Below are 72,089 nucleotides of genomic sequence, written 5' to 3' on the forward strand. Positions count from 1 at the left end.
ATTATTATTTTTGCATAGGCATCAAGAATCAGTGCATCTACCTCATAGCCCATTTCCTCAATCTAGATCTTTCAAGGCTTAACTGCTTCCATGAGAGTCTCATCCTTCTTTACCGTAAAACATATGTTGGTAGATTAATTTTCTACAATATGCTCAGGTACCCTTACTCTAGATCTCATAGATTTTTTAAATGCCTTAAAATACCCCCATACCTTATCATCTCTCTGGCTTCCTAATGCAGCAATTGAATGTTTCAATTGTCTTCCTTCCGAAATGTCAAAAGCCCATTGTCTCTTTCTAGAACCGAGTGTATCATTCAGAAAATATAACATTAGGCAAACTAACAAGTTCCCATACCGGAAAGTACCCTTCTTCTCACCCTTAATCTTCCCTAAGTTTATTAACAATTCATCAAGCATCAAACCGCATAGATCTAACTTTACATTATCTCTCATCATTTTGTATGCAACCAAAATGTAGGAACTAGAAACAAAATTCAGTCTGTTTGACTGAGTTACTTTATATCTAATAATCATGCTACCAAATTTGATGTTTGTGTCGATGATAGTGCTCACCTTCATAGATCTTTTATCAGATGTAGCACTGATGATATTCCTCACGAAATCATTTGAAACTTTCTTGTCTGGGTGTTGCCCTATAGATGGTAAACCAATAATTGGTCGGATGGCTTCCTTGGTGATTTTGTAAGGTCTGTTTAGCCATATAAATTCCCCATGCACTCTTCATATTACATATCTGATTATCTCATCCTCAAACTCTAGAATGTCCAAAATGTATGTAAACCCTAGATCTTGAATATGTTTGTATGCCGGTTTGATCTTTACAGATTCTCCCATTAGCTCACTCATATACATTCCCTTGATTTTTGAAGCTCCCAAGTCCTTGATGTGACAATGAATATATGCCCTAATATCCTCTACATACACAACTCCTTTTCGAATGCAAGAAAACGCTCCAACTGAATCTTCCAAGGTAGCCACATGTGGATACCGCTTGAAAATTAGCCTGGGGCATTCCTTGACCTCTATGATAGTTGGGTTTGCCACAAGAATAGGAATAGAAGATGATCTTGATTCCATGTTTAAAGATAAATACCTTTTGATTGCTCTCGGTGAAAACCTTCAACAAATTCTTCTCGATGCCAGTGAAATCGCTCAAGAAATCTGATTGCCTCTAAATAGCCTTTGATCGCACTAAGTCTCTCTGAAATTGCTCTAAATGCAGGGTGATTAACAATGAAGTGTATTTGACCTTTTAACCTTCAAGAAAAACCCTAATCTTTCATTGACATAAATGACTGTCGGTGAAAGATATCAGATCTCGCTCAAAACATATCCATGTTAGATAATCCTCTCTAATATCTGGAACATCTTCCAAAACCTCTTCCTAGGGCATAAGCAATATCTTCATGAGTTTTTCCTACCCCTAAGGCATCTGCCTTAGATACCAGATGAGCTTCCTACTGGTGCAGGAGCAGCCTCTTCTGTCGAATAAGTAACCAAGACATTTCCATTTGATGATTGTCCTTCAGTCTTCCTAACCCATCTCTGAGTATGATCTTGCCGGATTTCACTAACCTTCTCTTTTCCTTTTTTATTTGATCCTCTATTACTAATCGGTGGATTTTTGCTTCTACAAAACTTAGCAATATGTCCAACTTCATTACATGCATAGCATGTAACATTGTTCTTCTGAATTGCTTTGCTAAAATGGGTGAAATTGCTTGATCTGCATTGATTAGCCATATGTCCAAATTTTCAACAAGCATAGCATTTTACATTCATTCAGCAATCTTCTATCTTATGACCAAATTTATTGCATTTAGAACTTTTACCGAGAGCAGAATCAGGGTTCTGATTTGCTCTGTTTCTACATTGCCTAGCCATGTGACCAAATCTATTACAAACAAAACATCTACCATTGAATTTATAAGCATTGAATTGTCTTCCTGGTGCCTTATGATTTTGATCTTCATTAGCAGTACCGAAACTTTGTCCTTGCACAAATCCAAGTCCACTGGAATCTCCATTCTGCCTCTGTCTCTTTAATAACTCATCAAGTTGTGCTGAGCTGATCTTGAATTTTTCTTTGTACTCACTTGTAGTAGTTAAGTCTTCTCTTAGTATTGTCATTTTTCTCTCAAGTTGTTTCTCATTACTCTAAGATTGTACCAAATCAGTTCTCAACATATCATTTTCATGAACCAACCTGCCACATTCTTCAAATTTGTTCTTCAAGGATACAACAAGATTTTCTTCCTTTTTATTTCTATCCTCAATCTCCTTAGACATTCTCATAGTTATCAGTTGCATTAAATTCTTCATAACCATATTTTCTTGACTCATTTTCAAACATTGTTCCTTAAGTGCATCTTTCTCTTCATCATCCTGATTTTGCAAAAGTTCCTTCTAGCTTGGACAAATGATAGCCTCTCTTGTAGGATAAGAATGAATTCCTTAGCAGAATTCAATTCATCTTGTAGCTTTAAGTTTTTTAACCTTTCAACATCATAATCTTCAAGTGTCATCTCAAGTTTCTTCTCCAAGGCCATATTAATGGATTCCAGTTTCAGGATCTTCCTCAAGTTGTTAAACTTCCTCTGAGGCACAAGGCTCTGATACCAATTGTTGGAAACCAATAACATTGAGAGGGGGGGGGGGGGGTTGAATCAGTGTTATACCAGAATAGTAGATTTTAGCCTTATTAAAATATTCATACACCAATGGACTGGTACATACAGAATTGAAAGAAGTAAAGCAACTAATAAGCCAAACATATAAATGAGAATCATAACACACAAATTTATACATGGAAAACCTCAAAGAGGAAAAACCATGGTGGGATTTGTGACCCACAATATCAATTCACTAGTCATATGAAGAGATATTACAAAATATAAGGGGTTTGCACTTGCAGGAAGGCTTACAGCCTAGAGCAAACTTCTCAATCACAATAGGAGCCTCACTGACTACATAGAGTTCTAGACTACTATCCGAAGAAGTGTGAACTGCTAAGATAGCATCATCTATGCCTGAATACACTTTCAGTTTAAGCTCTATCTGTTTCGGTTTGAAACCCTTTCCGAAATAACCCTTACAATAATTTCCTCACATACATAATCTCTCTGAATAATTTCACATCATATTGCATTTATATTTCCATCACCATGTCCATGTATCTATCTATCTATCTGTCTATATCAAAATGATCTAATCCTAACTGACCTATATACCCTGTACAATTTTTATGCCTTATGTCGGATTACAAAGATATATACAATATCAAATTACATATCAACCAAATAACATAAATGTATGAACACTAAAATAAATTGCCGATGCTGGATCCAAGATATGTCAGCCTCCAATACCGATAACCTCTACTATACCATGTCGGCCTGCATTGCCAATGACCAAAGAAATCTTTCTAACCTATCGGTGTAGAATCTATCAAGTGCCTGCCAGTATACCATAGAATCAAAACATGAAGCCGAAACATAAAATCATGTTGCCATCAATGACAACATAGTGAAACCTACCAATAGAGTGTCAATTATGAGCATATTTTACAATTATCAATTCCTTAGGACCAAATCCTATTCGTTGTATTTTTTACTTGAAGAAACAAACCTTTTAATGGTTTCAATGGTTGAACAGGACTTCACAATATCTCACTTAGTTTGAATTTGACAAGGAAGCCTTATTTCACTTTGGCCCTAATTCAAGTGATGACTTTGTTGGTCCCCTTACTAAAATTTTCCAAACATATTTTGTTTAGAAATATCAAAGTGAGTTTGAGAAATTTGAAAACTATACTCTTGGCTTGGGATAACCATTTTTTGTAGTCTAGAAATATTAAAGTGAGTTTCAAAAACCAATTTCTTTAAAAGAACTCCTTGAATTGGGCTAAATCAGTAGAGGTCTCCCTTATTGCACTAAAAAATTGAATCATGAGTTCCAATTAACTTTTGGTCCCATTATATTTTTAGAAACCCTTAACCTTGGAGTATGATATGTTTGGCATCAAACTAGGTGCAATGTTGATGCAAGACGAATAACCCTTAACATTTAGTAGCCAATAGTTTACTCAATTTAACTTGGCTAAATCAACATGTAAAAATGAATTTTAGCTATCTTCCATGCTATCTAATAGGGTAAGTGCACAAAGATGGTGGTCAAAAAGGGGGGTCTAAGTGGACACTATTTTTTTTTGAAATCAGGTGAACCTGAACTTGGAGGCAAAATTTAAAATTCATCCACTCAAGATATGAAAATAATAAAACAATAAATATTGTAGTACTCTGAATCTAGTTTCCAAACTACTTAAAATTTTCAAAATTGGATAAGATTAAGGGGGTCAAATCCTTCGCACATGAAAAACAGACCCTAATTTTTTTAGAAAAACATAACATAGTGTCTAACGTGCACATCAAAAATGTCATAGTTAGATTTAGTATTTTGACAAATCCTCTGCCAAAAAGATAATTAAGAGTGAGAACTAGAAGATGTGTATTTTTTTGTAATTTTTTGTTGATTATTTTTTTTTTATAATTTTTCCGATCGAGCACATCCTGAAAATTAGGTACCTGTTCGTGCACCAATCATAAGTTCCACTAAAAAAATTGAAAATGCAATTTTTTAAAAATAAATTGTAAAGAATCAAGTTCACTACAATAATATATAAAGTTTTTTAAATTTGGATAAGTATATCAAAAGTTATTAAAAAAATGGTGCACGTATGTCTATGAGAACTATGGAGACATTGATAAAAGAAATTCAATAATTATTGTTGTTCAAATTTTTTAAAAATTATATGGTTAGAAAGCTCAGAAGATGGGTGAAAATATGGTGGAAATTTTAGGAATACCCACTTGATGAAGTGTAAACTTGATGATGACAAAGTCAAGAAACCAAGTTGATAAAATAAAACATGCAAAAAGGAGGGAAATGGAGGGAAATCAAACTTCCAAACCATAGCTTTGTCATCCAGGCCTATTTCCAAGCCTAAACAGTGAAAAGCACGTACAGGGTACCTATAGTATAAAAATTGTGTACAAGGTACTTATGGTGTAAGAAGTGTGTACGCTCTATCTTAACTATAAAAAGCATGTATGCACTATTTTTACTATAAAAAGCGCGTACACACTATTTTTACTATAAAAAACGCATAAGCGCTATTTTTACTATAAATAGCGCGTACGTGCTATTTCTAGTAGAAATAGCACGTACGCGCTAAGTTTGTTTAAATTTTGGGAGTGTTTATAATATGATATTGTATATATAATATGTGTATATACATATAATATATGATTTATATGTAATATAAAAATATACAATATATAATATTTATATATATATGTATATAATTATATATAATATATTAAGTATATATATACACACATGTGTGTGTATGTATGTGTATTGTCTCCCTCTCCCCCCCTCTCTTCCTCTTCCTCTCCCTCTCTCTCTCCCTCCCTCTCCCTCTCTCCCCTTCTCCCTTCCTCCACACCCCATCTCTCTCTCTCTCTCTCTCTCTCTCTCTCTCTCTCTCTCTCTCTCTCTCTCTCTCTCTCTCTCTCTCTCTCTCTCTCTCTCTCTCTCTCTCTCTCTCTCTCTCTCTCTCTCTCTCTCTCTCTCTCCCTTACCTCTCTTTTCCTCTTCCCTCCCTCCCCTCTCTCTTCCTCTCCCTCCAATATATCTCCTTTTTGTTTGCATATATATAAGGTGATAAGAAGATTGACAAGGTGGTCGGTTTTTTTTTCTTAAAAGAAGATAGGATATAAAGTAGAACGTTTGAAGAAAATGAACGTATTGGTTTCTTTGGATCGTGTGGATTTATTGGTTGGATAATCTTTATGGGTCGTATGGTGTACTAAGGGCTCATATGGTATCTTATGACCCCTTAGGTGTCATTATGGGTCATATGGTGTTCTATGATCCCTCAGGACACCATATGACCCCTTAGGACTCCATATGGTGTTGTTATGGGTTGTATGGTGTCCTAAAGGGTCATATGGTGTTCTATGACCCCTTAGGACACCATATGATCCCTTAGGTGTTATTAGAGGTCATATTGTTTCCTAAGAGCTCATATGGTGTCCTATGACCCCTCAGGACACCATATGACCCCTTAAGACACCATACGACACCATATGGTGTCCTAAGGGGTCATAGGATGCCATATGACCCCTTAAGATACCATACGACCCATAACAACATCATATGGTGTCCTAAAGGGTCATATGGTGCTCTATGACCCCTTAGGACACTATTTGGTGTCATAGGTCCTATGGTGTTCTAAGGGATCATATAGTGTCCTATGACCCCTTAGGATACCATATGACCCCTTAGATGTTGATAGGGTTCATATTGTGTTCTAAGGGTCATATGGTGTCCTATGACCCATTAGGACACCATATGGCGTCGTTATGTGTCTTATGGTGTCGTATGACCCCTAGGACACCTTATGACCACTTAGGACACCATATGGTGTCATTAGGGGTCATACAGTGTCCTAAGGGGTCATATGGTCTCCTACAACCCCTTAGGACACTATTTGACCCCTTAGGACTCCATATGGTGTTGTTATGGGTTGTATGGTGTCCTAAGAGGTTATATAGTGTTTTATGACCCCTTAGGACACCATTTGGTGTCATTATGGGTCATATGGTGTTCTAAGGGGTCATATGGTGTTGTATGACCCCTTAAGACTCCATATGACCTCTTACATGTTGTTATGGGTCATATTGGTGTCCTAAGGAGTCATATGGTGTCCTATGACCCCTTAGGACACATGCATGGATCCCTAGGATACCATATGACCCCTAAGAATACCATATGACATGAAAAAACACAAAATGGTGTCCTCCAAGTTCAGGTTCTCTTATGACCCCTTGGGACACCATTTGACCCCTTAAGACTCCATATGGTGTCGTTATGGATCGTATGGTGTCCTAAGAGGTCATATGGTGTTCTATAACCCCTTAGGACATATGCATGGATCCCTAAGATACCATATGACCTCTTATGTGTTGTTATGGGTCATATGGTATCCTATGACCCCTTAGGACACATGAATGGATCCCTAGGATACCATATGACCCTAGACAAGGAGGGAATGGGGGAGAGATATACCTAAGAGAGGAGGAGAGTGAGATAGAGAGGTAGAGACTAAGAGTGAGAGATAAGAGATAAATGAGAGAGAGAGAGAGAGAGAGAGAGAGAGAGAGAGAGAGAGAGAGAGAGAGAGAGAGAGAGAGAGAGAGAGAGAGAGAGAGAGAGAGAGAGAGAGAGAGGAAAGGTGAGAGAGAGAGAAAGAGAGGGTGAGAGATAGAGAGAGTCTGAGTGAGAGGGAGGAAGTGATGGAAGGAAATAATGGGAGAGAGAGAGAGAGGTTGATAGCCAGAGACATGATAGAGAGAAGGAGAAAGACTTGAGAGAAAGAGAAATGGAGCGAGAGTGGGAGAGAGAAAGAGAGTTAGAGGGAAATAAATAATTGATAAAGGAAGAGAAAGGGAGGGGGAGGGAGAGGGAGAGAATGAGAGAGATAGACACTTAAGAGAGGGGGAGAGAGTGAGAGATAGAGATATTTGAGAGAGAGAGAGAGAGAAATAAAAGGATAGATGAAAGAGAGAAAGAGGGTGAGGGAGATGAGAACGAGAGGGAGAGATGCCCAAGAGAGGGAAGAAAGTAGAGAGGGATATGCCTAAGAGACAAAAAGGTAGGGCTTAAGGAAGAGAGAGGGGGAATGTAGGGAAGAGACAAGAGAGATAATTCTTGATATGAGCATGTTGATTACTAAAATTTGACAAGTCTGAAATTTATAAGAATACTCAAAAAACTAGAATCTGCATTTTAACTCTTAGAGATTTGGAACCACTCTCAAACATCCTGACAATATATACATAAAATATAACTTAAAGTATATATCCTTAAATGTTATATTTTATGTATATATCCTACTGAAAAACCTAATGGAATGCTAAATGAATTGCATTTTATTGACAAACAAACACGTACGTGGTTTACAAACTAAAACCGCGTACGGGGTTTTTAGTTTCTAAACCACGTGCACAGTTTTAGTTTAAACCGCGTATACGATTAGTATGCTTTAAACCCCATACACGGTTTAGCTTTGGTTAGGCTCGACAAAACAAGCCTAAACGCGTACGGGGTTCTTTAAATTTGAAATACCCCGTGCGCGTTTTGTTATTTTTCATGTTTTTGTTTGGGTGTGTCCACTTGTCTGACCACCATCTTTGTGCACTTACCCAATAATGAAATCCTTCTCTATTGGTACATATGTTCTTCATAAAAAAAATATCATATTAGCTTCAAATATATATTTTGTAGCAAAGTTTCTCCTCCTTGAAATAATAAAAAATGGGTGGAAAAAGGTGCATGAATGTGACTACGAGATTGTCTATTAGAAGAGCATGGAAAATACATAAGTTCCCTCTTATTCTAATATGAAGATGAATGATCCATATTTTCTCTTTTCATATTTGTTCCCAATTACATAAATTAGATCCTTAAAATGAATAAGATGCTAATGCTAAAGATATCATTAAAAAGTTGAAACAAGATGGACAACCAATGTCATGATTTTGCTAGACAGGCCAAATACTCACCTATTGTGATAAGATTTACTTACTCCCCAATTGGGTTCTCAAACCTTAATTACTAACCAAATTTTCCTCCTACCCTACAATAGGACACTTAGGTTTCTTGAAGATATATTTCATGAACGAAGTAGGATTTATTTTTGGATAATCATAAGCAAGATGTTAATGCATTTGTAGAATTGAATAAGTGGTACATGTCTAAGTAGTAAAGGGGAAACTATCATATCTATAATATTGATGTATCTACTTCCTATTCTCAATTAGGCTTGGATATGTGCTTTTTATTGATTTTAATTTAGGTTTGCACCATCAAGTGCTAAAGAGGTCATCTTAGTGGTGATGTATTACTTGACCAAATATGTGTATTTTTATGCCACACATTACTACAACCTTACAAATTTTCTATGGTTTCTTAATATTTCTTAGATTTAGTCTTCAAAATACATGGGGATTTCTAATTCTGTTAGTATTGATCGTGATTGATCCTTTGTTAGTAGATTTTGGAAAGAGTTTCTTAAGTTGTAAGAAATTTCCTTGACCTTGACTCGTTCAACTTATCATATTCAAACAAATGGTCGAATAGAAATTGTCAACAAGTGCTTAGAGAATTATTTATGTTGATTTATGTCTAGGAAAAACATGTATTGTGATAAGAGGCTACCCCTAGCTAATTGGTGGTATACTACTACTTATTATATTACTTCCAAAATGACCCATTATCAAGCCTTTTATGGTACTATCCTACCCCCATAGTGAACTTATATTTTAGGTTCTTCTTAAGTTATGTTCGCTTTGATATTTTTTCATTTAAGTCTAGAAATATTCCTTTTTAACCTATATCCTAGCTTTGATATCCTTCATGTAAGTGCATAAATATTCCTTTTTAAACATATCCTAACTTTGAGATCCTTCTTTTTGCATGGAATAACCTTAGTTATATCCTTGGTTTCAAATTTGTGATGCATATTGTAATGGTATGATGAAAGAATAACTATTCGGTAGAATACTGAGAGGGCGGGGGGGGGGGGGGGAGGGGGGGGTGTGAATCAGTATACTAAAAAACTGATACAAAGTTCCCAAACTCAAATTCAATCACACAAAGTAAACATATCACAGTTAAGATCAATATTCATAAGAATACTTGACATCAACCAGTTTGACTGTTATGACAACTTAACAATAAACAACTTCAATCTTGTAAACATCAACAATGCTTAATCATAACTCAACATATCCATCTCTCAATGCTTCTAGATATCATGCTTCATCATAAATTAATCTAATCAACAAATAATATCACAACCATAAAAGCATTCACCACTTGACACAAATGTTTATACGTGGAAAACCCAAATAGGTAAAAACCATGGTGAGATGGGACTCACAAAGATAGCTATCTGAACTCTTTTGAAGTTCGCCCTGTTAGGACCCAAGCCTGTTAAAGCTTTACAATAAGTCCTGTTAAGAACTAATCCCTATTTAGGAATCACCCGGTTAAGGGATTTACAAATATGCCTTGATGAAAAAATAATACCCTATTAGGAGTATTCTCATTGGAGGATTTAAGAATCCAAGCTAATGGACCACCTTGTTAGAGGATTTAATGAGTAACCAAGCTCGTTAGAGCTTAGCCGGTTAAGGGATTTCACTTCTGCTGTAAGTGTTAGAAAATAATAGGTTTTGTTGATCTGTCTAAATAACACTTCATTTGCTTGATCAGATCCTTCTATAACCTTCGATCTGCCTTTACTCAAAGTACAAATCCATCCACCGGCTAGGCAACTGTACACTCACAGGTTTCTGCCAATCTTGCCAACTTTGCCAACTCTTTTACAAACAACTTCATCGACCATAAATACAAAAACAATTAGGTCGGTAACACAACAAAAACCTAATTCTCATCATCAAGATTACCAACAAGTCGGTACAATGTTTACCATTAGAAATCATAACAATCTCTTCACATTCTTCAAGAAAATTCCATCCACTCCATCGAACTTTGTAACTCATCATGCTCTGTGCATTAGATGCAATCCACTTTGCTCCTTTCTAAGAAAATAAACAAATGTGCCAAAACAATTTGAACTTATCCTCATACAATGATCACACGTGTCTCCATCATTTTCACTCTTAAATATAATAAACCAACAAACTTGATCGGTTAGGGTTTATCAACAGGTATGGTTTACCGGTTACAATGTATAGAAAGGTTTAACCCTTTACACCTGTTTATCGGTTCAACTCACAAACTTTACATACCAGTTTACAACATTTTCCACAAATATCTTCTTACCGGTTACTAGCCAATATCAAAAACAACAATATCAACAATAACATGAATACCATTACCAATTCAATTGACATCAATGACAACATATCATTAATGCAATCTATATGCAAAATGCCAACAAACTAAAAATGCCAACAATCTCCCTCTTTGGCATTGATGGAAATACAAATATCAATGCCTCTGATTACTGCTAAGATTGGTGAATAGGAATCCTGGTTCACATTACCAAGTATTCACCTTGCTCTGTCTATCTTCAGTCTATCATTGGTTCACCTAATCAGACACATAATTCCTCTCCTCAATCACATAATTCTTCTCCCCCTTTGACAACAATGCCAAAGTGAAAGTAAAAACATGTAAGTTTGCTCTCACTATGCATCAACATCATACTGCAACTTAATGCTCCCCCTGTGGAAAACATCTACTTATTCACCAATCCATGTAAAATTCTGCAAGTAATTCAGGGAATGATGCAATCAACATCATGCTCAACTAACTTCATGAAGAGGGACAACCCCCAATTGACTTCTAAGATTCTCAAAACTGGTCTTAGGAAGAGGTTTGGTAAAGATATCTACAAGCTGCTCCTTGGTAGAAACATGCTCCAAGATACCATCTTTACATTGAACTTTTTCCCTCAAGAAGTGATACTTCAAGTCAATGTGCTTAGTCCTTGTGTGCAAAACAAGATTTTTAGAAATGTTTATTGCACTTTTACTATCACAAAAAATCTTTATTGGTTATGAGATTTTCATCTTGAAACCTTCCAAAATATGCCTCATCCAAATAGCTTGTGTGCAATTCATGTAAGCTACTACATACTCAGGTTCAATAGTAGATTGTGAAGTACAACTCTGCTTTTTACTACTTTATGAAACTAACCTTCCTCCTAGAAATAATGCTCCACTGGTAGTACTCTTTTGATCATCAATATTTCCTACCCAATCAGCATCTGTGTATGCCTTCAAGTCAAAATTTCCACCATATGGATACCATAACCCATGGTCAATAGTACCTTTCAGATATCTAAAAATTCTCTTTGTTGCCATCAGATGTGCTTCCTTTGGATTCTTCTGAAATCTAGCAGCAATACCAACTGCATGGGCAATATCTGTTTGACTGTGAACAACATAGTGTAATTTGCCAATCATTTATTTGTATTCCTTTTCATCTATAGGCTTAGATGCATCATCCTTGGACAATTTACAACCTGTAACCATTGGGGTTCCAACTGGTTTACAGTCACTCATACCGAAAGTCTTCAAAACCTCTTTCACATACTTGGATTGAGTAATGAAAATACCATTCTTCATCTGTTGTGTCTATAAGCTTATAATTTTTTTTATTTCCCCTACTAATGACATCTCAAATTCATTCTTCATTTCATCTACAAAACAATTACTCATGTCATCATTACCTCCAAATATAATGTCATCAACAAATAATTCACTGACCAGTATTTCATCTCCTTCAGACTTGAGATAAATGTTGTTGTCATCACTGGTTCTAGCAAAGCCTATCTTCATCAAATGAGTATGAAGTCGTTCATGCCATGCTCTGGGTGCCTGCTTTAATCCATACAAAGCTTTATGCAATTTGCATACCATGTCTTCCTTTTCTATCAATGCATAACCATTGGGCTGCTCTATATAGATCTCTTCTTCCAATATCCCATTCAGAAATGCAGACTTAACATCCATCTGGTATACTTTGAACTTCTTATGAGCTACAAATGCAAGTAATGTTTTGACACCTTCCAGTCTTGCTACAAGTGTAAAAGTTTCTCCATAATCTTCTCCTTCTTCTTGTGCATAACCTTTGCAGACTAATCTTGCCTTGTTGCGAACTACAACACCATCTTCATTTAACTTGTTTCTAAACACCCATTTAGTACCTATAACATTCTTGTTTACCGGTCAGGGTACCAGGGTCCAAGTGTTGTTCTTCTCAATGTGATCTAACTCCTCCTCCATAACTTTCACCCAATGATCATCATCAAATGCCTCCTTAGCACCTCTAGGTTCAAAGGTGGAGATCATGCAAGTGTTTTCTCTTATTCTCCTTCTAGTTAGTACATTGGCATCCTTATCCCCAATTATCTATTCAGGACTGTGATTCAATCTCACCTACCTAGGAATAACATGATCATTCTCATTAGGTTCAACTTCTTCATTATCATCTTCTTTTGAATTTATTTGTTGCAGTTGAACAAGTACATCAGGATTTGCTTTACCAATTTTTGTCTTAACAGTTTCAGGTTCCAAAAGCAAAATGCAAGGATCTTCATCCTTCTTGTCTGAACTTGTTCCTTCTGCAACTTCAGGACATTCATCTACACGAACATCAACACTCTCAACAATTCTTTGTCTAGTTGTTGAAGCATTTATAGGCCTTACTCTTGGTGGAGTAGCCAAGAAATATGCCTTCATCACTCTTAGTTTCAAACTTGCTTATGTAATCACCTTTTTAATAAAACATTTGCTTCCAAATATCTTAAAATAGATAACATCAGGTGATCTCCCATACCAATATTCATAAGGGGTTTTGTCCTTACCTTTTTTCATCAGAACCTGGTTCATTGTGTAGATCGATATACTTACAGCTTCTCTCCAAAATGTTTTCGCCACACCTCCTTGTATCAACATTGTTGTAGCGGCTTCAACCACTATCTGGATGTTTCTTTCTGCTGTACCATTCTACTGTGGTGTCCTTGGTGCAGAAAGATGTCGTTTGATACCATTCTCATCACAATACTTAGTGAATTCCACAGAAGTAAATTCACTGCCTTGATCTGTTCTCAGACATTTTATCTTTTTGCCACTCTCTTTCTCAGCTAAGGCCTTGAATGCCTTGAATTTACCAAAAGCTTCACTTTATCCTTCAAGAATGTGACCCACATCATCCTTGAACAATCATCAGTGAAGATCATGAAATATTTTTCACCTTGAATGCTTCTTGTTCTTATTGGTCCACATAGATCTGTATGAACCAAATCTTACCTTTATATTTACCAGTGCCTCTAAGAAGTCATTTTGCCAACAATGCTTCAAGTTCCACTAAACTATCTTCATCATCAACATCTCTGATAGATCTAGATTCATAGCTATGGATAGCATCTTTACTTCTTCTCACGGATGGGTTAGAGACAAAAGCTCTAAATGCAGATTCTAATCTCTATACACTACCATCATAGCCATTTAGTTCAAAAGCAGTAAGTTTGGCAATAATAGACTCAAGAGATACCTTAGATTTGTCAATGGACTTCAACTCATGAATAGCTGCAACTCGGATAGCATAGACCGGTAGCAGGGTTCTCAGTACCTTACTGATCACTATGGCATCTTCCACTTTCCCTCCTACACTCTTTATCTCTCCAACTATCTGTTTTATCCTTTGACCATACTGCTAGATATTCTCAACTTCAGACATTCTCATATCATCAAATTTTCCTCTTAGACTCTCTTCTTTAGCAATCTTGACATGTTCATCACCGCTATAAATATCTTCTAGTTTCTTCCATACTTCATATGTATTTTCAAAACCATGAACATCTACATATTCAGCATGAGACAACTGATAATAGCCTCTAATGCTTGATTATTTTCTTGTTGTTCTTTCTTCTGATCATCGGTCAGGATTCCAGTAGGTGTAATATACTTAGTTTCTATATGATCCCAATACTGACTACCAAGAATCTTAATGTAAATCTTCATTTCGTCGCTCCATATTCTATAGTTATCTTTGTTGAACTTCAGACTTTGTTTCTTCATCATGATCTACAAGATCTTTTCCTCAAGCTATTAGCCTTTTAGATTAAAGAGGACCTGAGATGCTTTGATACCAATTGATGGTATGATGAAAGAATAAGTATCCAGTAGAATGTTGAGAGGGGGGGGGGGGTGAATCAGTATACTGAAAAACTGATACAAAGCTCCCAAACTCAATTTCAATAACACAAAGTAAACATATCACAGTTAAGATCAATATTCATAAGAATACTTGACATCAACCAATTTGACTGTTATGACAACTTAACTGTAAACAACTTCAATCTTGTAAACATCAACAATGCTTAATCATAACTCAACGTATTCATCTCTCAATGCTTCTAGATATCATGTTTCATCAGAAACTAATCTAATCAACAAATAAGATCACAACCATAAAAGAATTCACCACTTGACACAAATGTTTATACATGGAAAACCCAGATAGGTAAAAACCATGATGAGATGGGACTCACAAAGATAGCTATCTGAACCCTTCTCAAGTTTGCCCTGTTAGGAGCCAAGCCTATTAAAGCTTTACAATAAGTCCCGTTAAGAATTAATTCTTGTTTAGGAATCACTCAGTTAAGGGATTGACAAATATGCTTTGATGAAAAGCACAATAACCTGTTAGGAGTAACCTCACTGGAGGATTTAAGAATCCAAGCTAATGGACCACCTTGTTAGAGGATTTAATGAGTAACCAAGCTTGTTAGAGCTTACCCGGTTAAGGGATTTCACTTCTGCTATAATTGTTAGAAAACGACAAGTTTTGTTGATCTGTCTGAATAACACTTCATTTGCTTGATCAAATCCTTCTATAACCTTCAATCTGCCTTTACTCAAAGTACAGATCCATCCACCGGTTAGGCAACTGCACATTCATAGGTTTCTGCCAATCTTGCCAACTTTGCCAACTCTTTTACAAACAACTTCATCGATCTTAAATACAAAAACAATTAGGTCGGTAACACAACAAAAACCTATTCTCATCATCGATATTACAAACAAGTCGGTACAATCTTGACCATTAGAAATCATAACAATCTCTTCACATTCTTCAAGAAAATTCCAACCGTTCCATGATCACCGCTCTATCGGACTTTGGAACTCATCACGTGCTGTGCATTAGATGCAATCCACTTTGCTCCTTTCCAAGAAAATAAACAAACACACCAAAAAAAATTAAACTTATCCTCATACAATGATCACACGTGTCTCCATCATTTCCATTCTCTAGATAATAAACCAACAAACTTGATCTCTTAGGGTTTATCAATAGGTAGGGTTTACCGGTTACAATGCATAGAAAGGTTTAACCCTTTACACCGGTTTACCGGTTCAACTCACAAACTTTACATATTGGTTTACAACATTTTCCACAAATCTCTTCTTACCAGTTACTAGCCAATATCAAAAACAACAATATTAGCAATAACATGAATACCATTACCAGTTCAATTGAGATCAATGACAACATATCATTAATGCAATCTATATGCAAAATGCCAACAAACTAAAAATGCCAACATATTCTTTTCTTTGATATTGTACAAGTTATGTGGATGTTGTCATTATCAATTTTACACTACTCCCCTAAGAAATGTACCACCCTACATGAGCTTGTGTCATGAGTAGCACAACAATAAACCTCACAAATAAAAGTCAACATTTTACAAGCTATGCATTTTCTATAATAGAGTACAAGATTGTGTAGAATGCTTGTCATGGCAAATATCATATTCAAGAATATGTGAAAGTTAAGGAAATTTTGTAACACCTATTGCTTGAGTTCTCACCACCAAACAATTGATTGTAATATGACCCTCACTTGTGTACTACAATTGTACTTCTTATGTGTTATCCACTTATGCCATCCAACAACTATTTGATCATGATGGTTGGCCAAGAATTTCCAAGAATAATGTAGAATCTAGTGCTTCTTTTTGTCTAGGAAGAGTGTTTTCAATGAGTTCTCCTTGAATCTATATAGTTAAACCTCTAATGAACTATTCTGTCTATATGAAATCATGAATTTTTAGGATAATTTTGAACACAACTCTTTATATCATTGATTGTACTTGTACAAAATATCACTTAAGAGTTCCTCATCATCTTTAAAAATTAAAAAAAAGAAGTTTTATGAGTCATTTCTAGATACTCGAAATCTATGATATTTTCTTAATATTTGTTAGGTTTGTCTTAGTTCTATCTTTATTCAAGCTAGAATAGTCGCCTTGAACTCTTCCTATAAGAGTGATTACAAATAATTGAATCTTTTTAACATTATTATTGACATCCTTCACCCTCTAAGTGTGGCCTAAGTTTTCCACCTCATTTTAAAAATTTTCACTTTCCACATTTAAGTTGATCCAATAAATATTTAGAAGCCTTGAGATTGCAAGTAATGTGCTTTTGTTGCTAAAATTCCATGTAAGAACTAAACACTTATTCATTTACATGCTTAATCAGACCTTGCATACGATTTCAAAACCATTGGCATACTCTGATGGGGTTTTCACAACCCATTCAGAGTTTAACTAAGCTTTTCCTTTGCATAGCCCTTCACCCTTGAAATTTTTAAATCCTCAATTTTTTTTTTTTTTTAGTTATGAAAGCATTGTCATAATTTAATGATGTTTTCACAACCTTCTTGGAGCCCAACAAGTCTTATCATTCCAATTTTTTTTTAAAGACACCACTCTTTTCAATGAAAACCAAGCATGTTTCGATTATAAGTTTGTCAGAGGTCAACAAGGTTTTCACAACCTGACATCTCTTTGAAAGCCTTACTCAAGAGTGAGAAAACTCTTGAGTAGGGCCTTCAATGAAGTAAATTTTAGCATATTGGCAAGGATCGACTCTGCATTGTACTCGTATGCGAATCATGCAAGGACTTATGCTTCTAGGAATAAAATTATTTGATCTAATAGGGCCTATGGAGATTTAGAAAGCAAAATGTCCTCATTCTCAATGAACAAGGGATTCCAACAGTATTAGAGGTGCTAAAAAATTACAAGGCTCGAGTGGTAGCTCAGCAAGACAGTGCCAACATGGGCCAATCACAAGTGCCACCTCATTCATATTGTTTTCTTTTCTATTTGCAAAGTTTAAATTTTTTATTATTTCAGTGTATTTAAAATAATTTATTTAAATGATGCTTTAAAAAGAATCATTTTCAAGAATTTTGGGTAGTTACATATTTGGACAATATAAACATATGGTTAATGAACTATCAAAGGTCCAATTTTTTTATCCCCATTGCATTGTGATGTAAGAGAGAATCGATCAAATTGGAAGATTAATAAATTTTTTGTTGTGCTCCTAAGACTTTTCTTGTCTATGTGCATTGAAATTAAAAATGTTTTCATAGTCTTTTTTGAGTCTGTGAACTTCAGAATTTGATTATCTTTTCCTTTGAAAATATTGGTATTCACATAATAGGTTTTACTATCTTAGAAATCCAATAAAGTTTTGACATCAATTTTTTTATATTTCTATATTGATATCTTAATATGTTTGTTAGCAACGATGGTAGTTTATTTCTTAGAAATTTAAGTGGTTTGTGAATCGTAATGTTGATAGTTTAGATTTACTATTTCATTTTGGTTTCTTAGTTTGCATTTGTTTCATGGTGATGCACAAGTATCAGTTGCCTTTCCCACTTTCTAGTTAAAAGTATACCCATTTTTAATATTCATAATAAAATGAAAGCATTCAATCTTATGAAGGGAATTTTACCTTTGCAAAAAAAATCAAAGGGGAACTAATTCATAGTTTACCAAACTATTTTTAACATTTTTGTCTCCATTTTTGGGCAAACATGAGTTAGTTTATCTATTTTTTCTAAAGGGACAAATCTATTAATCAACACTAAGCAACCTCTCAAGGTTTCTAATGTTTGGATGCATTTACATTCCTTGTACAAGGCTTCACCAAATATATTCCTCACTTGTAAATGATAATAATGTCTTATAGAATATTAGAACTAATGATCTTTGAAACTCAAGTAGCTTTGTTCTACACTTGCAAATTCACTTGAGAAAAAAACTTAAAGTTAGATATAATATTTTCAAGGACAGTATCACCGCCTTTGTCACCTAAAATTTTTGGTGCTTCTTTAGATTATTAATGTCAGGTATGCACTATAAAATTTTATACATTTTCATAATTATTGTAAACGATTCTCCTATTATTTGAATCTACAAATCAAAAACTCCTAGTGATAGCTTGGATCACCAAGATTTGAGCACATATATTCAATCTCAATAGTGGTAACATTTGGTACATACATAGTGTTTCATTCATTGTGTTGATTTTCTTATATGATTGCTCAAACCTTCCACATTTAAATGAAACATCCATGTGATCTTTTTATGAGTGATCTCTCACATTTGCACCACCTCATTTGTGCTTGTTATGTCTTCTTGAACTTCTTTGATGTCCACATAATTTTATTGACACATTATGCCTTGTACATTGTTATTACCTATCACCTCTGTGTCATTGGCCAACATTTGGATAACTTGCCCTATGCGAGCTTGTAGCTAGTTGCATATATGTGAATGTTTCAACAAGTGCATTCTGTGCATATCCTCCATTCATTGCAATCCATATAGCTTGCCCTTGCACAAAAAGCAACCACAAAACAAAGCCTGTGATGTTCGCATCAATTGAGCGAGAAGCGGAAGACATTTAAAAATTAAAAGTATCCGCAATTTGAATGTAACTGCGGGCAGGAACAGGCGGAGAGCAAACACGGTTAACCTCAAACCCGTGGTTTATATATTAATAACAAAAAAAGAAATGGACGGAACCAAGTTAGAAAAGTCATAGGGTAGGTCTCCATGTGGCTACTTAGCTTATTTTGGCTAGCAGTTGTTGCTCCATTTTTTGTGCAACAATTTGTGGAGCTGGTGACCCCATGCATAAAAAAATTATGCTTATTTTTAAGCAACCCTCTTAAATGACACTTTAAATGAAATTTTTAATAATATTTTTTACATATAAAATTTAGAAGCAAAATTTAAGGCAAATAAAAAAGAAAGGAAAAAAATTTGGTGAAGCCATGTGTCATTTTTTTAATAACTAGCTCCAACCCCTCCTTTTTTTTCCAACTTATTTTTTATTATTAAGCAACAGCTGCTCCACAAAACTAGGAAAAGATTCCAAATTTTCCTTTCCCTCTAATTAAAAATTTGCATGGGAACACTTTCATTTTAAAAATAAGCAGAAAATAGACTTAAGCAGTCACATAGAGACATAGGATTAGGGCATGTCCCCATGCTGCTACTTAGCTTATTTTGGCTAGGAGCAACTGCTCAACTTTTTAAGGAGCAATTTATGGAGCAGGTGGCCCCATGGATAGTCAAATGGCTGCTTATTTTTATGCAATCTTCTTAAATTATTTGTAAATGAAATTATTTATAATATTTTTTACAAATAGAATTCATAAGCAAAATTTTAGGCAAGTAACTAGCCCCCCTTTTTTTCAAAGCTTATTTTCATTTTTGAAGCAGATGTTGCTCACCTAAAATAGGAAAGCTTCCAATTTATTGTTTTCCCTTAATTAGAATTTTTACATGGGAACACTCTAGCTGCTTAGAAAATGCTCATAAACAGGCAAAGAGTAAAATTAGGCATAAAATAACCGTTCTGTCGGCTGGGTAGACACAGCCGAGTAGAAATATATTTGCGAACAGAATTGCTTGCTTTCAACCAGAGGCTTTTCTAACATATCCGCTCCCTCTACTCTTGCATATAATTCCCATTCTTGATTTATTAACTTTTTCAGCAGAGCATCACTTTTCTGTTAATGGCTTCCACTTCGACATCTGGTCGAGGAGAGCAGGAACCCGATCCATTTTTTGTACTTGAACCTCCCAACAAAAGGATAAAATCCGCCTTGTCCACAGATCAGTATGATGTATTCATCAACCATCGAGGCCCAGACGTCAAAGAAACTCTGGCTCGGCAGCTCTACGATTCTCTACACCAAGCTAAGATCCGCGCATATCTAGACCCTCCACAGACTGAACTGGGAGATTTTTTCCCCTCTGCCATAAGGAATGCCATTTTTTCAGCCGGAGTGCACATAGCAATCTTCTCACCGCGATATGTAGAATCTGCTTGGTGCTTAGCTGAGCTAGCTTTAATGTTTCAAACCAAGGCTAGAATTATTCCCCTGTTTTACAATGTTAACCCTTCAGACTTCCGCTACATCAAAAATAGAGTTGCAGATACATTTTCAATACATGAGGGCAGATATCCTAGTCATGACATTGAACAGTGGAAAGAATGCCTCCAGAACGTTTCAGGGATCAAGGGCTACGAATTCAACGGACAGAATGAGTAAGACACCATCATGTGCTTTCCATCGATGGGTTTTTTTCTGTATTTTGTTAATTTTTTTTGCAAATACTAGTTTATTTAGTCTAAAAATCATTTTGCATTTACAATTTTGGCTTTTATATTTAACCCTAGAGAAGTGTTGGGTTAATAAAAGTAAAAATGGAACAAGATTTTCTCTGCAGATGTTTTTCTTTCAGAAGAAAGGTTATTTTCCTGTTTCTTACCTGGTTTCACTCTTTTTTAATGGAAGGAATGACAAATCGCTATGAAATTCAATTTTGAAAAAACACTTGAATAATTTTTGGGATGGGTAGGAAGGAAGACGGCTTTCATCCACTGCTGCTGAAAAAGGTTTTTACTAAAATCAACTCTATTGTGTGGGCCTTTCTCTGGAAAGGTTCACGAGATCATTTTAAATTCTATTTGTTAGCCTCGAGTTTTAGGGGGGATTAGGAAGGAGTGAAGAGGGTACCTAGGGATTAAAGATACTAAGATTTTTAATGAAATTCTGTTGGCTAAACTGCTGTGGAGATTTATTCTGGCTAAGCACGACTTAGACAGCTTTCAGAAGAACAAATTAAATTGCTTACATTCTGATCTGAAGTGTGTCGTTTCGGCTTATTTATTTTCTTAGCTAACGTGAACATTGTCTGCCTTCTAGCGCTGGGACTGCTGTCTTTGGACGCCTTAATGGCGTTGGCAAATACCTTTTAAGACATTTTTCTTATGCATCCCATTCTCCCTCTACGTGGCAATTGCTTGTTTTAAATTCCTTATCTTTCATTTTTCTTGGTAGGCATTGTAGTCAGCGCCAGCCTTGCTGACAGACTTCCCATCCTATTCTGATTCTTGGCTCTTGCATTTGGATTTCTGGTTGGAACTTTCCTACAGTTCTGAAGATTAATTAGAAATTAGGTCCTGTTGTGCCACTAGTCGTTCTCTTCCTGTTTATCTTTCAAGTATTTATACATGTGCTTCTTGCTCTGCATTTGCTTTTAAGGCTCCGGCTTTGTGTGCTGTATTGTACTCTGGCCTCTAGGCCTATTATAATTCAATAAACGTTTTTAATCTTATAAATTAAAATAAACGACCTCAATTACTTACAACTTCATTTTAATTATAGTTTTGTTTTTGCTTTTGCTATTCTCAGCGACCTGAATAAGCTGTGTCTTGACGTCGTGTCTGCTGTGATTAAGGAGGCCAAAAAAAAAAAAATTCCTCTTCAAGTTGCAAAATATGAGGTGGGACTTGATGAGGTTGTGAATGATTTCCACAGCCATTGCCAGAGAAATGGACAGATGAGAGATAAAATAATTGGCATCTTTGGAATGGGAGGGTCTGGCAAGACCACTCTCGCCAAATATTTTTTCAATAGCAAACATTCACAATTTAGTAAATCGTCTTTTTTGTTTGATGTGCGGGAAAACCATGTCAAAGCTAAGCTGACTTCTCTGCAAAATAAGCTTCTCAATGATTTGTTTCCTGAAAAACATCTATCAGTTTCTAGTATAGAAGAAGGAGCTGCCTATATCAAACATGAACTTCAAGAGAGCCACAAATCAAGTTTCCTTATAGTTATAGATGATGTTAATCATCAAAATCAGTTGGATGCCCTATTACCCATAGATGCCCTCAATCCCAATAGTTTGGTGATCGTCACAACCCGTGACGAGAGGCTTCTTACACATGCCGGAATAAGGGTACGTTATAAGATGAAAGAAATGAATCTAGAGCATAGCAGACTGGTTTTCTGCTGGCATGCATTTCATAGACCATCTTGTAAAAAGGGATTTGAGAATTTGGTAGACGGCTTTGTCAAAGCGTGTGGAGGTTTACCTCTTGCTCTTGAAGTAATGGGCGGGCACGTTTTTGGCTGTGACAAGGCTTATTGGAAGTTACAGTTAGATGTTCTTAAGGCAAGGCTACACAAAGACATAAGAGATACTCTTAAAATAAGCTATGATGCTCTGGAAGAGGATGAAAAACAGATATTTATGGACATAGCGTGCTGTTTCATAGGGAAAGATGTAAGGAGGGCCATAAGTATATGGAAAGCTTCAGGTTGGAGAGCCGAACATGCACTTCAGACCCTCAAGGCCAAATGCCTTGTTGAAATAACTCTTGGTTTTGGGTCAGTGTCTTCGCCTGATATAATTGACAATTATGAGTCATCATTTTTTTTCAGAATGCATGATCATCTCCGCGACTTAGGGAGAGAAATGGCAGATACTGAAATGAACCATCCTCCTCGGCTGTGGCATCCTGAAGATCTTGTATGTGTTTTTTTCTGCCTTAAATTCATGCTCCGACTTGAAAATTGTTTGTTTTCTTGCTGTTAAAATATTTACGTGTAACTTGGAATTACCATTTTGTAACTCGAAAGGAATTTGAATTCAGATTGGAATGCGAGATATCAAGGGAATTCAAGACATTCTCACGTGGTCCGAAGGAAAAAGTTTCAGATGTTACAGTCGTACTTTGGATGATGCAAGTAATCTTGCTATGGAATAGTTATTGGAGAGTTCAAGGACATCAACTGAATTTCGATGGCTTGAACTTCACTCTAATAAAGATGATCCGCATATTCCCGAATGGCTTTTTCTACAAAATTTGCGGACTTTGAGACTTGAAGGTGTATCACCTGCGAGATTACTGGTATATGCTTTTTTTTGATCAAAAATTAAATTTTGGTAGCATCAGCAAATAGTTCCTTGTTGTAAGATTTTTATTAATGAAAAACAACAGTTTGACCCAAAGTGATTGTAAATTCCAGGTTCCACTCAAGTTGAAAGAGCTTCATTGCTCCTTTGGTTACCTTAATCATACAGGCTTCACACAAGATAAGAGCATGAGAGATATAGACCAACAGCTGAGTTCATTTGGAAAATTAAAATATCTGGAAAGCCTGCAGCTAAATTTTGGATCTAAACTCTTCACATGGAATTGCTTCCTAAAATCTGTAGGAGAATTCACCAATCTGAAAACCTTAGAGTTGACGTCCTTTCAGCTAGGAGGGAAATTTGCTTTAAGCAATAGGAGAGAGTCAACTTATTGTATGAGAAACCTTGAAGTCTTAACTCTTTGTGATGGACTCAAAACAAGGATGGTTTCAATTTGTGGACAGTTTTGTCCCACCCTTAAATCTCTTAAGCTTTATTCTATGAGAGATCTAAGTGAAGTGGATTTAACAGGGGTAAGCACACTGGAATGCCTGATGCTGGTGGGATGTGGAAAGCTGAGAAATGTATTGGGTAATGATGATCTGGTAAATCTTGAAATATCCAAAATAAAATTATGCCGGAGAATGCGAGAGTTACCAAAGTTTGGGTCTGTCAGTTGTCTTAAGAGTATCTATATTAGTCGCTGTCGGAACCTACAGGATATATCAGCTATTGAAAGATTGAAGGGATTGCAGAGGATCTGGATTGCATATTGTCCAAAGCTCAAGAGCATAAAAGCTATTGAACAACTGAATGGATTGAAGAGAATCTGGATTGAGGCATGTAGAAAGCTGCAGGATGTAATTTGTTTTCAAGAACTGAAGGGGTTGAAGAGAATCTTCATTGGGGGTTGTACAAGGCTGCAGAATATACAAGGCATTGAATTTTTATCATGCCTGGAGAGCATTATCGTTACTGGATGTCCGAAGCTGCAGAATATAAAGGGCATGGGTATTGAAAAATTGAAGGGATTGAATCAGATGATTATTTCAGATGGTCCTATAATAAGTAGCGTAGAAAGTTTGAAGGTACTAAACGCATGTGTGTATTCTGTCACGAGTTTGTCCATTTTTCCTTTTAATTTGGATGCTCAGTTGCGATTTTTAATTTTTATTTTTTAAAATTTTGGGAAAGGGTTGCCTCTAAATAAAGTAATTTTGAATATTTTTTATTCGATTTTCAATGTATACTGTTGATAATAATTTAGCGATAGCATTGTGATTTCAGAGATTGCCCCGGGAGCTTACAATTCTAGTGGGGAGACCGGCCATGTCAGATGTGATCGCAGATGAAGATGACTTAACAGGAAGATCGGCCATGTTATTTTTAAACGCAGACAAAATTTTCAACACTTTGTCTATGGCGGATGGTTTCTGTGAAACAGATGGTAAATTCGGGCTTGGAGATGGAGTAGAGGAGATGATCCATTCGTTTCATATAAAAACCCAACATTCTCTCAGTACATTCATCTTTTGCGCTATACTTGATGGGTTTCCTTGCATAGGGAGCGATATCTGTAATGGGAGCAGGATTATGCTTAAGAACTCGTATCGTTACCTAAGACCTACATCTCTCTCTCGTGGTGATGGGAAGTGGATATATATGTGTGTGGTTTATGAAGAAATGATGTCAAAATATGACTCCTGGAAGCCATCAAATGATAGTTGTATTATAGGCAAGGCGTTTTTAATGGGAGTGAAGGCAGGCGAAGAAAGCAAAACCATCGACATATTGCAAAGCCTATTTGCTCAACTATGTGTTGGCAATAGCGAATGGAAAGATACTGACTATGATGATGCTGTTGATGAAGATGCTGATGATCGGAATTATAATGAACATTGTGTTGACTATGATGACTTGGCTGGATACGCTGATTATGATGATTTGGCTGAGTATGATGACGAGGATGAAGAATATGGTAGTGATGAGCATGATGATAGTAGTGTAAGTTATAAGTGAAAATTATGTTTAATTTAAGACTGGATATCTTAAAAGTAAATCAAAATTAAAAAAATATTATTAATTTAGTTTTATATATTTTAGAAAATAATATATTTTTATTTAATATGCTAATTGTTATTACAGTCAATTGATTTTTAGTATATTTTAAAAAAATTATTTTATTTAAAAAATTAAAATTTGATTTTTTTTAATAGTATAAAAATGATAGAGAGCATGATGGCAAGTTCGCCAAAGATTCGAATACTACACCTTTGAATCGTTTACTTATATTTCGTAACTTGATCAACTTTGAATCTGACGAGGCGAGGCAAAGACATAATAGTCTAACTATAATGGCCTGCATAGTATCTGGTTAGTAGGGACACTATAGGGAACAAAGCCAATTTGAAAACACTAGAAATCAGATTAGTAGGTGATAATGTGGAAGCACAGCCCATATGACCACTTTTTATCCGTTATTTGTATCTCTATAATTGTTGCATCATGCATGTTTTCAACTAGAGGGCGTTTCTAGTCATTACCAGTCTCCCTACTGCTTATAATTCCATTCTTAATTTATTTATTTCCTTTTTTGGCAGTGCATCAGTGTTCAACCTGTGGAGTCTACCTCATCATTCCGTGGAAGAGAGCAGGAACCAGAATCTCCCGACGTAAATAGAAAATCCTCCTTGACTACAGAACAGTTTGTGGAGTCTACCTCATCATTCCGTGGAAGAGAACAGGAACCAGAATCTCCTGATGTAAATAGAAAATCCTCCTTGACTACAGATCAGTTTGATGTATTCATCAACCATCGACGATCAGACGTCCAAACGAGTCTGGCTGGGCAGCTTTACAATACTCTAAGGCAAGCTGGGATCCGGGCATTTCTAGATTCTGAGGAGCTTGAATTGGGAAATTCCTTCCCTTCCACCATAAATAATGCCATATCCTCTGCCGCAGTGCACATAACCATCTTATCACCGGGATATGCAGAGTCTGCTTCGTGCCTAGTTGAGCTAGCTTTGATTTTTAAAACCAAGGCTACAATTATTCCCCTGTTTTACCATGTTCAGCCTTCAGACTGCCGCTCAGACTTCCGCTACATCAAAAATAAAGTTAAAGAGGCATTTTCCAAACATGAGGGCAGATATCCTAGTCATGACATTCAACAGTGGAAAGAATGCCTCCAGAACGTTGCAGGGATCAGGGGTTACGAACTCAACGGACAGAATAAGTAACACATCTTCCTGTGCTTTTTCCATCAATAATTTTTTTTCTAGATATTTAGATTGTTTTCTCTAAAAAATTGTTCAGTTAATCTAAAAATCCTTTTGTATTTAGTATAGGTTTTGTCTATCATCCTACAGAAAATCATAGGAAAGTAAGACCAAATGATACCCTAATTTCATGCAAGTAACGGCTACGCTATCAGCGAACAGAATCTGTCGGACATCTTCAAGCTTTCCATTTTTAGTTTTCTATATTTGTGAAAATTAAATTCCTAAAGACTAGTTCATTTAGTCTATCAGCCTTTGCCTGTTTAGTATCTTATTTGGGAAGAGCCCATCCTTTGCCTGTTTAGTATCTTATTTGGGAAGAGCCCATTAATAAGAGCTTTTTCTAAATTGAATTTGTGTTTTGCTTTCAAACTTTCAGTGATGCGGATTTGCTGTGTAAAAGCATATTGTCCGTTGTGAAGAAAGAGGTAGAAAATCCAAAGCTGGGACTTGATGAGTTTGTAGAAGATTTCGAAAAGCACTGCCAGCAAGAGAGGGGATTGAAGGATAATATAATTGGCATCTACGGAATGGGAGGGTCTGGCAAGACCACTCTCGCAAATGAATTGTTCAATCGAAAGCGTTCCAAATACGTGAGATCATGTTCTTTGTTCGGTGTGCGGGAAGCATCTGTAAACGGTGATTTGACTTCTTTGCAGACTAAGCTCTTGGATGATCTGTTTTACCAAAATTTTCGTAAAATTTCTAGTACAGAAGAAGGAATCAGATATATCAAGCGTTGTCTGGGAAGGAAACCCTCTCTGAGATTCCTTTTAGTTATAGATGATGTTGACCAAAAGAGCCAGTTAGATGCCTTATTGTCCATAGATACCCTCAATTCAAATAGCCTGGTCATTATCACAACCCGTGACGAGAGAATTCTAATAGAGGCTGGGATTCGTGTTCGTTATAAGGTGAAGGGAATGGATCAACAGTATAGCCGGCAGCTCTTCTGTAGGCATGCATTCCATAAAACAGATCATGAAGACGGGGACAAGGATTTAGTCGAGTGCTTTGTGAAAGAGTGTGGCGGCTTACCCCTGTCTCTTCAAGCATTGGGTGAACATGTTTCAGATAGTTCCAAGAAAGGTTGGAAGTCAGAATTGGCTGAATATAGGAAAAGGTTACCCGATAAAATTAAAAATAGACTTAAAATAAGCTATGATTCGCTGGAAGAGGAGGTAAAACAAATTTTTATGGACATAGCGTGCTTTTTCACAGAGAAAGACCAGACTATAGCTACCAGAATATGGAAGGCTTCTGGGTGGAATGTGGAACATGCACTTCAGATACTGAGAGATAAATGTCTCGTTGAGGTGATAAAACAAGATTGTTGGAACGAAATTACTGATGAAGAGTCAGCTGCTTTTGTTTTCAAAATGCATAATCACCTCCGAGACTTGGGGAGAGAAATGGCAGATGCTGGAAAGATTCTAGACCCTGAATATGAGGTGTATTTGCAAAGTGTCTTTTTTTCATTCTTTTACTTTTCCACTTTCAAAGTATTTGGAACGTTTAGCTTTAATTTGAACAACCTTCTCGGCAGACATTTAATTTGAAATGGAATGCAGGCCTTGACGACATTCAAAGCCATCTTTGAACAAGCTCAGGAGCAACGCCACAGATGTTTCAATTCCATTAATGACGAGTCCATTTCGGACAAGTCCATTACATATTTTATTGGAAATTTAGAAAAATCAACTAATCTACAATGGCTTGAGCTTAATGGAAGCGAGAGCATTCCTTCATGGATTCCCCTGGAAAAGTTGGAGGGTTTAAGGATTCGAGGAAGATTACCCCGGAAATTGTGGGACGGCCCCCAGGTATTACTATTTATTTCTTCTTTTTTCAAATAATTTTGCGCATATTCATTATCATTGAAAAGCAATAGTTTGAAACGAAAAACTGTAAATTCCAGGGCCCCCCCTTGCAGCTAAAAGAGCTGGTTTGCAAATTTACCAACTGTGGCTGGATGGAAAAGGCGATGCTTCGGAGAAATTGGAAGGAAATTTCAAATTCATTAGGAATGTTAAGTAGGCTAGAAAGTCTGGTTCTCCAACTAGAGTCTCAAGAAAACAGGAAAGATATTATGATTGAATGGGATTCCTTCGTGGATTGTGTAGAAACACTTAACTGTCTTAAAACATTGGGTTTGTCGGGTTTGTATATAAATGGGGAAATAGCTTACCCTAGCAAGGAGACAACTGATTCTAAGCTTAGCCTTGAATCCTTAACTCTGTCTCATATAGGGCACACATCCAAGGTCTCAATTAGTGGTCCTTCTCTCAAATCTCTTAAGCTTAAACAGATGGAAGATTTAATTGAAGTAAATTTATCAGGGCTAGAAACATTGAGATGTTTAGAGTTGATCCAATGTGATAGGTTGACTGAAGTACGGGCCGATGATCTGCCCAAACTTGAAATGTTAAGCGTAGAGAGATGTTGGGAGATAGAAAAGTTGCCAAATCTTAGTAATTCCCAATGGCTGGAGAGGACCAAGATTACGTGCTGTGAGGAGCTGGAAAATATAATAGGTATTGAAGAATTAAGCTTGGTGGAGAACATTACCATTACGTGTTGTCCGAAGCTGCACAGTATAACAGGTTTAGAATGCTTGAAGGGATTGAAGTATATGATTCTTTCAGATGGTGCTATACTGAGCTGCGTTAGTGAGTTGCAGGTATATACAGAATGCCGATAAATAAATTTCTCCTTATTTACTTGTTCTAATGCCATTAAACAAAATATTTGTAACTCTTCTGGTTTGGGTTTCCGAATAACCGTGATTTCAGGAATTGCCATCAGAGTTTACAGTCGTAATGGGGAAAGCGGCTCCATCCTTTCCAAAGGCAGCTGAAATGGCACGTATAATTGGTGCTTTAGATGACTTTCAGGTGCTCAATGCAGATAACTGAATCTGTCATCACTTGTTCTAGTATCTATAAACAAAATATTTCTAAATCTTCTCGTTTTCATTTCCAATGTATCGTAATTTCAGGAAATTTCGTCAGAGTCTACAGCAGTAACGGGGAGAGCCCGTCCAAAGGCAAATGAATTGATAGATATAGCTAATGCTTTACATGAATTTGAATTACTAAATGAATTAATACAGATAATTGAATCTGTCATTACTTGTTCTAATGTCTTTGAACAAAATATTTCTAAAATATTCTTTTATTGGTTTCCGATGTACCGTGATTTCAGGTACTTTCTTCAGAGTCAACAACAGTAACGGGGAGAGCAGTCACATCCTTTCTAAGTACAGTTAAAATGACGGATATAGCTAGTTCTTCAACTGTAACTGAGGTACTCAATGCAGATAATTGAATTTGTCGTCACTTCTTCAAATGTAAATAAATAAAATACATCTAAATCTTCTGTTTTTGGTTTCCATTGTCCCGTGATTTCAGGAATCGTCAGAGTCTACGTTTGTGAGTAAAGCACCCACATCCTTCCTAAAGGCCGATGAAGATGAAATGTCGGTTATAGGTGACCCTTTAATTGAATCTCATTCCAGTATAGCTGATGCTTTAATTGAATTTCATTCCAGAGAAGAAGCATACACTGGGCTCCAGTTATTATCAGAGAAAATGCAACAGTCGCTAAGTGCAGTCATCTTATGCGCTATGGTTGACGGTGAAGATTATGGTTCCAAGTACATGGTTGAGGGCAGACCTTCCCAGACCATAGATCTCAGTTGGGCAGGAGGAAAGTATATATATACGATTCTGGTTACCAACCCAAAACAAATATACAGTGCAAAAGATTTCAGTTGGTTGCCAACCTCTTGTGAAATAGAGAATGGGTATATACTTCCAGTGAACCAAGGCGAAGAATCGGAAACCTTGAGAAAACTGAAAAGGCTAACTGCACGACTGTATTGAACTGCTACTTTTGAATCGTCTGTTGAGGCTGTAAAAGGTATTTATACGGGCAAATGAAAGCAAATTCCGAATCAATTTGGCTCTTTTGAGATCCTGTATGTTTAAAACAAGTTATTAACCTTGGAGGAATGCTGTATGCAGGGGGGAATTTGTTTATTGTTCAATTTTTGAAGTCTTGAGAAAGCGCTTTTTATTTCTTATTGTTTTGGTTAGTGGGGTATTAAGCAAAGCTGAATTATACAATTGAACGCACGAAATTGTATGTATTGTTGAATTAATGGAAAATAATTCTCATGTGAATAAAATTCATTAATTGTCAATCATGTCAGTTTTTTCTACATTTAAAAAATTAAAAGATATAATTTATGATTATTGAAAGTGATGGTATGTTTTTTGATATTAAAATCTTTTAGAATGCATTAAACAAGGGATGATGTCAGAATTGTGTCCTAAACAGTTTTGGTGGATGGATACCCTTCGATCTGTAACTTTTAGTTGAAGAGTTATCAGCTTAGATTTGTGCTTCCAATATCAATGATAGGAAAATAATGATCTAAAGATGGGTAGTAACCGACAAAAAATAAAATAAAAAAAATAGTAAGATATTAAGAAACAATTACTTATAGTTCATCTATTTTAAAGATGGGAAAGTTGAAAAAATTTGATTGACCATTTTGTGAAACCCACTACACATGAAATGAATTCATTTTTAGTTTTGGATGGTACAATACAAATCCTAACATAAATAATGTTGACAAAAATATTAGTTTGGTAATGCATATATGGTTGTTTTGTTGGCCTCTTCAACGTTTGTGTCTAATGAAAATTTGGAAAAAATGTTGTTATGGATTTGGATGTCAGATTATAGATCTCATTTTATTTGGTTGTTTTGGGGTAATTAGAGGATAAAGTTTGTGCTTTCTAAATAGGATGATGCATTTAAGAATGTAAGGTTTGGTTTTATTTTAAATTTTGGTGGGGTTTATTTTGTGCTTTCTAAATGAGATGATGCATTATGTTGTTATTGATTTTGAAGGATTACATACCATTTTTTATTTGGTTGCTTTGGCATAATTAGAGGATAAAGTTTGTGCATTATAAATGGGATGATGCATTTATGAATGTAAGGTTTGGTTTAGGTTTAAATTTTGGTGGGGTTTATTGGATCTTTTTTTTTAATGGGTTCATATGTTAGAATCTATGTTAATTGTTGTAATTTTTTTTCAAAGTCTTAATTAAAATTTTAAACAATTTGATTAAGTCATGGTATCTAAATTGTAATGCTACTTTTCTCTAAGATTTAATTAAGTATTTGCAACAAATTTAAATATGATTAATATTAGAAAACATAATTTGCAATATGTAATGTTATCAAAATAGAAATGGATAACAACAAAATACACCAAACATGTTTTAATTTATAAGAATTCTAACATAAATAACTGATGTGGAAAATTGAATAAAATAGCTATATGTTTCAATCAAATCAACATCATGATCATAATTTCTAATATATTTTAATATTACTGGTTTTCAATACTTATTTGAATAAGAGCATTTGGGATGGTCTCTCTTGAACTAGGAAGATTGTAATGTATTGGTCCTCATAGCTATGACACACTTTGGAGAACTTGTTTAAAAGCATATAATGTGCATGCATGCACCATGCAAGAGCATCAAATCCTTGGCTAGGATAATCCCAAGTGTTCTCTATATCTTGAGTTAGACACACTCTATGTGCCATCCTCTTTTGATGTCCATATCTCACCAAATCACCACCTTCTTTGAATGATATCCATTCCCTTTCTCATGTCTCGAATGAATGCTTTATATAACATTTTAAGAGGTGTTTCCCAAACCATTATACCCTTCCACAAGAGTTTCTTTGGTAATTATTCCTCTTCCTTTTTAAAGGGTTTTAATAGCATTTCTTTATTAATCCATGTACTCATATTTAAAAGGTTACATATACAATTTAAGGTACAAAAAAAATCATATTTCCAAAGGATGACATCTTATGCTTTCCTTACTTCATGTGCTACCTAGAAACCCTACATGTGTAACTCTTTGAATTAGACAAAAAATGTAGAATCTTATAATAGGAGGTAGAATAAAAGATCACTAAGTTGTGTATACCAGTAGAACCTAACATGAACTAACCTACAAGGAATAATATGAGGAGATTTAATAAAGAATATGATCATTTACTAAAAATGATCAAAGCCTTAGTTTTTTACATAATAATGTCAAGATCTAAAGAAGAATACAAACACCTTCATAAATTCAAAATACAAAACTAGACAGATAGCTAAAATCACACCAATTTAGTTGCAATTTTATTAGATGCTATACAAAGACTCCTAATTTTTTATGCAATCAAGTATACTATAGCAATGCATAACTAATCACAAAAATATAACATGCTATTTATAAAGAGGTCTTCAAAGACTTTAGAAAGCTCATAGAAATACTATGATAGTTAAGTACTAAGAAAAAATAATAGATTAACAAATGAACCCCATACATGCATATATTATCCCTTGAAATTCTCAACTAGCTATGGAGATATTTAGATCATGGAAATAATTTTCACCAAGCAACACGACCTCCAAATTTTACAATGAGAACTTAGCATAGGACACAAACTTGACATATAGAATTTGATGTCATAGATTACACTTGTCCATGGATACTTAACTAGATTTTGTGTAAGGTCCAAATATTACAAACAAACAAGAATATGGAAATTTTTTTTTTCTCCTGTAAGAGAAATTTTTGGATATAACTGATTCTGATCTTTCCTTTGATATATTGGGTAAAAGTACAAAGCCGTGTCACACTTTTATAAAGGAAATGGCCAATGCTGATTCAACTTTTTAAATTAAATCAATAGAAAGTGAAATATATGTTTTGAAATTTGAAATGATGTAAACTAATCAAATTTAAATTCTTATGTCTATTTTAAATTTATAATTTTAACAAAAATTTAAAAAATTGTTTGAATATAGTTTTTTATAAAGTAAACACTATAATTTAGTTGCTGAAAAAATGCTGAAATTGAAGTTATACAAGCCACCACACTTTATTTAGTAAAATTCACTTTTTTTTCTTGAATTTTTTTTTTGTATGTTGATAACTTGAAACTTTAGTGCATGGATATATTGTTTACTATTTTATATAAATATATATTTTTCATTAAATTTGAAAAGTTGCGTGTGCTCAAATATAACTGTTTCCAATTCCCACCACCTTTTTTCTGAATTATTTATCCAAATCATAAATGAATTATATCATCTTGACATAGATTCTTTTTTCTACTGCATCTTATTTTTTTCAATTTTTTTAAATAAATTTTAGTATTTTTCTTTGACAAGATAATCAACCTTATATTTTAGTGTTGATGACCTACTTTTAATAAAAATAAAATATAAAACATAAAAACTAATTAAAATATTAAAAGATATATATTTTGGAAAATTCACTTATTGATCTATAAAAGGGTATTTTTACATTTCAAAAAAAATATTATTTATAAGAGTAGGAGTTGTTGAAACATCGAGTTTTATTTTTTTTTGTAATTAGACCAAAAGTAGTATAAAATATACATTTAGGAGACACTTCCAATTGGAAAAGTTGTGGCCCATATATAACTTAGCTATAATGAATCTATATAGACCATATGTTTGACTAAAATTAATTTTTAGTTAGAATTACTTACATTCAATTGTGCTGATAAGTTAGCCTGAAACATGACACAACTTTGTGCTTTTACCCTATTATGTTACAGTTGACATAAAATATGCATGGTTACACAAAATATTTGATTTTACTTGGTCTTACAGAAGATATGATCCTCTCATTCATGACTCAATAAATTTCTCTTGTAAACCATCTTATATATTGTTGTCCTTTTTTTTACCTCAATTTTTTTTAGAACTTTGTTATTAAAATGACATGTGTATTTAAGTCATTTTCTATAATGTCATGTCAAGTTTCTTATGATTTAGGTCAACATGTTAGCTTCAAAAGTAAACTTCTCATTTGAATCAATGTTTACTCTATTAACCAGACCAATATAAACTAAGAAATTTTCCTTTATCACTTACTTAGTCCAAATGTTTATTTTCAACTGAGTTTCTTAAAACTTCATTTGAATGATTAAATGGTTCTAGAATCAAGTTAAAAATTGATCAAATAATATACATAATAATTTAACATTTGGGCTATTCATTGAAGAGTTCCATGAAGCTCACTATTCATAAAAAAACAAGGACATTCATTGATCACTAGTCAACAAAGGTGTTCAACTCAATCCTTTTGAATTTGGTGAAGATAATTTTATCAACATTTTGAAGGGTCATTAATATTGAAGTAAGGATCAATCCTCAAGATATTTTTGGCAAGATAGAAATTCCTATTATTATCAACATATCAATTATGTCTAACAAGTCCTAGAACACATTTAGTTTTAGACAATTTCAAAATTAAAATATTTACTAGCTTTGATATGTCTTATATCTGACCCTACAAAATCCAAATTTTCCTAAACATGGCTTGAAATACATTGGAGTCCATATAACATACTATATAAGGGATTTGAAGGGCTTTTTTGTTGAGGGAAGGTATCTAACTATTGCATTTTCACATTCATCTTCATAGCCCAAGCATATTCTCAATCTATGCCCACCTATAGTATATTCTTCTATTTGTGATTTAGACCTAAAACATCAATTTTCTTCCACACATAAAGATTGTCATCCATTTATAAATTATACATACGGTGTGCACAAATAACTATAACATTAAGCTTAAAGTTTTCTATTTTTATTTGTTCTCTTAAGTATCTATTAGAATAAATAGTTTTAAATAAAAATCCATGTTCATTTCATGAGTTCTTTATTGAAAATATATATATGTTTATTCAAACATAGACATCCCTCTAATTTATATTATTAAAATCAACATGAATTCCTTTCTTAAATGGCCTTCCTAATTACCAAATTAGAAAACATGAAGTACAAGTACCAAGGACAAGAAACTATTTTTATTATTGAAATCAAACTCTTAGAAGTTGGTGAATCTAAATTAGGACATGTGAACATACATGATTTATAAAAACAAATGAAAATTCATGAGAGGACCTTAATTAATTAGATAAATTTTGAGAGTGGATTAGGCCATACTATAATTTTTTCTATAATAATACAATGTAATAACCTAGTACTATCATATGCAAATAACGTGAAATTTAGTGAAGAATACTAAGAAAAATGAAAACAACAAATGAGAGCCAATAATACTAGGAAAATTGTTGATCAAACACCACAAATTTCTATCCAAATGTGTAGACAAATATGCCACAAGAAGCACCAAACAAGATGTGTGCCTTCCTTGCCAAATATAAATTGCTAAAATGCACAGAAGTGTAAGGAAAATCCATACTAAAATTAGTGCCAAATAGTAAATTTCCATATCTATGGATCAGAAGCTAAATTTCAACATCGAATTGGAGGTTAAAATGATAATTTTTTGTAATTCAATGTCAAAAATTCTACCAACAAAATATGCACACCTCTTCCTTTCCTAGATTGACTTCTATTAGGCTCAATTGTAGATTTAAAGATAGAAATTAATAATTATTTGAAAGTTGATGTGCCAAAAATAATGTTGACCAAGCCTTTCTAACATAATAGATAATGCCATAAGTGATTCAATAAAATTAAAAATAAAGATAAGGATCCATGCCTTATTATAGGCCAAAACATCAAAATAACACCAAATTGTTGCATGTTGATGCCAAAGTTGATTTGCAAAAACATTTCAAATTATAGTCAAACTTTGAGTCAATTTTCTTAGATGAAGCTAATTTAAACGTGCACAAAACTGAGAGCCAAACCAGAGACAACAAAGCAATACATAGTATATTCTAAACAAATTAAATCCGCAAAGATATTCACAGATCAAAATGTTTCTATAGATGCAATAGTGGATAACTAATATTGACCAAAACTTACAAATAATTAGCCAATTTGAAGAAATAATCTATTAATTTATAGAATAAATTATCTAAACTAATGAACTTTCTAAATAACCTTCAAATATACCACAAATGTATAGAATCTACCATTGATTTACAATCTTTAGACAATAAAATTACACTTTTTTGCTAACTTTGACACTTCAATTTTCATTTTCAGAAAAAACCTCACATTCGGACGCTTATTACTGCTAAACCATAAGGAATTTGCAGATGATGTGAACTAGTAATTTGTGACATTTTGTGTGTAGATTCTAAATATATTTTTTTGAATCAATTTATTTTCATTTTTCTATCTCCCTCGAAAACTAGTTTTTTACAAAAAACAACATTTTTAAAGAGTGATACTCATTTGGTACGACATAATTTTTTTTCTAAAATAGATATGAATGTGATTCTTTCAAATTTAGTTTTGTGACATCCATATCTAATGTTTCCAATTTGTTTCATAAGATTATCTTCAATATATATTTTATTAAGTTTTGAAGTCGAGTTAACTGTAATTTTGACATATGTTCATTTGGTTAATCATAATTTGTTGCGTATGTATCCAAATTCAATTTTTTTTTGGTTGGAAAGAGGACTTCAATACCTAGTGCACAAATAATTTTTCAGAATTTTTTTTCACTTGTTTACTATTTTTTCATAACTGTTGAACTCGAAAGTTGTTGTTCGGTATGAAACCTATCGTTAGTTAATCTAGAAAAAATAAATCATAATAAACTCTTTATATATTAAAATAATAGTCATTAGAAATCTTTCTTCGAGTACTACTATCATGTATTTGGGTTTGTCAAAATTCGTCCATTTGAGCCCCCAATTTGAGCTTCAAAGGCCAAAAATATGCAAAACCCATGAGAGGCTTGGGGGGAGTCCAAAACCAAGCACGTTCGATAGAACATATGTTCTATCGAAGGGGGTTCAATCGAACCCCCCCAACACAAATTTTGTTATAATGACCACTTTTTATCGAACATGGCCTGTTTTAACTGTTGACGTTCGATAGAAACCCCTGTCGGCCAATTTTTTTTTTTTGTTATGAACGATCTCATAAAAATATAGATGCTTTTTTTTTTTAACATATCAAATTCGAAGATTAATTCACATTTTTCACAAAAAAGGCATTTTAAAGTGAATTTTCTTATTGTGGAATTTTCAAAAGGCATTTTTTGAAAGGAAGGAGATGGGAAATAAAAGGATAGGGTAAATAAGGCTACGCAAAAGTATTCATCAGAAACGGAAGAAAAAAGTAGTGAACGAGAATTGGCAATATATCATATGAAGAAAAGAGGTATGCATCTTTATAATTTATAATTCACCAACCCACTTAAATTAATGAAATTAAAAAAAAAGGTACTCTCTCTCTCTCTCTCTCTCTCTCTCTCTCTCTCCCTCCCTTTTAGTTTTCTTAGGTGATTATTAAATATTTTTAGTATCTCTCTCCCTTTAAGACTCTCTCTTTAGTCTTTTTAGATTACTAAATATTAAATTGTTTTAGTCCCTTCTCTCTCTCTCTCTCTCTCTCTCTCTCTCTCTCTCTCTCTCTCTCTCTCTCTCTCTCTCTCTCTCTCTCTCTCTCTCTCTCTCTCTCTCTCTCTCTCTCTCTCTCTCTCTCTCGCGCGCGCGCGCTAGTCTTCTTAGGTGATTTAAAGGTTTATTTAGTCTCTCTCTCTCTTTGATTTTAGTCTTCATAGAGGTTATCAAAGACTTCTAAGATCTATTTCTCTCTCTCTCTTTGTCCCCTTTTATTCAAGTCTTATGTGATTAAAGAATTTTAGGATCTTTCTCTCTTTCTCTCCCTAGTAACCTTATTTGTGGTTTTAATTTAAAATTTAGATCTTTAGGACCCCTCTCTTTCCAATTTATAATTTAATTTAGATAATCCATAAATATATTTTAGTTTAGATTTTGAAACCATGTGGCTTTATAGTTTAGCAAACACTTCAATTGGTGCTCTAAAATTAACAAACTTGTCTTTTGTGTCTCGAGCAATAGGCTCTTTATGTTTTATCCTTAGAAAGGGGCTTGCCTTCCGAGTATCCCTTAAGGATCGGTGAGAGGGAACAACTCAAAGTGGTAACAAGATAAAGCCAAGCTCTTCCAAACCACTATAAATAAAAGTGATTGTAACGAAAGTTGCAAGAAACGGGTGTTGGAATGGCATAGCGATGTTAACTTGTTGTATCTATGCCCACCTGGATGATGCCCTTACTAGACACCTTTTGTGTTAGAAGCCAAAAACCTTCTAGTTGTTAGCGCAGGAGGTCAGACCTCTGAATTGGCTCACATTCTTATGGTTCTTAGTAGAGATACAAAGTTCACCATGGGGAGTTTTCGTGGGGACTGGTGCTTGGCTGTCCTGAAGAAGTGAGTGTCGTGGAGGGGAGCCAGTGGGGTCAACCACCTAAGTATCCACTCTGAATTACGTAGCTCGGGGTGACCCCCCAAGTGAGATTCAACAACTATTGTCCCGTCCAGCCCTAGGATTTGTGCTTGCATGATCAAAACAATCAAACACTTTCAAACAAACAAATATTGTGTCTTCTTTGTTTTCAAGTGTATGCAAAAATATTTCACATTATACTTGAGTCCCCTTAAAACCTATATTATGTGATATTAGGACCTATTATGTGATATTAATACCTATTATATGCGATAATACCTATCTTAATTATGACATAATAGAACCTATTATGATATAATAGGTTTTATTATGACTTAATAACATGACCATGTATGCAAAAACATTTCACATGTACTTAAATAATCACCTCAGCATCTCTCTCTCTCTCTCTCTCTCTCTCTCTCTCTCTCTCTCTCTCTCTCTCTCTCCTTTTAGTCTTCTTAAAGGTTGTTAAAGACTTCTAGGATCTATTTATCTCCCTCCCCCCTTTTATTCAAGTCTTCATAGTGATTAAAGAATTTTAGGGTCTATCTCCTTACTTGAGGCCCTCTCTCTCTCTCTCTCTCTCTCTCTCTCTCTCTCTCTCTCTCTCTCTCCCCTTTTATTCAAGTCTTATGTGATTAAAGAATTTTATGATATTTTTGTCTCTTTCTCTCCCTAATCACCTTAGTAAGTTTAAATAATCTCTCCCCTTAAGACTCTCTCTCTATCTCTCTCTCTCTCTTTAGTCTTCTTAGGTGAACAAGTAGTTTTAGTCTCTCCCCTTAAGACTATCTCTCTCTCTCTCTCACTCTCTCTCTCTCTCTCTCTCTCTCTCTCTCTCTCTCTCTCTCTCTCTCTCTCTCTCTCTCTCTCTCTCTCTCTCTCTCTCTCTCTCTCTCTCTCCCCTTTTTTTCAAGTCTTATGTGATTAAAGAATTTTAGGATCTTTCTCTCTGTCTCCCTAATAACTTTTGTACTTAAATAATCTCTCCCCTTAAGACACATACTCTCTCTTTCTCTCTCCCTCCTTTTTTTCAAGTCTTATGTGATTAAAGAATTTTAGGATCTCTCTCTCTCTCTCTCTCTCTCTCTCTCTCTCTCTCTCTCTCTCTCTCTCTCTCTCTCTCTCTCTCTCTCTCTCTCTCTCTCTCTCTCTCCCCCCTTCTATTCAAGTATTCATAGTGATTAAATAATTTTAGGATCTATCCCCTTACTTAAGACTCTCTCTCTCTCTATCTATAGTCAAGCCTTAGGTGATTTAAAAGTTTATTTCTCTATCTCTCTCTCTCCCCTTTTATTCACTTGATTAAATAACTTTAGGATCTCTCTCTCTCTAATCACCTTAGTACTTAAATAATCTCTCCCCATAAGACTCTCTCTCTCTCTCTCACCTTTTATTCAAGTGTTACATTGTGATTAAAGAATTTTAAGATCTTTCTCTCTCTTTCTCTCCCTAATCACCTTAGTAAGTTTAAATAATCTCTCCCCTTAAGACTCTCTCTCTCTCTCTCTCTCACACACACACACACACACACACACTTTAGTCTTCTTAGGTGAACAATTAGTTTCTAGTCTCTCCCTTTTTATTCAAGTGTTACATTGAGATTAAAGAATTTTAAGATCTCTCTCTCTCTCTCTCTCTCTCTCTCTCTCCCCCCTTAATCACCTTAGTAAGTTTAAATAATCTCTCCCCTTAAGACTCTCTCTCTCTCTCTCTCTCTCTCTCTCTCTCCAAGTCTTACGTGATTAAAGAATTTAGGATCTTTCTCTCTTTGTCTCCCTAATAACCTTTGTACTTAAATAATCTCTCCAAGACACACACTCTCTCTTTCTCTCTCCCTCCTTTTTTTCAAGTCTTATGTGATTAAATAATTATAGGATCTTTCTCTCTCTCCCTAATCACCTTAGCTCTCTCTCTCTCTCTCTCTCTCTCTCTCTCTCTCTCTCTCTCTCTCTCTCTCTCTCTCTCTCTCTCTCCTTTTACTCTTCTTAACTTTGGCTATTAAAGACTTCTAGGATCTATTTATCTCTCTCCCCCCTCTTTTATTCAAGTCTTCATAATGATTAAAGAATTTTAGGATCTATCCCCTTACTTAAGACTAGATATATCTCTCTCTCTCTCTCTCTCTCTCTCTCTCTCTCTCTCTCTCTCTCCTTTTAGTCTTCTTAAAGTTTATTAAAAACTCTTTCTCTCATACTCTCTTTGTAGGTCAAGCACAAGATCAAGTAGAAGCTCAAGATACATAAGTTGGAGAAGGGTCAAGCCAAGGTCAAACAAGTATGGACATCTTCTCTCTATCTCTCCTTTTAGTCTTCTTAAGAGTAATTAAATATTTTTAGGACCTTTCTCTCTCTCTAGATCATTTTAGTCTTCATAGGTGATTAAATATGTTTAGTCTCTCTATCTCTTTCTCTCATACTCTCTTATACGTCAAGCGGAGGCTCAAGTAGTAGGAAGACAATATCCCATTATGTGAAAAGGAGATTGAATTTGGACGATAGTATATTGGAAGGCAATTGGGCAATAATGTGTAGAGCTCCTCGTTTTGACAGGATTGAAGATGGAGTTAGGAACCTGATCACTACATTTTAAAATGATCATACTCGTCCATCATCAAATAGTAGAGATGTCATTAAACATAGGATTGGGCCTAATGAATATGTTCTACATACAAAACATTGGTTGGACACCACACAACATAAATTGTACTTTTCATTTTGTGTAGTCACATAAATCTATCCATTCTAATTAAATGAATATTTGCTATTTATTTGATTAAAAATCCACTAGCCATCAGTTAATTAAATTAACACTTAATTAATTCATCTTCAAACATTCTCCTATTAATTAAATAAATTATTCAATTTATTTTAATTAATTCATTAAACCAAATTCACAATCAATTAAATGAATAAATCCTATTTATTCAATTTAATCCCCTTTCCTCTTTTAAATAAATTAAATAAAACATTTATTTAAATCATTAAATCCCCCCAACTTGCATTTTCCTAAAAATGCAACTTGCACTTATTTGTTGAAATAAATGAATTTTATTTTAATAAAAATCCTATTTTCCCTCACCCACCAAACCCACTTGCAATTCTAAACCCCTTCTAGTTTCTTCTAACGCCTTCCTAATTAGCCTAATCCATCCCCTAAATATTGTCACATTCCTAAGCAACTTGGAGTCACTTCTCAAAGACTCCAAAGTCTTTGAAAAGCATTTAAGGCTTGAAGTCTTCAAATGGCTAACCTCTAAAGTCTTCCAAACCATTAATGGCTCTTACATGACCATTTATGGTTAAATCCACTTGCACCCATGTTTAGAGACTTTTGACCCCTAACTCAACCTTCATCTTTACCCTTGGTTATTAATTAACCCTTACACAAGAGTTTACCCCTTGGGTAAAAGCTTTATCCAATGGATGACTCTAACTCAAACATAACCCTACCCCCCAAGTTAACCCTCAGGTCATGTCAAGCATTTAATGCTTCTTCTCTCTCTCCTCAACCCATCTCATGTTGACACTTGTCATCTTGGGGTTGGGTTGAAAGCCCTCACATGGATTGAATATCATTCAATCTTGACCCTTGTTGAGATTACTCAATCTCAACCATCCATTGCTCCATTTTTCCTATAAATAGAGCCCATTTCTTCATAATCCAGATCCTGAAAAACTTGCATGCATTTACATTATAGCCATTCTTAGAGAGCATTTTAATCATATTCACTCTTTTGTTTTAAAATCAACACTAGCTAATTAGATAATCTCTTGTTTTAGCTCTTGCTCACATTTGCATAACATTTTAGATTAATCATCTTTCATCTTGAACCTCCATAAGGCATCCATAGTGCAAAAAACTACTGAGAGCTACACTATTTTGGAACTTGGAGAGGAGAGGAACAAGGGAGGAGGAGCTACAAGCATGGTAGAAGACATTTGGAGATGTCTTCTTGCATTTATTTTCATAGTTAAATGCTTTACTCTGTTTTTAGTGTCTCTCTTGGTATGCCTGCTTAGATTAGTCTTTGGTTGATTAACACTAACATTTCTCTTGGTTTCTTGTGTTTCTTATGTGTTATACAACCACAGGTTTTTGTCTAACATACCCCATTTTGCAGAGCATCATTTGGTGAACCCAATGTGATTCGAAGAGCAACCTTTTTGAAATACTAACTTTTTTGACTGTTTTACTTGACACACAGGTCGCACTTCGACGCTTTTGTTCGCACTTTAGCGCTATCGCAAGTTGGTCTTTTAGCGCTATTATTTCTACAATAGCGCTATTGTCCCAGACTTAGCGATGTTGTCTATAGTATAGCACTATTGACCATTTAGTAGCGCTTTTGTTCCCGTTTTAGCACTTTTGGCTTTTTGTATTAAAAAATTCTTTTAGCACTTTTGTCCTTACTGTCATGCTTTTGTGTCAAGTAGTGCTTCTGTTCTGACACAAAGTAGTGCTATTGTAATAGAGCGTTGAAAAAAATGCCTTGTAACCAAAAAATTAATTTTTCTTAGGCTTATAGAGGCCCACCATGTATGCAGATTTTTCTGACTGTTTGTTTCTTGTGCAAGTTTTGAACTAACCCATTTTATTAATTTACTTTTCTTTTTGTAAAGTTAAAAATCATTTTGAAACACTTCATTTTGGTTCTTTAAAAACTCACAAACAAGCTTTGTTTTTCATGCAAGATAGGCAACTTGAACACTTCCTTTTTGGTGCTTAAAAATCAACTTTACAGACTTCATTTTGGTGCCTAAAACTAACAAAACAAGTTTTCATTTCCTTGCATCAACTCAAGTTAAAAATAACAATCCACACTTTGTTTGGGAAAATAAAAAGAACAATCAACTTATTTTGTTTTTCAAGGCGATTTACTTCAAGCAAGCGTGCTTTTCATTAAGTTGACCAGGATTTCATTTTTCCTAGTTTACTCAACATATTGTCTTTGAAGGATAAAAAGAACACCATGGCTGTTGGAGCAACATCTCCAAATAGTTAGATCACCATTGCAATGATAAGTTAAAAAGAACAAGTGCCTTTTGTGTTTGGCACACTTGTGCAAAAATTTTGTTGAGTGGTCCTACTTCTAACACACACTATCCTCTTCCTTGGCTTTCGTGGTCCTAGGTGCAAGAGAAAATTGTTAATAACACTCAAAGTTTATCTTTTTAAGAGAGGCCTACCAAGAGATACATCACTCTTGGGAATGACCTCGTGCGGTAAATCCTTTGAGCTGCTATAGAAATCAGGTGTGAGCGAAAGCTGTAGCCTTGGGTATAGTTGTTCCTACAGTGTAACTTGCCAAAAGGACAAATGGGCCCCACCACAAGTTACAAGGCTCTTAAGTGATTCACTGCATAATGAACTTTTGTCCAAAGACATCAAAAATTACTAAACACCTTTAAGTAGTAGCCCACTCGTTCTATTGATTTAGGATATTTGTGAGATGTTCAGTGCAAGAGCATAGAAGGTTTTGCTCCTAAGATACTCACCATACATATTTCCTTGAGTAGAAACATAGCTTTTTGAAAGGTTACTTGTAGCCTGATGAAAGTGGTGACTCCCCCATCATAGGGATCATCTATTTGTTATGCTCGTGCAAGAATTAGTATATCACATCCTTACCTACCACAGTGGGATTCATAAGGTATGTAGTACCAAAGTTGAAGAAATATCAAGATGTGGGTTGAAATTATCGCAACTAACCATTTGACCTTAGGGATAAAGAGTGTTTGAAGTGTCTTCATTTTGTGTCAAGAGTAGTGATAAACTGAGCTGACTTCAGGCTTTTTGGAAAAACATACTCAAAAACATTTGGAAGGAAAGGGTCATAAAAGTCCAAGGATTGGGTTGATCTAGACCCACACCTATTTGTGCCTTTTGAGGCAACATTCTTGTGTTTGTGTGCTTGCTTTGTTTTCTTGTCAAAGAAAAAAAATTAAAAATCCAATTCCAAAACAAGTACTCATCCAACACAAACATTTTTCAAAAACCAACAAAGATTCCAAAACAAAGTGCAACAACAAAAGTATCAAACTATATGACCATTCTTCACATCTTGAGAAAGAAGAATCTTCATCAACATATCAACTTGAAGAAAAGACAATTGAGCTCAAAGGCTTTTATCAAAAGGAGGAAATTCTTCTATCTTAATAGACAAATATTTGTCTCACATAGAACCTTCTTACATCACATGCGTCTATATCTTCAAGGAAAATCAAACGATTTTGATCAAGAGTCATTAAACCGTAGAGATTTTACTCAATATAGAGCTTTGAGTTATCATAAAAACAAGGGAGGAAAAATCAATCCTGCCTTCTTTATAGACATTTGCATCACATATAACTCAGCTAGGGAAGAACCACCAACCCCTGAACAAGAAGAGGAAGAGTTTGTTCCTTTTGTAACATAAAGTTTCTATTGAAGTTAACATTTCATCCATTATCACATTCACACATCATCAATCCATTACAACTCTCAAAACATCAAGAGGTTTTTGGTCCTAAGTTCTCTTTCAATATTGCTTAAATCAAACACAATACATGACTTTTTAGAGTGTCTCTACATCTAGGATAAACTCATCCTAAGAGGCATTTCTATGCAGGTTAAAACTAGTCTATGAGTGAATCCTCTCATTACTAGGTAGTTGAGTCTGTAACAAATCTCAAATATCTCTAAACCTTATCACATCAAACATTGTCAATCGAGCACAACAAGCAATTCAAGAAAGGACTTTGGTCACATCTACCACCAAACATTAATCTCTCATTTCATCAGCAACTCATCATCATTTTCACCAAACTTCAACAACAACTTGTAAACAAAATGGCTCAAACCAGATCAAGATCTAGACAAATGCAAATTAGGGAAGAAGAGGAGGAAAATATCAATGAATTCCAAGAAGCCCTTGGATGAAACCCAAATGATGAAAATCCAAGTACTCCTACTCCTACTCCTGTAGCAATAGAAAGGGCACAACACAACCCTCTCTTTAATCAGCTTTCTGATGAAATACTCAAGAGCAATGCTGATGCTCACTTTTAAAAACTTACTCAAGAGGGAGCCAAACTACCCTCTGATTTTTATATTGTACAACTCAGGCAAGCATCAGAACACCAAAGTTGTAATGAGGATGAAAGAGGTCGAGATCACATCAGATACAATCTTCATCAAGGAAATCCCCCACCACCTCCTCCAAATGACATTGACATGTTGCAGCCACAAGTCAAGAATCTCGCCCAACAACTTCATAGTGGTGTGAAAACTAACCAGTTTTCACTTAATGAAATTTGTCCCTATCCCTTTGATAGGAATCTACATATGCCACCTTTTCCACGAGGGTTTGAAACTCTTAAGTTCGAAAAGTATCAAGGAAAAGGAGACCCTCGTGATCATGTTAGAGAATTTCATTCAGCTTGCCTAGAAGTAGCATACGAGGACACATACCTAATGTGACTCTTTGCCCAAAGTTTGGGAGGAACAACCACATCATGGTTTTCCCGACTACCAGGTCGCATTAGGACATTCGAAGAACTAGTCCAAAAATTTCTGGCACATGACTCACACAACATTGAACGTGATATCACCATGGCTGATCTATGTAACAATAAGCAAAAACCAGGAGAGCTATTTTAGTTTTTCTGCAACAATGGCGTCAAATGTCTAGCAGATGTTCTCTTCAGTTACCTGAACAAGAACTAGTGGAAATATTTATTTCTAACTTAAACGAAGAAATAGAATTTCACTTAGACATGAAAGGCACGAAATCCTTCAATGACATGATCACCAAGGGTTTAAAATGTGAGCGGGCTCTCATCAAAAAAGGGCTTATCAAGATATACAATGAGCCCAAGGATGGCCCTCATCCGCGCTTCAATAATGATAAGCCTAATTTCTGGAACAAAAACAAAAATGTCGTCAATGATGGGGTTGTAGATGCAAGGACTATCAAAAGTGCACAACCTGTGGTCCGCTTTGTGGGACAAAACCCTCCACCCAAGAATAACACAGTTGCTCCCCCAAATCAAGGATGTAATGTACCTCAAGAGGAACCCAGACAACGCCAACAAAATTTTAAACCAAAATGAACATACACTCCCTTAGGAAAACCTATTGAAACGGTGTTACGTCAATTGGTTTCTCAAAATCTGGTGACCTTACCAAAGACATCAAATTACGAACCTCAGGTCAAACCTTCATGGTGGAGGGATACTGAACATTATGATTTCCATTAAGGGAAAGGGCATAAAACAAGCAATTGTCACATATTAAAAGATCTTATTCAAGATCTTATTGACCGAGGCAAGATTGAAATAGAAGGACACGACCCAAAAACAACAAACAATGATCATCTCATGTTTAAGAATCCACTTCCATCACAAGATTGAAGGGGTCCTTCCACTTTAGGGTGAAACATAGATACCACTGATTATACGCGAGCTGGCTATAACTACACTGTGAATCACCTCTATGATGCCAGTGAACAAATTGCAACTATTACCATCAAAAACACTAGCTCCACTTGCAATGTTGTTACATGTCGTGGGAAGATCACCATTAAAGAAGCTCCACAAGGCACCCCATCTATCCCAAAGCAGTATAACCTTGTGAAATAGTTAGATAAAATGCCCGCACTGATATCTATCTTAGATCTATTGCGCCTATCCCCATCTCATAAAACAATCTTGGATCAAGCTCTCCAAGAGGCGTCAGTCCCTGAAAATCTAAATGCAAATCAATTCCAAGCTATGGTTGGGAATCTAAGATCATCACCTTGTCTCGCTTTCTCTGAAAGTGACAATACATCCTTCTAGCAACCTCATAACACCTCACTCCACATTGAAGGGTTTATCAACCAACATAGGATCAAGCGAGTCTTGATCGACAATGGAGCAGGCCTGAATATCTATACACTACAATTGGTCATAGCATTGGGATATGCAATTGAATCAGTGGATCCCCGTAAAAAGATAACAATCAAAGCCTATGATGATGCAGAGTGTTCATCCAAAGGAGTAGTTGTGATACCAATCGGAGTGGGCCCAGTGGTGAAGCACATCATATGTCAAGTTCTGGACCTTCCTCTGCTATATAATTTTTTGTTAGGAAGACCTTGGATACACACCATGCATTCCGTTCCATCCACCTACCATTAGTGTATAAAGTTCCCTCATAACGGTGTAGAAATTACAATCCTGGGTGATGCAAATCCTTTTGTATATTGTCACAATATAAATCATCAACCAAAGATTACCGTTCCCAACAATAGAGAAGCTATCCCATCCACATCATATGTAAGTCCAGCCTCTCTTTCTAGTTCAAACACCACTATACCCACGCAAGAGAAGCTAAAAATGAAAATGGCAGAGGAAGGTCCTGGGGAGTACAATCTAAGCTAACTCTTTTGTGTTGGACAAATGCCTAATTCTCCTAGAACTCATGGTAAACCTCAAAAGTTACTACAAGCACCACTGGTCAAGCCAACATGCACTTTGACGCCTTTTATCCTTAGAAAGAGTCAAGAGGAAGAGACCAGAGATGAGGACTTAGCAAAATGGATCTATAAAGACCCTATCACCACGAACATCCCACAAGCTAAGCTTCCCACAGATCAATATGGAAAAGGCCTTCTCATTATGCAAAGAATGGGTTATGATGGTCAAAGTGCTTTGGGCACTTGCAAGAAAGGATGACATGAGCCGATACAACCAGAATTAAAGCCCAAAGATAACACAGGATTAGGCTTTCAAAAGGAGATCCTTCCTAAACTTAGATTAAAAGGGAAACCCAACAAACCTCTATATCAACCTACTACAACCATCAAGAGGTCACCTTTGATTATATCAGTAGCACTGCGCACCATAGCAACTGCCCCATTGAGACTAAAAATCCCAACAAAACCATCCATAGCACCAATCATCCCACTCATCAAACTAGCAATCCCATCAGCGGTAGCAACTACATCAATAGCACCAATCGCAGTAGCAACTGTATCATAACCCATAGCAGTATCGATAACACTGGCACTTCCAGCAGAAGAAGTAGATTCCAAAACACCGATACTCCTAATGTTGGATTCACTAATCCCAATAATTCTTCCTGCAACACCAATCATTTTGTCTATCTAGGTACATCAGTCGATCACCCCTGCAATGTTTAACTCAAAGGATATCCCAGTATGGTATAGCAATCGGTTACTAGAAAGCAACTCAGAGACCGAATCACATGAGTGGGAATTTGATTCAGTACATCTAAATACTTCAGATGAGGAAGATGCATCACCACCTCCACCTCACAAAGAAATCCCTGTTTATGGAGAAGCGTAGATTAAAACATATTGGGTTCCTGAACTGGATACATCTTCCACAAACCCTACGTCACATCCTACACCCAATTCTGACAGGGAGAGTACCATCAACAACCTTCACCATAATATCTTAACCCTCATTGACACATCTAATGAACTTAACCTAACCGATGAGGTAATGCCCATTATCCATCCTGAACTCATCGAATGGAACCAACCTAATCCCCCATACCTTGACCACTTCCAAAACGATGAGGCGATCATTGATTTTTTGGAACTATGGGATAACATACCAAGCAAGGATCACAAAGATGGATTCACCATTGAACTTAATAGCGCAACATACTTTGGGGCAGATGCCAAACCTTTCAGCTGCAAAAATATAACAATAAAACATGGATCTTCCAGTGAAAACCACACTGTGGCACCGTTTGATCCCACAAAAGTAAAAAGAAAGAGTGTATCCAATGGTGAAAACCTCTCTGAGGCACCTGAGGGTGAAAGGTTTGACATTCTCCCTTCTAGTACATAGTAGGAATGATCAATGATTCTTATTGAAGAGACAAAAGAATACAACGTGGGGACTCCTGAAACTCCTCACCACATACATCTGGCTTCTCTTTTAACTCCAGAGGAACAACCTAAGTTTGTCGAATTCTTCAAAAAGCGTCAGAGAAACTTCACATGGTCATATGCACATATGCCTGATCTCGATCCTGATTTAGTCATACATCACCTCACAGTAGCAGAAGGAGCTAAGCCTGTCAAGCAGAAACTTTGCAAAATGCATCCCCAGATTGTGGTACTAGTCAAAGCAGAACTTAAGAAACTCCTAGATGTTGGTTTCATTAGACCAATTGATTATGCAGATTGGATATCCAATATTGTGCCTGTCAGCAAACCAAATGGGGGCATCCATATCTATACTGACTTCTGAGATCTAAACAAGGCATGTCCTAAAGATGACTTCCCCCTACCAAACATCGACATAATTGTGGACCTAATAGCAAGACATGCCATGCTTTCTTTCATGGATGGTTTTTTTGGATACAACCAGATAAAGATTGCACCAAAGGATCAACATAAAACTCCCTTCACATGTCCCTAGGGAACATACTTCTAGAATGTAATGCCTTTCGGTCTAAAGAATGCAGGAGCGACCTATCAACGAGCAATGACCACCATCTTCCATGACATGATGCATACCATAATGGAAGATTATGTTGATGACTTACTGGAAAAATCACTCACAAGAGAAGGCCATCTGGACATATTAGAGCAAATCTTTGACAAACTGGAACAATATCATGTTCAAATCAACCCAAAGAAATGTGTCTTTGGAGTAACCTCAGGGAAGCTACTAGGATACATTGTCTCAAGCAAAGGCATTGAGATCGATCCTGCAAATCTCAAAGCAATCATGGACATGCCACCTCAAAGAACATCAGTCAGCTAAGGACACTACAAGGATGGCTACAATCCATCCAAAGATTCATTGCACAACTGGCAGATAAGTGTCACCCCTTTACACACCCGTTACACAAAAACATCCGCTTTCAATAGGATACCAGATGCTTAAATACTATCTCATGAATACACCATTGCTGATCCCACCGGATCCGAGTAAACCTCTATTACTCTATATCTTAGCAACTACTATAGCATTGGGAGCACTGCTAGCTCAACACAATGCAAAAGGGAAAGAGTGTGCTGTTTACTACATCTCTCGCACACTGGTCAGCTATGAACTCAATTACGCACCTATTGAGTGAGCTTGCCTAGCAGTAATCTTGGCAGCCACTAAACTAAGGCACTATTTGTTAGCACATAAAGTACAACTCATTGAAAAGATAGATCCGCTCAAGTAATTACTCAGCAAATCCACATTGACAGGCTGCTTGGCTAAATGGGTGATGATTTTGAGTAAATTTGACATTGAGTATGTGGACCATAAGGCTATCAAGGGTCAAGTTATTGCAGATTAGTTGGCCGATGCACCCCTCATAGGCGATCATCCTCTCATTTCCAATTTTCTAGATGAAGAGATATTCATGATCACAGAAGCACAACCATGAAAACTGTACTTTGATGGTTCATACACTAGGCATGGCTCAGGGGCAGGCATTCTATTTATCACACCTCAAGGTGACAACATCTTGAAGTCTTACAGGCTCACATTTCCATGCACGAACAACATAGCCGAATATGAGGCCTTGATCATAGGACTCAGACTAGCCATACAATGGAAACTAAAAGAGCTACAGATATATGGTGATTCCCAATTGGTCATCTGACAAGTAATAGATGAATATCAGACCAAGGATGATAAACTCATGCCGTACAAGATAATGGTGGATAGTTTAAAGGCATCATTTACTACTATCACCTTTGAGTAGATACCCAAAGATCAGAATCAAGTTGCTGATGCTATGGCTGACATTGCATCTCTCCTAGATCTTCCATAGAATTCCACATGCTACGAGTTCTTGGTAGAACAACTTTGGATTCCCGCTTGTGATATCCCCAAATCCGAGATGATATGTCACCTTATCAGTTCTGAATCCCCATGGTACGGTGAGTTCTACACCTACCTCTATGATTACACACTTCCTCCTAAACAATCGAATAACCAACGTAAAACCTTCATTCGCCAAACCGCTCGATATACCATTATTGTTGAAACCCTATACCGATGCAGTCTTGATGGTACTCTCCTTCGATGTCTGAAACAGGATGAGATAACAAAGGCCTTGGAAGAGGTACATGAAGGAATTTGTGGAACTCATGCAAGCGGTCCTTCACTAGCCAAAAAGATCATACGAGCTGGATACTATTGGCCATCCATGGAAAAAAACTCCTACTATTTTGTCAGAAAGTGCAAGAAATGCCAAGTTCATGGAGACTTGATACATGCACCAGCACAGGAATTGCAACCAATCACAACACCATGGCCTTTTTGTCAATGGGGACTTGACCTTGTGGGTAAAATCCATCCATCTTCATCCAATGGCCGCAAATTCATTATTACAGCTACCGAATACTTCACAAAGTGGATCGAAGCTATTCCACTTACCCAAGTCATCAGCAAGAAGATCACCTCATTCATCCTTAATTACATCATCTGTCGATATGGTGTACCCATGTCCATCATCACAGATAATAGTCTTCCTTTCAAAAATCAGGATGTCCGTGAGCTCTGTGAGAAGTTTCACATCCAACACCGCTTTTCCACTCCCTATTACCCACAAGGAAATGGTCAGGCCGAAGCATGAAACAAGAACATATTAAGAATACTAAAGAATACAATCAATGATGCCAGCCATGATTGGCATGTTCAATTGATTCCAGCACTATGGCCATATCGAACTAACATTCGAACCCCTACAGGCGCAACTCCTTACTCATTAGTCTATGGCGTAGAAGCTATCTTACCTATTGAGGTTGAGATACCATCTCTACAAGTTTCCTTGCATAATCTGATAGATGATGAAGCATACAGAGTATCCCATCTCCAAGACTTGGAACTACTTGATGAGAAACGACAAGTTGCATATAACCACCTCAAGGCATATCAACAACGCATGAGCAGAAGCTACAATCACCGAGTTAGACCTTGTACATTTGAGGTAGGAGATCTTGTTCTTCGAGAGAATCCTCGTAACCAACCCCACAAAGAACATCAGGGAAAGTTTGAATCAAATTGGCTAGGTCCATATGTTATCACTGTTGTATTTGTGTTTGGGGCATATCAGTTGGCTACTTTGGAAGGAGGATCGCTAGCAGATCCGATCAACAACATGCACCTCAAACAATTTTATACATAAGCTATACAGAGCATTAGGATCCCATACATATCTGAAAAACACCAAAAACATTCAGATAAATGTCCTGAAGAAAATACAAAAAAAATAAAAAAAAGCAAAATAGTAAAGAAAAATCATGCATCCAAACGGTGAACAACCACTCTGGTGGCACCTTGGGTAAGTGCGATGGTGAAAACCTGGCAGACAAGCACCACTCATAAAGGTTATGGCTCCATTGTCTTTCAAACTTGTTGTGATCACACTCATTGCATCCACACATCCATCAATCAAAGCCATGGCTTGTTATTAATCTGCACTCAAGGATAGTACTTCATGCGTCTTGCATCCCGCTTTTTCATAGTCATGTCTAAACTGGGGGCAATTCTCCTTAACCTATTGATGGAAGTGGATTGTACATTACTTGTGATTCATTAAGTTCTTCATTCAAAACTATCTCACAAAATACCAAAAATATTCAAAAACACTCACAAAATACCAAAAACATTCAAAAACACTCACAAAATCGCCAAAACATCATAAAACATGAAAAATCACTCAAAAACATGGCAACACCTTGTACAAATGCTTTTCAAGTAGATACCAGGAAAACAAAGTGAAATACTCAAATGATGATCACTTATCCTATCGACCAAACAATCAACATCAATACACTCCAACTATCTTCACAAGGATGCATCCTTCCTTACCAAAACAAAGACAAGATAACATTTTTCTTTGACAAGAAAATTATGTTTAAGCTATCAAATACTTGGTTGATTTGTCGGTTATTTATTCATTTATATCGGGTTCCTACGCTACTCCAAGATATCCACAAGTGATTAGAGTAGCCGAGATGGTTCCTAAATATCATTTTGTTTGTTTATCTTCTGTGAATTTTTCCAATGAAGTTCTGGGGCATGTACTAATGGTGTCTACGTGGGAAGCTCACTAAGCTACATGATCTTATGAAAAATACAATCATGGATCACTATGGCTTGCTGACTACGACGTATACCTTGACCATATGAGCATGAATCATTATGGAGGGTCCATATTCTTTATTCTTTATTTATACTGCTTGTTTGCAGGTACAATGCTCCATCCTTGGTTCCTACTGCCTCGTCCAAAATTGATACTACCATGCCCAATGATGAAAATAATGCATTATGGATCGTCATTCCATCTCATCTATTTATATTGCATTCCGTTGCATATCACCCATCCATTTGATCATTCATTATTCATATGTATGGTTTTGTATGCAAAGTGTGAACAAGTTTAAAATGAGCAGTTATTTGAAAAATGAATTGGTCTTGGATACACTCATGATAGATTTCTCTGATACATCATCAGTGCATCATGCAAAGTCTAAACAACCTTGCATTCATCTATCATGAACACATCATCATTTCATTTAGTTGCATTCATATAGTTCATTATCAGGTACATACATATAAGTTTATAAGATTCTTAAGAATTCATTAGCATGCATTTAATATCATTTAGTTACATTTACATACATATAGTTAATTATCATTTACTTGCATTAGTATCATTATATCATTTCATCATTGCACAATCATGACATTTAGGTTCATTTGTACGATAAATTTCTCATCATTTGCATTTACTACCATTCTTAGCCATTACCGTGCATTCATTTAGTATCTTTTACACTCATAATTTATCATCATTTAAACTTATTTACCATACATTTGTTTAGATTTCCGTAGTAGCATGCATTTATTTATCTATCCATTAGTTAAGTGCATTTATTTATCCATCTTGTATATTCTTATAGTCATTCATTTTATCTTACAACAAAATTCATTTAGTATTCATTAGAATACATTCATTTAATTGCATTAAGGTGTAGTTATTCATTACCCATGAGCTGCATTATCATCACATTCCCATTTCACTTAAATCATGTTTTATCAACATTTAGATCATAACAAACAAAACCATTTGTATCAACATTGGTTTATACATTTCACATATGCATTCATTTAGAAATCACCATATAAACATTTGTACTTCACATTTGTTTATCCATATTGCATTCATTTTAACCATCTAGATGCATTGACATAAATCATTCCATTCATTGCCTTTCAAAATCATCAAACATCACTGCATATCATTATCTCATCATCGTATCAACATAAAGCACAAAGTACTATCTATATCATCAATAGCATCATTTTATCATGCATACATCATCATCATGGCATTACATACATAAATCATTACATACATAAAGCATTAATAAATCATGCATATCAACCTGCACCCACATGTTAGCATCACACTCATAAAACATGCATATAAGAATCATCTCAAACACACACACACACACACACACACACACACACACACACACACATATATATATATATAGCAAGTACAACTATCCATCTAAGCATAAATCATCGGATCATCATCCTGCATAAAATCCATACATATCATCAACATGCATATCATCACAAAATATGGATCTCTTCATATATCATATCATATCGCCAAAAACATACATGTATCAAAGTATAATAAAGTCCACAATATCAGCTACCAAGAGCCATCCAAGACACAGTCCAAAATGACAAAAATGATAAATGCTCTCTCAGATGCCACTCTGACTAGATGCTGCACCACCATCACCACCTGCTCCCCCACTACCCCCTGCACCACTTGACCTATCTCGCCGTGGAGGACCCATAACACCCCCACTGCTCTACATATTCTGAGACCGCTTTGATCTCTCCTGACGCATCTGTGAATAACTTAGTGCTCGTCAACTAGATGGCACCGCCTACTCATATAAGCCCCGCCAGTAATCAACCTCTGCACCTGCTCTCCATAACTCCCTCACCAGTGCGTCCACAAATGACTCCTATCCCTGCACTCCCTCCAAGGCCCGCACTCTCTCCTATAACTAGATCACCCTGTCCATGACTTGATCTCTCTCCCAAAGCACTACAATTAGCTCCGACTCTCGTGCAAACAACTGCACATCTCTAGCAGCCACCTCTGCCTCCATATCCTCTACTCGAGTCTGCAAAACTAGTATCATATGATCTTGCAGATCTCCACCACCTATCGCTCCCTCCCCCATATCCATAGGTGCCTCTCTAGTGGCTCCCTCCCCTGTATCCATAGGCACCTGTCCCTCACCTGCATCCCTGCCACCTCTCCCTCTTTGCTATAATCGTCCACCACCCCCACCTCCACCTCCTCCAAATCCCCCACCACCTCCTCCTCCTCTTCCATCACCTCCTCCTCCATCCCCACCACCACCATCCCCTCTCCTTCATCCACCTACTACTCCGCGACCTCCTCTCATCCTTTATCTCTATCTCCCCTCCTCCTCGAAGGATGGAATAGGCTCTACTAGATCGGATATCCGAGGAATCAGATGTGTAGCAATATATTGTGTATACTCCTCCATCACCCTTGCATCCACAACCCCTGACCTCATCTGCCATGGTCTCACCTGTAGTGTGCAAAACTCTGCTAGAGCCTGATCATAAGGTAACACTGGGCCCCACTGGAACCTCTCTCGGACCACCCATGCATACTCTTCAAATCCACTAGGCAGTCCCTGCCTCCGTCTAAACTGTCTCAATACTCTCCCAGGAAGCTGTCTCTCCATATTGTAGGTTGTCCTACCAATGAGGTATCGTGTCATGAACACATACGGCAAGGCCTCTGTATCATCCTCCCAGGGCTCACACTCAATATACAGCCTCCAGATCACTGCATCTAAATCATCCAGTGCCCACTGCCATCGCTCTAACTTCCCCAAGTGGGGCTAACTCATCATACCTCCATACATGTATACATAGGGCTGGTCTACTGCCCTAAATCTGAAACTCACCGGTCGAGTAATAGGTAAGTGCTCCCATGCCCAAATATGTAGCAGAGTGATCCCCATTCCCAATGAGCTCACCTCTCGGTATACTACCTCATGTAGCTCCCGATATAAGTGCGATAGCACGCACGGTTCCCATGCAAATCGTGTCCCCTCTGTCATCATTTGCTTGATAACCTGGCCCCAACCAATGACCAGTCCATGTGATCATCGATCTGGGCATAGCAGTCCCCCAACAATCCCTGATAACATAGATGGTAATGGCTTGTACAACGCAGCTATACCCTCCCATGCTATTGAACCATCGTTAATGAATACATCCTCATCAAAAAATATCTACACTGCTGCTGTCCCCCAAGCTCGTTCATACATCACCAACTCTCCTCGAATAGGAATGTGTAGGATGCACCATAAATCCTCCAGTGTAACTATCATCTCTCCCTACGCTAAGTGAAATGTGCATGTCTCACTATACCACCGCTCTGCCAATGCTGTGATCAAACTGTGATTCGTCCAAATCACAGGCATATACATAACATCATACAGGTCAGTTGCTGCAATGCAATCCACCTCGGCCTCTGTCAATTGATCGCGCAACACCTATGTGGCTAGATGCCTCTCGCACATCTGTAAGACACAAAGATCTTCCTACACATGTCAACCATCCTCATCAGTTGTTTTGTTTCAAACTTTCTTAAGTTTAAACCTAGACTATCAATAGATACTTTGATCAAGTATTTTCGGGTCTCAACAGGTAAGCAATCATGACACACCTAGACTACAACAAAAATTTATCCTAATGACCTAAGTCTCAACAGGGTTGCTATGGTTCAAAACAACTCTCAACTCACATCTCCATCCATCCATCATTGGTATCAAGAGATTCTTTTTCAAAACACTGGAGTAGCTACATTCCTAACAAAAGTGCTACTTTGCAAACAATAGCACTAAAATGCTGACAACCACGCTAAATTAACTACACAATAGCGCTAAACCAACAATAGCACTAAATCGACTATACAATAGCGCCACATAAAAACATAAGCACTACACATCATGCTCCATAGTGCTCAAAACCGAATAGCACTAAATTAACTATGCAGTTGTGCTAGACTTGACAAAAATGCTAAAACCGCTATACAAAAGCGTTATAGCGGCACAAAAGCGCTAATTTAGTTGACAACAGTGCCAAAACATAGTTTTAGCGCTATTGTGTTGAATCAACTTGGACCAAGCCAAAAACCTATAAAAAATGCATGAAATTCCAAAATTCAACTTCACTTACCACTGGTTCGTAGTTGTCTGGCCGCTGGAATCGATGAACTCGCTCTAGCCGATGATCTACTATCGGTACCGACATCCTGGCTACTACTTTCTCTTTCAAAAGGTCACTATCAAAGCTTTGAAATCACTATGGAGACAAATGCAAATGAGCTTGTTTTCACCCCTTCCTCCCCATATATACCCTTCGCCGTAACCCTCATTTTACCTCACTCACCGCCGTGGTCCTCTTGAACTTCCAGCACCTCCCATTTCTTCATTCTATCTCCGATTTCTTCCATTTTTCACTAGTATTGCTAAATTCTTTTGTTCTACCTCCCCGCCAATTTTCATTCTTTTTTGAGAGATCGCCCGATTTTTCAAAATTTTCGGCCCATCTCTCGAAGGGGCATACCACCCATTAAATTAACATTTTATGGGGCATATTTATTCACACCTACTTTTCTTTCTGTGAAATGACGTGATAAACCGCACCGTCTCAAAGAGGGGCAAATGTAGTCACATAAATCTGTCCATTCTAATCAAATGAATATTTGCTATTTATTTGATTAAAAATCCACTAGCCATCAGTTAATTAAATTAACATTTAATTAATTCATCTTCAAACATTCTCCTATTAATTAAATAAATTATTCAATTTATTTTAATTAATTCATTAAACCAAATTCACAATCAATTAAATGAATAAATCCTATTTATTCAATTTAATCCCCTTTCCTCTTTTAAATAAATTAAATAAAACATTTATTTAAGTCATTAAATCCCCCCCACTTGCATTTTCCTAAAAATGCAACTTGCACTTATTTGTTGAAATAAATGAATTTTATTTTAATAAAAGTCCTATTTTCCCTCACCCACCAAACCCACTTGCAATTCTAAACCCCTTCTAGATTCTTCTAACCCCTTCCTAATTAGCCTAATCCATCCCCTAAATATTGTCACATTCCTAAGCAACTTGGAGTCACTTCTCAAAGACTCCAAAGTCTTTGAAAAGCATTTAAGGCTTGAAGTCTTCAAATGGTTAACCTCTAAAGTCTTCCAAACCATTAATGGCTCTTACATGACCATTTATGGTTAAATCCATTTGAACCCATGGTTAGAGACTTTTGACCCCTAACGCAACCTTCATCTTTACCCTTGGTTATTAATTAACCCTTGCACAAGAGTTTGCGCCTTGGATAAAAGCTTTATCCAATGGATGACTCTAACTCAAACATAACCCTACCCCACAAGTTAACCCTTAGGTCATGTCAAGCATTTAATGCTTCTTCCCTCTCCCCTCAACCCATCTCATGTTGACACTTGTCATCCTGGGATTGGGTAGAAAGCCCTCACATGGATTGAATATCATTCAATCCCGACCCTTGTTGAGATTACTCAATCTCAAACATCCATTGCTCCATTTTTCCTATAAATAGAGCCCATTTCTTCATAATCCAGATCCTGAAAAACTTGCACGCATTTACATTATAGCCATTTTTAGAGAGCATTTTAATCATATTCACTCTTTTGTTTTAAAATCAACACTAGCTAATTAGATAATCTCTTGTTTTAGCTCTTGTTCACATTTGCATAACATTTTAGATTAATCATCTTTCATCTTGAACCTCCATAAGGCATCCATAGTGCAAAAAGCTACTGAGAGCTACACTATTTTGGAACCTGGAGAGGAGAGGAACAAGGGAGGAGGAGCTACAAGCATGGTAGAAGACATTTGGAGATGTCTTCTTGCATTTATTTTCATAGTTAAATGCTTTACTCTATTTTTAGTGTCTCTCTTGGTATACCTACTTAGATTAGTCTTTGGTTGATTAACACTAACATTTCTCTTGGTTTCTTGTGTTTCTTATGTGTTATACAACCACAGGTTTTTGTCTAACATACCCCATTTTGCAGAGCATCATTTTATAATTCAAATCCACACATAAAGATTGGACAAACAATGTTTGAAAGATTAAAGCCATATTATGTGAAGATGAACAAAGCTTTTGAAACTTGTTGTTGTCGTTATCATATTGAATTTGATCTCTACTATCAAGTGTTTCGAAAGATGATAGAAGAAAGTGTTGGTTTTCAAAATTCTCCCCTAAACGGCCAAGTCAGTTCATAACATCAATTTTATATGACAAATCAGATGATAATGCAACAGGTCAAATAGATTGCATAAATGGAAAATGTGAAACTTGTGGTAATTTGGTTAAATTCCCTTTGAGAAATGAAGATACTGACATGACAAGGATGGTAAAATGTATGAGTTACAAGTACATAAAGTTTGAAACAAAATTTGGTAAAGAATCCACAAGGTTAGAATATGTTGAAGAGGAGATACCTATTGGAACCTTTATCGCTAATTTTCGCAAATTGATTGAACCCTATATACGTCATGCTCTTTTTGCTAAGTGGCAAGCACAAAAAATCCAAACACTTAGAGACACTTCCCCACCTGGAACAATTTTATCAGTTGTCGACTTTCAAAAAATTACTGTTTTGTTCATAAAAAACAAATACAATTAGAATACTTCTTTTTAGAGCAGATCGGTATTATGGTCTAGGTGTGTTATCGTCATGCACAAAGAAATGTAGATGGCGTTGTGTTGGTAAACAAATTTGTCTTCCCTTATCTATTTAATTTTAGGCACTGTGAATCATAGAAAAAGCAGACAATCTCTCCACCAAATAGTTGGAAAATCATTTAACTGATTAACCTCTGAATTTAGGTATAGCTCCCTCTAGTAAATATTCATTCGGCTCCAAAGTACATACAATCAATAGAATGCTTTTCACCAAAAAGCACTTAAAGGAAATTGCATACACTAGTCAATACAAAATGAGTGCAAGCACTGATCCATATATAACTTTTTATATAAATCCGACAGACTTCATACGAACACTAAAACAAAATGGAAAAGCTTATAAAGATGAACTTAGCCAATATTTTTCTACACATATAGAAAGTATAACAGCCTCTTCTTCGAAATAGATTTACACATAAATCAGACTTCAAAATCAAACACACAGATTTGAAACTGAAAATAGTTGTTAATAAGATTTCGCATTCATTCATGGTCATCTACTTCCTTTATACACAAAAATGCTCTTAGCTAATCTTAAAGATAGTCTTTTCCAAAAAACTTAGTGAACCCTTTCAAAGTTATTACATAAGATATTTATAGGTCACCAGACCCAATAGTTCTGTTAACCAAAGTAAAATTAACTCGCAAGAGTTAATAGAAAGCAACCCTAACTGTATAACAGAAATTTAAAGAAAATAACTAGACTCGCTGGCAAACAACTTGTTGGGACTAATCAAATCTGAGTCAAAGTTTGTAGGCCTATTTCAGATTTTTGCTTTGCATCTCCTGAATAAGTCAGTTTGAATGGCCTAGTTAGAGAGGGGGTAAATGAAGCCAGTTGATCTTCATGGGGTGAGGCTCGGGATTCATGTCCCACAACTTTCAGAATTCAGTTTGGATAAGTTTATGAGGTACCCAGTTTGAGGGGTGAGCTAGTAGTGCATTTTAGGCACAAATGCAGATTTTATTGAGTAGCCTACTTTGAGCGATTACATCTTTTGCCCTATTGATTGTCATGGATAAATTCAAAGTGGATTCAATTCTATGCATAAATGTGAGTCAACCTACAAATTTTTAGGTCTTGACAAATCCATTTGCTCAGTTTTCAAAGCCAAATCCGTTAGTAGTTTGTGTGTTTTGGCTAGTCCCTGTTTTGACAGCTAGTCGGAGCCCTGTTTCGCACGAGTGTAAAAGTTGCTTCAGTAAGCATCATGTCAGAATTTTTGTTCCGGGCTAATGTTGGTATAAATGATGAGGTACATTTCAAATTTCAAGCCTCTACCAATCCATTTGATTGGTTTTCAAAAGAGCTCATTTTGCCATCAAATGCAGTTATCCGTACTTTCAGTGCTATATCAATTCAAGTAGCTGTTTTTGTGAGTGCACCATTTGCATCCTGTCAGTCTGGTGATCAAACCAAGATTTCTAAGTTTTAATATGTACTTCAAGGTTCCTATGTTTCAAATTTGAGGGCCTACGGAGGTTGTTTGATATTTTTGAGAAAGGCGTCATGTGTTGCCAGGACATTGACTTCAGCAGGTCCGCAGTGTCGACAAAGCCAGTTGGCCATTTTCGCTGATTAATATCTCTTCGCTTGGGACTCATCTTGAGAAACCATTTGGTAGAAGTCATCCTTGTATATCAGAGTATACGCCTGTCAGATGGCGAGCTCTAGAAAAAAGTTTTGATAGGTTTGAAAAATACGTCTTCGCGAATAAATGCGAAAAATGTGGCGTAATTGCCTAAAGGTTGTAAAATGCGGATTAATGATCCAAAAATGATGCCGATCATTTCCAGAGGTCAGTTGCATGAAAATGAAATTTTTTTTAGTCGAGCCCACTTTGGGGCCTAACCCGACTCGCGCCCGTGCATAACTTCTATGGTAAAATGCCATTACTACCAGCTCTATCTACATTTTGATCCTTTATGTCTTGTCACCATGATGAATTAAGCAAGGCGTCATTCCAATATGTGCCTTACATGGTTATTGAAAAGGGTGTTTTTTAAGGGATTCAAAATAAATGCAAGATAGCAGCTTGTCAGGCAAATTTGATGTGAAGTCAAATAAGGACTAGCAAAAAGAAAGGACAAGTTTGTCCCTATGAGGTGCGATTTTTCGCCCTCTACTTCAAACATTCAAATAAATTACAAAGATTCAAATTGCACCCTTTGATGTTTGATCTATAAGTCGACTGGGAGGGAGAGATGTCAAGAGTCATCATTTGAAAGGACACAAATTGATTCACCAACATATACAAGAGACCCAAGGAAATCAATTCAACCATTCAGATTTCAAAATTGATTGTGATCCAAGGCAGAGCGAATTAATACTAGCAGACCAATGACTTTCAAGAAGACTTTTAATTTTAAATCATAGAAAAGTGGAGGATGGTGAAGGAGCTGCGTAGAAATCCTTGAAGAAAATGCATGGAGAATGGAGGGGTTGCAGTAAAAAGGAAGCCAATGGGTGTTTCCCCAAATTCAATGATGGCTAGCATCCTCCCTGCGTGGTGTATGAATTATCACTGTTCAAATTTCAAAGGAGAAATGCAGCAATTAAAACTCTCCCACGTGGTAACTGGTGAAAGGGGGAATGTTGAAATGGTAAAATGGAGATGTAGCAGGTGTATGCCCAAGCTCCACCACTCTCCCAATCCTCCCTCTATGTGGCTGGTGCAATATGTTTTACTCCTATGTTGGATACATAGGAAATTCAAGCAAATGCAAATTAAAACCCACATTCCTCATGTGCCTTCCCCCAACGTTCCTCCTAGTAGTTTACATGATATGCAAAGAGGCTACAGAGACATTTTAATGCCAACGTAGAGTCTGGGAAGCAAAAAATAAAACTCCAGCAAGTAAATTACAATAGGCTGCGTGGTATGCTAGAAGGTATGCAGAGGATGTCAACGTGGTATGGTGGAGGAGTCCAGTATAGCTCATTTTCCTCCCTCACGAGGTGATGGAAGGGGATATTCAACATTCTAAACACCTGCAGATTACTCAAATTCACCATTCAAACCCTCTCATGTGCTCTTCCCTCTCCCACATGGAAACCAGTGATGAGTGAGCTGATGGTAAGAAGGCATTGAGGGCATTAAAGAAAGTTTATGCAAATAATATTTGGCAAGGTAAGATGCCACAGACTTCCCCTAAGCGTGGATGGCCATAAAGGGAGCGTTGAGGCTTTCTGGCAAGTGCAAACCATTATTTCCTCTCCTCTGCGTTGAACAAATGGCATTGGCATTGGAATAGGTATCTTGAAATTTTGATCAGTGCAATAGTAGGTTTGATGTCTCCTTATTCTCCCTTTGGTATGACGTGGTTGAGAGGGCCGTTGAATTCCAAGCAGATTAAAAAAAATCATCATGAAAGCACTCAGAGAAAGCTTAAAATTGAAGCTCCAGGCAAAACCACAATATCCCACATGCACTGGGAAGTGGTATTTTTAAATGTTTATAAGGAATAGCCTACAGTAGTAATATGTCTAAGCCATAAAGGCTTTTGACAGATGGTGCCTATGGGCGCCCAAGGTGGGCCCACGCGTGGGTGCGGATCTCGAGGCAACGGAGGAGGTGACTGAGCGGTGACCAGGTGGACCCCACGCATCCATGCTTCCTGAGGCAGATGGGCAAATTTTGCAGAGAAAGGTCGGCTTAACCAGTGAGCAGGTTCGAGATGATCCAATGGTGCGCGCGGTTTCGTGAAGGCAAGATGCACGCCCGTTAGAGCCTACGAAATGGCGAAATGAAAATGGCAAAAATGCAGTAGGTTAACCAGTGAGCATGTTAGATCAAGATCGATGGCCTGTGTGATTTCACGACCCGAAGATGCACGAAAGTTAGAGCTTGTGAAATGGCGAAAGCCAGGTGGTGTACAAGTGGCAGGTCTAGTCAGCGGTCCAGCAGGCGGGTCCCGGTGAGGTGGCGATGACGTAGGCACGCTTCCTGAGGTAGATAGACAAATTTTGCAGAGAAAGGTCGGCTTAACCAGTGAGCAGGTTCGAGATGATCCAACGGTGCACGCGGTTTTGCGAAGGCAAGATGCACGCCCGTTAGAGCCTGCGAAATGACAAAAATGCAGTAGGTTAGCCAGTGAGCATGTTAGATCAAGATCGACGGCCTGCGCGATTTCGCGACCTGAAGATGCACAAAAGTTAGAGCCTGCGAAATGGCGAAAGCCAGGTGGTGCACAAGTGGTAGGTCTAGTCAGTGGTCTAGCAGCGGGTCCCAGTGAGGTGGCGATGGCGTGGCGCAAAGGTGGTGATGACATGGATGACAAGCAAGCAGACACGTGGCAAATAGATGAGGTGTCGTCCCAGGTGGCACCCAGTGGACCCCATCAACCAATCAGATCCCGCCACGTGGCAAAAGCGTTAGGACCAAATGGAGGAAAAAATCAAAATTAAAATGAGTAAATGATATAGTTCTGACTATATGATTAATTAAAAAATTTAAATAATGGTGCACGTTGAGGATTAATTCGCCTAGGGCTATATTTTTGGCCAAACTATGAAGTGTTGTATATCGTCAGAAAGCTCTTGGAATAAGGAATCTAATTATGTAGTTAATTTTGAAAAATATGGGATATTTTGGAAGCAGTTTCCATAGGAACAAAATTCAGTTAGAGAGGAGTCACTTGGCAATTTCAGTTGCAGACCTAATTTTTCCCTCCTCTTCATATTTCCAATTTTTTCTCATTTGTAATGATCACAAGAATTTTGTAAAAAAGCTCTAGGAAAATATTTTTGGGCGTTTCTTCTTTCTGGCTCTGAAGGATCATTCTGAGTTAATGTAGATTCAATGATGGACATCAATACACAGATCAAAGCATTCTGATCCTATATTCCTGTTGTCTTCTTGTATGTATAATTGATTTACTAGTTTGGTTGGATAATCCATGGTTATTTAATTGAATGATTTGGAAGGCGAATTCATGGAGATGTTTTAGGTTTCTCTCTCAAGGAGGGAGATTAAATATACTTAGAATTTCTCTGATAGTAATCAATAATTCTACTTGAATCTGATAACTGGGTTTAGCATAAAGATAAAAATTTATGTATGTCAGGCATATGTAAGTTTAGTGAAATCAGAATGATGAGATGTATGTGGATTTCCAATTTTGAATAATTATTTAGTCTTAGGTGACTTTGAAGCTCGGGATAAGGCACTGGAATACTTTGTTGGGTTCTATAAGCTTCTTGGAGATCAATAAAAAATGATTACAAGCCTTTCTTTCATGTTCAAGGTGATAGGGTTTGCAGGGGTTGGTATTTGTCTTCTCTGTATATCTCCAATCACAGTTATGAAAAGTAATCACCAAAGGTAAACCTGCCCAAGCTAGGTGAAAGCTTGAAGTGTAGAAGGTTTTAGTTAAAACCTTGTTATATGTTGGCTTTTGTTCCGTTTCCTGTTGTTTCTCTCCATAAGCGACAGAGATCTAAGATTCAAGTAGGGAAAACAAAGCAATCAGAATTTGAGAACAACACAACTACCAACAGTGCTAGTCATGTTGTCTGCTCAGTTCTGACGTGATCGCTCGGGTTGGTGTCTTGGACAGACACCATCACCGCCTTGGCCATGCTCCACTGTCGGTGCACTTTGGAAAACTCCTGGATTATAGTTACGTGTGGCAAACTGATATGAATAACTCGCTGCTTCCAGAGCTACTTTTTCCTCTTTACCATTTGCACTTTATCTCTATGTGAATCTAGGTGATCAAGGCAAACAATGAGCATCGATTCCACCTTAGAGATCCTCATGAAGTCTTCCACGGATAAGGACTTCTCCATCTTGATCTGTCTGATGTGGTTGCCGAACTGATTAATCATTTCCATAGTGTCTTCCAAAGTGTCACTGCCTTCTTTGAGTAATTAAACATCCATGCAGTGTAAGTCTTTCTGTATAGTCGTCCTCAAGGCTGTCAATTCACCACGTAGACTGGCTGACTCATTATAACCTTGCTTAATGATTTGGTTGCGCCACTCAATACTCTCCTTGCAAATGAACATTACATCTTCGTTAAGTCCTGATACTTGGTTTTCAGCAAGGAAGTTCAATAGACCATAACGCTGGATATCCCACATCTGCTTTGAAATCACAGCCCTTTTTGATTTCTCCTTCTGCCATGAGACCAAGTCAAAGTCCAAGGCTTTAGTGACCTCATTGGCATCTTTAAAAATCTGGACCAAGTCCGTTATGTAATTAGTAGCCTAGTGCATAATCGAGGTGAGCCATTCTGAGAAAACCTCGGCGATCATCCTATTTCTTTGAACTTCATCCAAGAATTTTTGATTGCTCGGTGACTTTGGACTAAATGGACCTGAATGCTGGGACAATGGCAATGGCCTGTTCTACAAAGCGTGGATATACTGGGCCATCTGCGTTAAACTTTGTTCCAACTCAGCCTTGTCCCTCTCATCCTTCTAGGTACGGGAGATAATTCGTTTAGTGGAGGTCTCCAAGTGCTTCACATCCACGACTTTGGTTCCGATTCCCAAATCTATTCATTCAATAGCATAATCAGCTTCTGAAGCCGTAGCAGCATCTTTGTTAGGCTCAGGTCTAGCAATATTCGCAGCCCAATGCTTCGTGTTTTCATCAAAGTCAATCATTGCCTCTGTTTTTAACTTTTTGGGCTCTGTAGACCTTCCTAGACATTTACTCACGACGTCCTCCATCGATACAAAAATCAGAACTACATTCCTTTTCCTGGTGATTGAATCACTTAGCCATTTTGGTGCTAGGGTCAATTTTTTGAAGGTATGGGTTGAAATCCTCCAGAGGATGGCGGCATGGCATGATCTATATGGGACTGGATTTCAAGTGTCCCTGAGTCCTGAAAAATAGTGTCTATGTCAATTGAAACTTTATCTACTTCAGAAACAGGGGATGTCATCTTGCTCGGTGTTTCCTCGGGGTCCAAATCCACAATGAGGTGAGGAGCCGGCGGCTTGAAACCCTTCTTGGATCTTGATCTGGTAACTCGGCCAGCAATAGGAAGCTCAACCCCGAAGTCAAGTTTCTCTTCTTTAATCTTTGCCTGTGCTTTTCTTGCATCAGAAATAGGAATGCTAGTCACAATAGAATTTTTACTTGCAGTACTCCTCTTCCCACTTCTGCTCCTTGAACTGGTGGCTCGTGCTGGGTGAAAGAGACAACTCCTAAGCCAATTTTTTGTCCTTCGGATTACACTGAAAGTGCGCGCTTGAATACTATCCCCCATTTTCTTGTTCCAATCCACTTCCGAAAGAGGTTCATCATGGATCCGTTTCATAAACTTTGAGTCAAGTACATCTTCATCATCGGTTGTGACACTCGAGGTGTCCATGGGCAACTTCATGTCCTGAATTGGCCTCAGAGTCAGTCTGGACCAATTCCTTCTTTGAACTTCGAATTCATCTTGGCAACCCTCCCAATAATCCTCCAATAGAGGAACATGCTGATCAGGTACTACTTTCTTTACATATTGAGCAATGAAACCCTTGCTGTCAAAGTTATCCCTTTTTACAAAGGACTTCAAATGAAACCTTTTACAACTATAATGGCCTAAATCAATTGGAAAAATTCCGCTTGTGTCGAAATCCTCACCATATTCTTTTACAACATAAGCAAGCTATCTAGATACCTCGATCAGAATGTAGGAGTCTGCAACGTACCTGGGAAGTCTAAAGGGTTCACCCTTAAATCCTCCGACTCTTAAATAACTGAAATTTCTGAACTATATGAAGAAACTACCATATATGTTAATGAGCACAACTGCTTCGGCAGACATTCTTCTATGCAAATTACCCTGTAGTTCAAAGGTCATCCTTCCAGTGAAAACATCATTCCAACGGATATAATCATCGACATGTCCTCTCAAAGTTAGACTGGGATGATACTCATAAATCCTCATGCCTTGAGCCATTTTACATGAGACAACCTTGGCCACTCTCTCACACAGGAAAGCATGTATAACAAATAGGATGACATATAAAAATTAGGCATACCAAGATAGTTACTCAGACCTTCATGTAACCTTTCTGCAATGACCATTCCCCAGTCAATGAACCGGCTTGTATCCAGAGTGACTTGGATGAAGAAATGCATCCAGTCTTCCCAGTAAAAAGAATGAGAATTACCCTTCACTCTACTCAATAGTATGACCAAGTCTCGGATTGCTGGAATTAAATGTTCACGAGTTAAAGGTCTTGGCAGCCTCGAATCCCCTTTCTGGAATCTCAGGAGCCAATTTCATGCAATTACAATTCTATAATATTGCTTCTTTTAAGAGAAAATCCCGTAAGATTTACCAATGGTCCAGTCTTCATAGGGTTCCCGGTGTGGAATACCCATGGCTGCCATTATCGTCTATCTGTCAATGGATAACAAGACCTCACCATCATTTTTCCTTATGCACCTATTGCTGTTGTCATAATGATTCATACATTCTAAGACTAACTCAGGGTAGGGAGCAGCTGTGGGAAAGGCGGCGGCTTCCAATAATCCACTCTGAGCTATATCTCTCCTCATGGGGTCTGCGGTTGAATTCTTTACCTTCTCCAGGAAGACATCTAAATCTAGCTGAACTAGAGCTGTGTCACCTAACTTTGGTAGAGATCTCCCAAGGGAAGATGAGCTCACTAATTTGGGCAAAATAGGCCTCATTTTTTGGTTTGTGGTTTTCCGGAACAATCCCAGGTGAAGAAGGAAAGTAAAAACAAAAACAAGCAGCTAAAAGAACACCCATATCTTTGAAAACAAACTGCAGCAATTTAGAAAATTGTAGAACATACCTTCCTCTGCCCTCTGTAAACTTATATCGCAGCCTATTTTTCCCACTCTGAAAACTCCTTCCCAAAATCTTCTCAAGAAAACAATAACCTCGACGAGACTACCACTCAAATTTAAAGCCAAGAAAATCTTACCCATCATTACTAAAAGCTACCTTCATTACTCTTTGTTCGTGTGACCTTACTTTGAAATGATTGCACTGAGGTATGCCTTAACCATTAAGTCACTTCTCTTCGGACACAGCAGATCCTCGCACATACTTGCCATAAATGGCAGATTTCAAATTATTAAAGAAATAATATTCCTTCCCTCGGTGGCCGTCTATTGTGCTCTTAAAGTCCGCGCCGTCACTACGTGGCAAGTCACATGTCCTCCAAAGAACCTACACATAAAACTCAGAGCCTTGCGAAACCATCACAAAATGACGTTAGCATGACAAATCTTGAATCTTGAACTCTGAACCTATAAGGTTCAAGTTCAAGGTTCAAAGAGTGCAAGACGCCGACAAGAACTAGCACAGCTTAAAATTGAGCGGGAGAAAAGATATTTGAAACGACGCCCATTGAACTTTGAACCTTGAACCAAAAAGGTTCAAGTTCAAGTTCAAGGTTCAAGTTCAATGCAGTATAACCTAACGAGGACCGAATGATATGAGCAGAATTTTAAACAAGTTCTTGACTGATGAATTAGATAAGCATTACTTTGGACAAGGACGCATATGGAATGGAAATTTATATGGGCCCAATAATTGCTCTGCATGGGGACTGGGACACGTAAGGTACCAAGAAATGAATCACAAGATCTCTGGTTTCGCAGCATAACTGACTAAGGGTCAACTTACAACAAAAAGGGACATAGCTAAACTAGCACGACAAAAATATATGAACAAACTGACAGGGGATGCCTGTTTACAATTGTTACAATTTTAAATCCTACCCATTGTAAGACAGGGCAAGTTCAAAACCATCTTGATAAGTAAGTTTAAATGAATTAGGCCCCTTTACCTCATGAATCACATAAGGCCCCTTCCACAGCGACTCAAATTTGCCATGAGCACCTTTCGGTTCTCTCCTTTTATCCCACAATAACACTAGGTCCCCTTTCATGAACTTCCAGGGCCTCGCTTTCGAATAAAAAATCTTTTTAACCTTCATCTGATGCTCTGTGATCCTATCAACCAGCTTCTCTCTTTCTTCTTCAATTTTGGTTAAATACATGAATCATTTTTCAAGAGAGCTCTGAAAGAATGCATCTTCTATCACCGTCTGCAGTTTAGAAGCTGCTAACTCCAAGGGAAGAGAGATTTGTGCGCCAATACCATAAACCAGCTCAAATGGTGACATTCCTATGGCCTATTTTGGTGAAGTTTGATCCGCCCACAGTGCTTCATCTAGCTTCTTATGCCAATCCCTGAAATTTTCACTGACTAACTTTCTCAAGATATTGATAAGTTCTTGTTACTTGATTTTGCCTGACCATTACCCTACGAATAATAATCAGAAGCATGTGCTAAAGCAATTTCGTGATCATAGCAAAATAAGCTCAGCTCTGAGGAAGAAAAATTTGATGCATTATCTGTGACTATTTTTTGAGGGACTCCAAACCTGACAAGAATATTCTCCTTAAGGAATGTACACATAATTTTTGAGGTGGTTTTCCTTACAGAGATAGCTTCCACCCACTTAGTGAAATAATCCATTGCCGTTAACATGTGAGTGTGCCCCGCACTAGAAATAGGGTTCAGAGGACTGATAAAATCTAGTCCCCACTGCTTAAATGGTTCTTCAATTACCACAGGCCTCAAAGGCAAGGCGGCAAACTGGGGTTTACCTTTGAACAACTTGCATTTCTCACACCTCGCCACCCAACCGTATGCATCCCGGAACATACCTGGCCAATAGTAACAATTTCTTAGGATTTTGTATGTAGTAACCATAGAGGAAAAGTGGCCCCCGATGCTTCATTATGGAAAGTCTTCAATAGAACTTCTTGGTGCGGTTTATCCACACATCAGAGGAAAGTGCCATCTAAACCCTTTTTATACAATATGTTATTTGAGATAACGTACTTTGCAGCTTTCAACCTTAAATTCCTTTTTTCCCTAGGAGAAAGATGACTTGGACAGTCCCCATACGTAAGATAATATGCCACATTAGTGAACCAAGAATCTTGATG

At 36.6% G+C, this 72,089-nt stretch overlaps 2 protein-coding genes across 2 annotated transcripts; both read left to right on the forward strand.

Annotated features, from left to right (window-relative positions):
• The first annotated feature begins 20,326 nt into the window (after window positions 1-20,326).
• Window positions 20,327-23,572, forward strand: LOC131857392 (disease resistance protein Roq1-like). The gene is made up of 3 exons (XM_059209913.1): window positions 20,327-21,052; window positions 22,203-23,325; window positions 23,450-23,572. The coding sequence occupies exons 1-3, from the start codon at window positions 20,517-20,519 to the stop codon at window positions 23,561-23,563; spliced, it is 1,773 nt and encodes a 590-aa protein (XP_059065896.1). The 5' UTR covers window positions 20,327-20,516; the 3' UTR covers window positions 23,564-23,572.
• Window positions 23,573-23,589: 17 nt separating this feature from the next.
• Window positions 23,590-31,077, forward strand: LOC131048809 (disease resistance protein L6). The gene is made up of 10 exons (XM_059209912.1): window positions 23,590-23,707; window positions 23,826-24,800; window positions 25,000-25,716; window positions 26,313-26,950; window positions 27,373-28,444; window positions 28,565-28,816; window positions 28,912-29,673; window positions 29,786-29,887; window positions 29,992-30,299; window positions 30,404-31,077. The coding sequence occupies exons 2-9, from the start codon at window positions 23,901-23,903 to the stop codon at window positions 30,223-30,225; spliced, it is 4,677 nt and encodes a 1,558-aa protein (XP_059065895.1). The 5' UTR covers window positions 23,590-23,707; window positions 23,826-23,900; the 3' UTR covers window positions 30,226-30,299; window positions 30,404-31,077.
• Window positions 31,078-72,089: the final 41,012 nt, after the last annotated feature.

This window comes from Cryptomeria japonica, chromosome 8, assembly GCF_030272615.1.
Source record: "Cryptomeria japonica chromosome 8, Sugi_1.0, whole genome shotgun sequence".
In the NCBI taxonomy this organism is placed as follows: Eukaryota; Viridiplantae; Streptophyta; class Pinopsida; order Cupressales; family Cupressaceae; genus Cryptomeria; species Cryptomeria japonica.

Coding starts and splice junctions, on each gene's coding strand:
- LOC131857392 (XM_059209913.1), top strand. CDS start 20,517: ATGGCTTCCACTTCGACATCTGGTCGAGGAGAGCAGGAACCCGATCCA. Junction 21,053..22,202: donor GAATTCAACGGACAGAATGA/GTAAGACACCAT, acceptor TGCTATTCTCAG/CGACCTGAATAAGCTGTGTC. Junction 23,326..23,449: donor TGTGGCATCCTGAAGATCTT/GTATGTGTTTTT, acceptor ATTTGAATTCAG/ATTGGAATGCGAGATATCAA.
- LOC131048809 (XM_059209912.1), top strand. CDS start 23,901: ATGAGAGATATAGACCAACAGCTGAGTTCATTTGGAAAATTAAAATAT. Junction 24,801..24,999: donor GTAGCGTAGAAAGTTTGAAG/GTACTAAACGCA, acceptor TTGTGATTTCAG/AGATTGCCCCGGGAGCTTAC. Junction 26,951..27,372: donor GAACTCAACGGACAGAATAA/GTAACACATCTT, acceptor TCAAACTTTCAG/TGATGCGGATTTGCTGTGTA.